We start from the raw sequence: 72,089 nt of genomic DNA on the forward strand, positions 1-72,089 counted from the left end.
AATTAATTAAATCCAATTAATTAAATTAAATTGCAATCCAATTGTAATTATTCCTTCTTCAACTCACTAACTCTTAGCGGGTTAACCAATTATCAATCAAATTGATTATTTGTGATTCCTAATCACAATTCAACCATCGGATCGGTCAATACCTCTAATGTGTGTGACCCCATAGGTTCTATTCTGTCTGGTAGTGAGATATATTGCGATCTCTATCACAATATCATTGAAAACTCCTTTCAATGGGTTGGAACAATTCCAACTCAACTCACCAGGGACCATCGATCATCAAGATAGTCCCTGTGAGTCTCACCATCCACCAGTGACACTTAGCAGCATGTAGTGGCAACCCAGCAGAATGGAATGATGAACCTCTAGGTGTAGTTAGTGTATGATACAATCCCTCTATCGTAGATCCCGACAACTACAAGACGGAGGTCATGGATAACTCGTCAAACCCCTATCGTCTGTCATATGTCAAGATTTATTCGACTTAAGTTCGAGAGTGGAAAACTCCTTTTTCACTATACATACTACCCCGGCCGAGGATTTACGAACTCAGTCTCATAAATCACATAGGATCTCTCTTAACCTATCAAGATCGATAGATTCCATCTAGATGCACCCCTACTCCTACAATGAACCTACTGCAGCCAATCTGCACCACAAGAACCCAATTGGCTAGGGCTCATGTTTATGTGCTCGTCAAACTACAGCAACCTCACTGTGAATAGCCGAGGCATCGCAGGTCAAAGGACCAGTCATACAACTGCAGCATCAAGTAAGTCACTGACGAGTGGATAGACATCCAAGTGACTACTTGCTATGGTCACGCTCAGTACCCTTGTTCTCTAACAAGCACTTGCACAATTGCTCCAGTGTCGCCACACTGTGGACTCAAGACTCGTCCATCAAAGAAAGCGATCTGTGCACTAATCTCAGCGGATCGATCACCGTCCTCGTGATGATCCATCGATCAGGAGCAATTCAGAAGATTAATCACCAATGACCATGCCTCAAATTCTCAACTCTTGAGAATATGCGTCATCATCTTATTAATTTCTTGGACGATTCATGGACACATAAGAACATGATGAAAAGAATGCCCATTCTAATAAATTTATTATTAGGTCAAGTACAAATTTATGTCCCAGAATAAAATAATGCGTCAGCCAAATTGGCTTCTAGGGCATACTTGCTAACAATCTCCCACTTGCACTAAAGCCAATCAGCTATAAACCTAAGCCCCATCTTCTCAAGATGCGCTTCAGTTTTCTGCTGACTTACTGCTTAGTGAATGGGTCCACCACATTTCCTGTGGAGTCTACTCTCTGATCCTTTACTTATTTCTTTTCAAGGTAGTCGCTTATTAGAGTTAAACCACCGCTCTATGTGCTTCTTTTTCTGGTGAGACCTTGGCTCTTTAGCTAGTGCTATGGTGCCCTTTGTTATCGTAGTAGAGTGTTATGGCATCTGATGACATACACCTTAACTCAGCAATGAACTTATTAAACCAGAAGTTTCCACTGCACCTTAGATACGGCTAACATTCAGCTTCTAAGGTAGAATATACAATGATCGGTTGTTTGGAACTCTTCCATTAACTAAACCACTATTGCACATATTCTGATGTAGGATTTCTATTCATCAATATGTGTGCATCTTTCTACCTTCAACTCTGGATCTTCTCTAAAGGACCAAGGACACATGTCCTGTAGTTGCTTCTCAAGTACCTTAAGACTGGCTCTTTCACAGCTATCTAGCAACTTCTGCCGGATTTGACCGATATTGCTCGTGTTACACTCACAGCATGTACTATATCAAGTCACGTACATAGCATGGTATACATGAGGCTCCCTATAGCCGAAGCATAAGGGATTCTTGCGTCATCCGCTGAATCTCTTCAGATATGTTGGGGCACATCTTTTTGGAGAGATTTGTATCCCATGGCCTAAGGGGTAATAATTCCCTTTTAGAGATTTTTCATGCCGAACCTCTTCAGCACTCCCTCTATGTATATATTCTGTAATAGGACAAGCATCCTCTTAGATCTATCTCTATAGACCTTAATTCTCAAAATATAGATGCTTTCCCAAGGTCTATCATGGAGAATTCCTTACACAACCAAACCTTGACCTAAGTTAGTATGGGAATATCATTCCCAATTTGAAGGATATCATCCACGTACAATATGAAGAATGCAATGGCCCTCCCACTAACTTTCTTATAAACACACATGGTTCCTCCTCGTTCTTGATGAAATCAAACGATTTGATTACATAGTTGAAACGAGTGTTCCAACTCCGAGATACTTACTTTTATCCATAGATGGACCTTTGCAGTTTGCAAACCTTGTGATCACCATCACAGTATCTCATAATCATATTATGCTGCAATAACAAGCAATATTCGAATGGACTTCAGCATGGCTACAGGTGAAAAAGTATCCTGATAATCAGTGCCCTCGTACTGACTATAACCTTTCGCCACTAGCCTTGCCTTATAGGTCTCTACCTAGCCATCCAAACTTAATTTTCTCTATAGATCCATTTACATCCAATAGGTACTATACCTTCTGGTGGATCTACTAAGGTTCAGACTTGGTTGGAATGCATGGAGTCCATCTCTGACTTCATTGCTTCCAGCCATTGCTCGGAATCGATGTCTAACATCGCCTCTTGTAGGTATTGGGATCCTTACCTTGATCCCTATCTTCCATGAGGAACACTTCCTCTACATCCTCTGTAAGTATACCTAAGTACCTTTCAGGAGGATGGAAGATCCTACTAAATCTACGAGGTGGAGGAGGTACAATATGTACTGGCTCAATATGAATAGGTTCTATAGGCACAATGGCTCATTGCTCTTCAGAGACTTTCTCTTAGAGCTCATTTTTTCTCCCACTGCCTCTATCAAGGATAAACTATTTTCCCATGAAGATAGCATGTCGGCTTACAAACACTTTGTGATTCTTTTGGGACGTAAAATTGTATCCTAATGACTCTTTAGGATATCCTATAAAACGAGCATTAATTGTCCTATCCTCTAACTTGTCCACCTGTTGTCACTTGAGTTGAGCTGGACATCCCCAAATCTTGAGATAACCAAGACTCGGCTTCTTACCATGTCATATCTCATATGGTGTGGTAGGAACGGACTTTAGCGGGAACTCTATTCAATAAGTAAATTGCTGAAAGTAGGGCATCTCTCTAAAGAAACCAGGATAAATCAGTGAAGCTCATCATGGACCTAACCATATCCAATAGGGTTGATTCGTCCTCTCTGACACCCCGTTGAGCTGAGGTGTACCAGGAGGGGTCCATTATAAAACTATACCATTCTCTTTGAGATAATCACGGAACTCTATATTAAGGTGTTCACCTTCTCGATCCGATCGAAGAACCTTAATGAGTTTTTCTGTTTGTTTTTCTACTTCATATCTAAACTTTTGAACCTTTCAAAAGATTTCAGATTTTTGTCTCATACACATATCCATACCAAAAGAAATCATCAGTAAATGAAGTAAAAATTACAACCCCTAGCCTGCACATCGAATGGGCCACACACATCTGTGTGTACTAGGGTAAGTATTTCAGTGCACCTCCCCCGTGTCCTACAAAGGATAATTTGGCCATCTTTCCTTGAAGGCAGGATTCACAAATCGATATGACTCGAAAGTCAATGAGCTCAAAAGCTCATGTTTCTCCAATTTGTTTATTCTGTCTTCACCTATATGGCCAAGCCTGGAGGTGCCACAAATACTTTAGATTTATCTCATCTCTGGATCTATTGGATCCTATGGTACTCACTGTTTGCTCAGATACATTCACAGATACATCTATATGTATGTGATAGAGACAGTCAATCATAAAACCACGTTGAACCAATTTATTTCTCAAATAAATGGAACAGTAGTCTTATAAAAATCTTTATGTGCTAAGCAAGATACAGAAATCAAATTTTTGCTAGCAACAGGTAACAGTCCCTAAGTATCCTGAGCATATCTGACATACCTTCTGGAGGTCTGTCACCCTTCATGTTCTTTATGCTTCCCATATATGTAGGACAGTTCCTCTTCCAATGGAAACACTTTTCTTGCAATTGGCCTTTTTCTTGGAACTTCCTTGCTTGGCGTTTTCTCGGTCTTTGCTTCTTCGCAGGCTTCTTCTTCTTCCAGGTAGACTCTCTATTGGAAGTAGAAACCAACTCGACAGCAAGAACGATGCCCCTTGAACTCTTCAAGATCCCTAAGGTAGTTACCAATTTATTTAACAATTCTATTTAGCGCATACAATCTTGTTCATATGGTAGTTTACTATAAAACTATTCATATGAAGCTGGAAGGGATTGCGGGATCAAATCCGTTTGCAATTCCTTTTGCATGGTCATGCCGAGCTTCTCAAGCTTCTCTAGTCCTTTATCATGGTCAAACCATGATCATGGATAGACTGCCCATCGCGCATTTTGGCTTTGAAGAGCCTCTTGGACACTTCAAACCGAGCTGCGTGACTCTGATCACCATACAACTCTTGCAGGTGATTTAATATGTACCTGGCAGTCTTCATGTTCTCATACTGGCATTGTAATGCATTGGACATGGATGCCATTGTGCAGCACCTAACTTTATTGTCATTTTTCGTCCACTTAACATGCGTCTTACGCTGATCAGTGATCGGACGGATTGGTAACACGGAGATTCCATGGTCTAGCACATACCCTAATTTCTCACAATTCAAAACTATTTTGAAATTTGCTGAGCCAGTCTTTATAATTGGGTTTGGTCAAACGGTTGTTCTATAGGATATGAGTTAAGAGTCTAGAAGCTGAATTTCTAATCCTTAGAGAGTAAAGATTCTAATTAGAATTTTGTACTTGATATCTATTTATTTTAGGGCCTTTTAAAACAAATATACCTCCCACTATTTTCTCGAATCTCTCACACTCCTCTAGTAGAGAAACGGAAATCTTGCGACTCTAGGTTTCAAGTGGGGTGCTACGGTCCCACCAATTTACATACTACCTCACCTAACAGTTATTGGTGACAAATAAACGATGAGTGTACAACTCTTATACAATGCTTCTCAAGCAAGTTGTAGCGCTATCCGGTCTCTAAGTAATGAAGACCTCACCTAACAGTTATTGGCCCCATTCCTTAGTTAAGTCGGACCCACCGTATAACCGCAGAAGCAAAGCCGTCATTGGGTCCCTCACCTAACAGTTATTGGGCCCAACCCCATCTTTACCCCTACAACATCTCATGCCTAATAGAGAGGTCCAGTCCCCCGATGCAACTTGCCCACTGTATCCAGCCGAGACAAATCAACGCCGGAAAGACCTTAGCAGCTCTACTACGGTGGAAGACCGCTAGACTTAATATTTTCGAGGAGATTTAATTTAGGTCTCTTTCATTTAATTATCTACATCTCATGCAAATAATTATCTACCCGCTATGCATAAACATAAACATCCAGGCATAATAACAAAAATTAAACTGGTGATGATCATGGATCCAGGATGGGGTCATAGTACAAGCACATGCACGTCAATTGGTTAGATCGTCTTCAACTCTTGACTCGATCTTGAGCACCCTTGGTCCAATTACGATCAACTCCTTGATCCATCTCCAATCAACCCTTGATCTCGATCCGCGCAAATCGTGCTTGTAGAGGCATGCACCGATCAACCATTGACATGCAAACACATCACAGATTACATCCCAGATAACTTTAAAAATAAATAAAATTAAATAATAGTTACAACCTTTTTCATGAGACACGCAGGTCTCTAATACATCAATATAAGATGCACGCAGGCATCTGAAAATCTGATTTACATGCCATCACATAACATCACAGAACATCTCAGACATTGCAGAACATTTCAGCACAATTAAAGGGTCCATCCATGATCATCACCATACGCATCTCATGCATTAAATAAAATTTACAGATCTGAATATTTAACAGATTATGTCATCTTATGAGTTGCTGATCATGCAAGATATGATTCTAAATATTTTTAATCTCATTAACAAATCAATAGAATCATTAATCTAATCGCATAGAAAATCAGCATGTAGAAAAATCAGCAAGCTGAAAATTCTGCATGCAGAAAAATTCAGCAAGCATAATCTTTAAATTTTCAGATCTATTATGCCTTAATCATTTAATCCTAATCTTAATCTACGCAACCTGGCTCTGATACCACTGTTGGAATCCCTCGCACGCCGCAGAAAATTCCAGAAAAATTCTGCGCGCAGCGGAAGACATGCGCGAGATTCAGTTCATCGCATGAACTTATTTTAAAATCATCGTTCGTAGATAGATTAGGATTAAATATTTTACATAATATTAGGAAGATCAGATCTTCACCTTGTGCGGGTAGATATTCACCGCAATCTGATGATCGTGGTATTTGTTGGAAGGTTCACTTGAAGCCGCACATGCGTCCGGCCTCTACGGGTATCCACACGAGGCAGAGGACCAATCCAAACACCTGAATCTCCCCGGGGTGCTAGCTCCCTTGCAGAGATTTGTTTTGATAGATGATATCCTCTCTTGATCTATCAACTCTTTGATTGATCTTAAGAGGAAGAAGAAGGATGAATCAAAAGAAAAATAAAAAGCCCTTGCAGCCTTTTCTTTTTCTTTTTCTTGGAACCAAAGAAAATGGATGAAAGAAGGGATGCACGCCTCCCTAGTTTTTCCTTGTCTTTCACGGCTGAAACCAAGAGGAATAGGATGCTGTTCACGGCTCCTTAGGAAGGGAAAAATCACATTTCACGGCTGCCCCTTTATCCTCCTTTTTAAAGGCATATGGAGCTCCTACCTTTTAGGAGCTCCATCATTATCCTTTTTGCTTTTCCTTGTGGCTGAAACCAAGAAGGGAGAAAGGGGTTTTTGCTGCCGTATTCCCTTGTTGCTTGCGGCTCAAAAACCCAAGGGAAGAGGTGGTTCTTCACGGCTGAAAAAGAGGGAGAGAAAAAAAAAAAAACTAGGGTGCTGCCTCCTTTCTCTCTCTTATATATGGCATGTGGAGCTCCTAAAATTTAGGAGCTCCCATCCTTATCTCTAAGAAAAGAGGAGGGACATACGCCCCTCTTCTTTTCTTCACGTATTCAGCCAAAAGGAGGGGCGTAGCCCCTCCCTCTTCTCCCTATTTCACGCACGCCCGCTTAATCCAATTAAGTGGGGTGTGTGGGCCATGTACAAGGTGGGTCTAATCCTCTTCCAAAGAGGATTGAGTGTACCCAATTCCTTTTTCCTTTAAATCCTAATCTAATTAGGATTCAATTGAACCATGACTCAATTGAACTCTTCAATCTTAATCCAATTAGGAGTCTTTTAATTAATTAGATTAAAATTAATTAGGAATTAAGAACTCCTAATCCAATTAGGACTTATTCAATTTCAGCCATAATCTAATTAGGACTTTAGAAATCCTACTCTAAGTAGGACTTTAATTTAATTTGAAATCCTAATCCAATTAGGACTCTAAGAATCCTACTCCAAGTAGAACTCGTAATTAAGTCCAATTAATTAAATCCAATTAATTAAATTAAATTGCAATCCAATTGCAATTATTCCTTCTTCAACTCACTAACTCTTAGCGGGTTAACCAATTATCAATCAAATTGATTATTTGTGATTCCTAATCACAATTCAACCATCGGATCGGTCAATACCTCTAATGTGTGTGACCCCATAGGTTTTATTCTGTCTGGTAGTGAGATATATTGCGATCTCTATCACAATATCATTGAAAACTCCTTTCAATGGGTTGGAACAATTCCAACTCAACTCACCAGGGACCATCGATCATCAAGATAGTCCCTGTGAGTCTCACCATCCACCAGTGACACTTAGCAGCATGTAGTGGCAACCCAGCAGAATGGAATGATGAACCTCTAGGTGTAGTTAGTGTATGATACAATCCCTCTATCGTAGATCCCGACAACTACAAGACGGAGGTCATGGATAACTCGTCAAACCCCTATCGTCTGTCATATGTCAAGATTTATTCGACTTAAGTTCGAGAGTGGAAAACTCCTTTTTCACTATACATACTACCCCGGCCGAGGATTTACGAACTCAGTCTCATAAATCACATAGGATCTCTCTTAACCTATCAAGATCGATAGATTCCATCTAGATGCACCCCTACTCCTATAATGAACCTACTGCAGCCAATCTGCACCACAAGAACCCAATTGGCTAGGGCTCATGTTTATGTGCTCGTCAAACTACAGCAACCTCACTGTGAATAGCCGAGGCATCGCAGGTCAAAGGACCAGTCATACAACTGCAGCATCAAGTAAGTCACTGACGAGTGGATAGACATCCAAGTGACTACTTGCTATGGTCACGCTCAGTACCCTTGTTCTCTAACAAGCACTTGCACAATTGCTCCAGTGTCGCCACACTGTGGACTCAAGACTCGTCCATCAAAGAAAGCGATCTGTGCACTAATCTCAGCAGATCGATCACCATCCTCGTGATGATCCATCGATCAGGAGCAATTCAGAAATTAATCACCAATGACACATGCCTCAAATTCTCAACTCTTGAGAATATGCGTCATCATCTTATTAATTTCTTGGACGATTCATGGACACATAAGAACATGAATGAAAAGAATGCCTATTCTAATAAATTTATTATTAGGTCAAGTACAAATTTATGTCCCAGAATAAAATAATGCGTCAGCCAAATTGGCTTCTAGGGCATACTTCTAACAATCAGTGCTCAACATACCGCCTACTGGTGTCTCCACATAGAACTTAGTGGTCATAGATTCACATAATATGTCATGTACTTTGACAAAGTTTGAGGATATGAATGAATGTGTGGCACCAGGATCAAATAAGACATAAGCATAAATATTGGATACAGGAATAGTACCTGTCACCACTGCATTAGAAGCTTGTGCATCCTGCTGTGTAAGTGCAAATACCCTTCCTTGAGTCTTTGGCCTCTGACTTCCTTCCATCGCCTGCGTAGATTTATTCTCGTTTCTTTGTGGGCAGTCTGCAATTTTATGACCTTTCTGTCCGCAATGAAAACAAGAACCTGTAACCCAAGGACAATTTGCAAATTCATGATTACCGCCACATCTTGAACACTTCCCATTCTCATTTTTGAGATTTCTATCTTTATTTGGCTTCTGAGCTGGATTCTTGAAATTCTTGTTTCCCCCTTTAAATTCAGCAGGTCTGTTTCTTTTCTTTTGGTTTCTTTCCCTTTCAGCAAAAGCTTCATTGACTTTCCTTTCAATGATTAAAGCTTTATTCACCACAGCTGCGTAGGTAGTCAACTCATAGGGTACCACTTGCTTCCTAATTTCAGTCTTCAATCCCATCTCAAACTTGTGCACTCGGTCTTGTTCATCCTCTACCAATTTCGGAACAAATTTGGCTAGTTCTGTGAATTTGGCTTCATATTCGGCCACTGTCATGCCCCTTTGCTTCAAATGGATAAATTCTTGTTCCTTCTGTGTCCTTACACTCCGAGGAAAATATTTATCATAGAATGCTTTTCGAAATTTATCCCAAGTGAGAGGTTCCCCATCATGCTCAAATTTATGCTCCAACATCTGCCACCAATTAAATGCTTCTCCCTGCAACATGTATGATGCAAACAAAAGTTTTTCATCGTCCCGGCATCTTAAGACAGCAAATGCTTTTTCCATCTCCGTAAGCCAATTGTCTGCTTCCAAAGGTTCTGTAGTCCCCTGAAAAGCTGGAGGAGCCAGCCTCTTAAATTCAGCTATACTGCTACGATTTTCACACTGTTCCCCTCGTCCTTGTTGAGGCTGTGTCTGGAGCAACTGTGCTTGTTGTTGGAGCAACTGCTGTTGCACCTGCTGTTGCATTTGCATGAGGCCCACCATGGTCTGCATAACCTGGCTTAAGCCCGGTTCCTGTCCCGTTTGAGGGCTCATGACTCCCTCCTGCTGAGGGATACTCGTAGCCCGTTGGGGTGTGCTGTCAGCATGCCGGTTCGGTGTCTCATTCGTAGCACCAATAGTAGTCTTTTTCGCCCGACGTTGAGGCATTCTGACCTATATGCATCAAATCACAGCAAATTCATAAAAAGAAAGCTCACCGAATTAAAATATTTTTTTTTTATAAGAATAATCATCACATTCTTTACGTCTAACGTCCCAATGTCCCTAGTGTCTACCCACCTATACTCATATCGGGTATGATTCTTTGTCTTCAATTCTATTCAAGTCCGCTCTGGTACCACTTAAGTTGTCACGCCCCCGTCCCGAGATCGCGGGCCGGGGGTCGCGCCAACCGCCGCACACCCGTAGGAAACTCTCCCCACGAGCATGCAAGGCATCTAAATCAAACACCTCAATTATGAAATTCCAAAATAATTTAACAGAATAAATTGAAATCTTATTCCATTGACTAACTCAAGTCATAATGTCTCACAAGTCTAAATATGCAGCGGAATAATCATTTACCAACATGCAGAAACCTAGTTCTTCAAATAATAAAAGTTCACCAATCATAATAACTGTCCATAATAACAAATCAACTTAAATAACCCTAATCTAAGATAACTTGTGCCACAATCTTTCTAGTCGCTCTCTCAATTTGAATCCCCAATAGACTAGTTCTCGAAATCTGTAAAACAACAAGAGATGGTATAATGAGCTAGACAGCCCAGTAAGTAATGAACACTCTAGCTAGATAAATCAAGCAATAATATATGGAAAATAAATAAATATGCAGTTTCAAAGTATAAGTCAAATATTTCTTGAATTCATAAGATTCTTTTCGCGGTTTCAAGATTCTTTCACATATTCAATTTATCATGTCGATCCTGGACTATGACCACATGTTCCCTGTGGCAGGATCATCAACACCGACTAATCTTCTTGCGGTGAGTCCTTCAGGACAGTCAATTGCCAACGTATCTGCCCCCATTGGCGGGGTCCTCAACATAGCCAGGTCGATAGTTCAGTTTGTTCTCTATTTCATATTTTAGTTATATATAAGAAAAATCATACAATATCAAAACCAAATGTCGTTCATATCTTAATTTCTTTCAATTTATCAGATTCAACTCAACAGCCAGGAACTATGACCACATGTTCCCTGTGGTAGGGTCATATCACCGACTATTCATCTTGCGGTACCAATATATTAGCCCCCATTGGCAGGGTCCTCAACATAGCCCGACTGCAAGTCTGAATCTATTTCAAGTCATAATTTTTTCTTACATTATGTTTAGTGTTCCAAACCAAAAGGTACAATGTCAGAGCAATTAAACACAATTCAAATCAGAAGCAAATATGTTCAATCATAATCATATAATATTCTAAAAATACACATATAATCCATGCATCAAATTCGAAATCTCGAATAATTCGATTCGTAAAATAGATATTTACTTTGCCGATAAATCTAGTAAAGAGGTTACATCACTTACCTTGCGAACGCGATCCACAGCAAATCCAATTAATTCTGCAAATCCCTCGCAGCACCTAATATTCAAAACCATATTTTCTTTTAAAATTCATCACAATATATATATAAAAACCTAAATTTTAACATTCTCCCAGGGCCGACCCTGCCGAAGTGTCTAGCACCCCGGGTTCGGGTTCGGATCCGGGTTCATACCCGTAAACCACCCTCCTTTTAGTTATTTATTTCTTTTTTTTTTCTTTTTCCTTTTCTTTTTTTTTCCTTCTTCTTTCCTTTTTCTTTTCCCCTCTTCTCCCGAATCCCCTCTTCTTCTTCGGCGAGACAGGGGACCCGTGAGCCCCCGCCCCCCCTTCTTCTTCCCTCTCGGTCGGGCCCAAGGGCGGCCGTGGTGGCCGGCCTTGGCAGCGGCAGGAGGTGGCGGAGCAAGCCCGGCCACCCCCGGCGACTGGCGGCGGCGAACACGCCGACGGCTAGGGCAGCCGTTTTGGAGCCAAATCCGGCGATCGGCCGACCCCAACCCACCACACATCGTGGCCAAGCTTCAGAAGAAAAGGAGAAGAAGGTGAGAGATTCTTACCTCAGCCCCGACGAAGACCGGCGCCTCCCCCTCTCCGACGAAAAAGAAGAAGGAGACCACCCGCCACCCGGTGCCGTGGCTCCTCTCTCTCTCCCTCTCCCTCTCTCTCTCTCTCTCTCCCTCTCTCTCGGTGGCCACACGAAGAAGACCCTCCCCCCCCTTTGCGTGCGGCGGCTCTCCTTCTGTGGGCTCAAAGGAGGAGAGGAAGGAGAAGGAAGCCCTAAAACAGGGCTCCTCCTTCTTCTTCGGGATGGAGGTTCCATCCCGCTGCCTCACGTGCGTTGCACGTGAGGCCAAGATTTGGGACTGGGCCGGTCGAGTGGACCGGGCCCAGTTCCGGGTTCTTACACTACATAGAGAAAAACCCTTTAGAATAGTATTGCAAACAAATCAATATCATCTCATCTTGGCTTGAGAATAAAAGAACAAAAAAACTCTTTTTTACTTCATGTTTAAGTTCAAGCTAAGTATTGACCTTTTAGCTACTTGCATGGGTTTGCCCGAGGTTTAACTTTTTTTTTGGATTTTTTGCATGAATACCCTTCTAAATATCGAACTTTGCGTGAATACACTTCCATGTATACTCCCGTAAAACTCTGTTATTATACAAATACCCTTAATATAACGATTGTTCTGTTAAAAAAATATATTTATATTAATTAAAAATAAAATAAAAATTTGAAATGACATTATTGCCCTTACTCCTTTCCTCCGGCGCCCGGCTTCAGCACCCCCCGCACACACACCCCCCCTAGGGGCCCCACCCACCCCCGCGTATCGGGATCCCGATCGCGGGAGTTCCGCATAGCTGTTCTTGTGCCAGAAGAAGAAGAAAGGAGCTCCACACAGCTGTGCTCTGCTTCAGAATCTCTTGGTCAGGAGGACTGCTGGTTTGAGGCGAAAAGAAGGTGGCTTGTGGCTTGTCTAAGGACCAGAAATGATGCTAAGTAGGTGGCTTTAACAGCACTGAGTTGGTGGTAATGGAAACAGAAAAAGAGAAACAAAATCAGGATAAAGGCTGCACAAAGCCACCTAAAATCCAGCCAAAGCTCAGAGAAATGAGTTTGCTTTGTGAAAACAAGCAAGAGAGTCTCTTCTTTTCTTGGTGTGTGGGTGGTGGTACTATTGGTCGCTTTTAAGTGAATTTATGGCGGGTTTTCAAGGCAGACAGGAAGGAGATATGGGTTTCTTTGGAGCTTGTTAGCTTGCGCCCATGGCCTTCTTATTCTCTCCAGGCTCATTTGGTTTGCGGGAGCATTTTTCCTTATAGAAATATGATTTCTGGGAAAACAAATTCCTAGAAAGAGAATGCCTAGAAAAATATTTTTGGCATGTTTGGTTGACCATGAGAAAGTGACAAATTTCCAAAGTGCTTATTTTTGGTTGGCCATCCACTTTTCTGAAAAATTTATGTATAATTTCTATTATGCCCTTAATAAAAATTAGGTCTTTAATGCCTCTTTAATGCTTGTTTAATGCTGAAGGGCCTTTTTGAAAAAAAAATAAAAATAAAGTAATTTCCGCCTCATGGAAAAATAACTTTCCCATATTTCTCATGGGAAAGACTTTTCCATGAAATATGGGAATCATATTTCCATGAAAATATAACTTTCCTATCTCTCTCCTTTGAAAACTCCAACCAAACAAGAGGCATCTCATTATTTTTTCGTTGACCACACTTTCCTCCCTATGTTTCCTGTGAACCAAACGAACCCTAAAGAGATGGGAAATGCCAGCCAATGAGGAGGAAAAGCCCTAAGTGGAGTAGGGTTCAAGTGTGGAAGGATAGCAACAGGCATAGGTTCACAGAATCCAAAGGAACCTCGACCCATCAGAATTCTCTCTCGATCTATATTACGCTGTCGATGCCTCTGGTGTCTCGGTAGCTGGCTCTCTTTTTTTTTTTCCTTCTGTTTTTTGATTTTTGTTTCTTTTAACTTTTGAAGGGAGAAAGTGAGGGAACACTGAACTAAATATGGGTCGTGCCAGTTTTCTGCAATGGAATTGGATTTTGGAAGAAGGTCTAGGATTTTTTTTGTCCTCCTCATAGGGGAGCAGGGAGACACCAAGTTCCGTCCAATCAGTCATTTCGATAAAAAATAGTGTGATATGAAATTTGGCTTGTAGACTGGACGTGCTTAGTCGGTTATGGGTCATCTATTCTGAGTGGAGGTCAATTGCAAGTCTTTCAAGTCATGGGTCGCCCAGCACCTCATAATTATGGTATGACCAAATTAGATTTGTCCAAATTGTCATCCAAAATCGTGGTAAAGTTCCCATTTACTTCTATACCCTTATAAAAATTTGTATTTACACACTTACCTATTAAAAATATTTTAGTAATTTTAATTTAAAATCATTAATTTTTTAACGGCGTTAGATGGTATGAGTACATATGTAAAAATAAGAATAAAAAAAAGACAGAATAGCAAAACAAATATTTTACGAGGGTATACATGTAAATATCAATTTTGAAAAAAATATTCATGCAAAATTCGATATTTAAAAAGGTATTCATAAAAAAAATTTTTTTTTTTTTCTATAGAAGGATATTTTTAGCTCCACGTGTTGATATAGAAAACTTTAACATGAAGCCTGAGCTCACTCTTTTCTAGGTGAATGAGCATGAGCGGACCTAAAAGCTGAGCCCAAGTTGCTGAACAGCCTATTAGTCCAGGTTAAACCATACAACCTTAAATAATGATAAGATCTTCAAAATGTTTATTCTATCAAAACAAATTCACTGATCAATTTCTGCAGTTCTCTTCCAAATTATCTCTCCAGCAGTTGTCTGAGTCTTATTTAACCACAATTATCAATATGACGCAACTCTGTTCATTTTTACATTTGAGCACTTTCTAAAAAAAAAAAAAAATTGCATTTGCGCGAATGAATCTTTTCCCTCTGTCGTTACAGCTCTTGGCCATGGCCTGAGCAGAAGCAAGTGCAAGCATTACCATACTTTTGTGCGCTCACAACCACAAATCGGAATGGACACGTGTCACCATCACCACCAATACTTCAGTTTACCCTTTGGATCAAGCCAGGCCACATGATTTCTGCTACACATGTCACCACCTCATTGGAGGCTATGGATTTCGTTGGATGACAGACCCGATCGCTAAAAACATCCCCTTCCAACATAACGGCATATGAACCTCAGCCCACAGCCGAAAGAACTCCGCTGAGGACCAAACCATCTCCCCACTATCTCCACCCCCCTTTCTTTCCTTCTTCCCTTATCTTCCCCAAACCCTTACTAAATATCCTTCACAAGACTCAGAGAATCTTAACAGAGGGAGCAAAATGGCTGCTGCTGAGCTCTCCATCATAAAACCCATCAATCCTACCACCAAATTCGGCAGACCCACCTCCAAATTTAACACCTTGAGGCCGCACTCTCCCTCCCACTTCAGAGTCTTTGCCACCTCTCAGCCCACCACCACCACCACCTCCTCCAGTGCTACAAAGCCAAGGCCAAAGAAATCTGTGAAGACTGCAATTAAGGAGACACTCCTCACCCCGAGATTTTACACCACAGACTTTGATGAGATGGAGAGGTTGTTCAACACTGAGATCAACAAGAACCTGAACCAGTCGGAGTTCGAGGCGCTGCTGAATGAGTTCAAGACTGACTACAATCAGACACATTTTGTCCGAAACCCTGAGTTTAAAGAGGCTGCTGATAAGATTGAAGGGCCTCTCAGGCAGATCTTTGTGGAGTTCTTGGAGCGCTCCTGCACTGCTGAGTTCTCTGGGTTTCTACTTTACAAGGAGCTCGGGCGAAGGCTTAAGGTTGGATTCCTCCCTCCAAAATTCTGCTATAAAGCAATTAATTGGCTTTCTTAACTGGCTTTTCTAATTTAATTCTTTCAATTTTATCTAAGATTTAGTGATCCATATCATTGTTATGGCTATTATATATATCTTGATTTTGTTTGAAGATTGGCTTCCCGGTTTTGATTATTATGATGACAATATCCAAAGCATGGACTTAACTATCTAATTAATAGACTTTCGTTTTGGCTGAGTTTTTTGTTTCCACTAAATCTTCCCAGGGCATTAATTAGTTAGTAACTTTTTCTAAATTTTTTAAAAAAGTAACCATCTTTTCCATTAAATTTGCCTTCAAATTTTACTAAAGCCAATATTATCCATGCAGTTAATTTTTATCCTTGCTTTACAAATTTATCAGTGTATACCTATTAATGGGAGTAATTTAATATTATCCAAATACTGAATGGGTGCAATTCTCTAATTTTATACAAATTATGCAACAGAAAACCAATCCTGTGGTGGCTGAAATCTTTTCCCTCATGTCTAGGGATGAAGCCAGGCACGCCGGGTATGTATCATAAACTTCCACTGTATTTCAAGTTATTTACTTTTGATATTGATCATTCCAAAATTTATGCTTTGGAGATGTATATATTGGAGGATCATTTACTCAGCAATTAAAAACTGTCAACCCCAATGTTCAAATTTTTTGCAGGTTTCTGAACAAGGGCCTGTCTGACTTCAACCTGGCACTGGACTTGGGTTTCCTGACAAAGGCTAGGAAGTACACATTCTTCAAGCCAAAGTTTATCTTCTATGCTACATATTTATCAGAAAAGATTGGATACTGGAGGTATATCACCATATACAGGCATCTGAAGGCGAATCCTCAGTTCCAAGTATATCCAATCTTCAAGTACTTTGAGAATTGGTGTCAGGATGAGAATAGGCATGGAGATTTCTTCTCTGCCTTAATGAAAGCCCAACCACAGTTCCTCAATGACTGGAAGGCCAAGCTGTGGGCTCGGTTCTTCTGCCTCTCGGTAATTTCTGGTTATTCATTCAATATTTTGCAACACATATACTTCTTAAAGTTTCATTCTTTTTCTTGAATGTCAGATATTTTTTAAATCTATGATGTATTTCGGTGTCATTATATCAAGTAATACATTGATCTTCGTTGTAAGTCATGAAAAAATATGCTTCAAATAATGGCAGGTCTATGTGACAATGTACTTAAATGACTGCCAGCGTACTGCCTTTTATGAAGGCATTGGTCTCAGCACCAAAGAATTTGACATGCATGTGATCATTGAGGTGAGCATTCATTAACTAATTGCTTCTTCAGCATAATTAGACTGTAGTCCTATTAATAATGAATCACATTTTCTAGACTGAAGAATCTAATGGTCTGCTTCTTTTATAAACTGATTTATTAATCTCAGATAAGTTAAATATCTTAGTAAATTTCACTTCTAATGTAGTCTGTAGTTGTAATGGCTGCAAAGCCTCCTCTTCATATTTTTTTGTTCTAGAATTAGTCCTCTGAAAAATCCCAATGATCTTAAAAGTGTCACCAGCTTTTTATTGCCAAAAATCTTGATAACCAGTCTCCAGTGACTCAAAGAAAATTCCTATATGTCAATAATAAGAGTTATATGTTTAGTTTAACTTGAAAATTTGATCTACCAAAGGTGAGTAGCTTTGCTTTTTTCTGTATTTGACATCAAATGATTAATTTTCTCTGTGTGTGTTTCGATAAACCCAAATTCTATAAAACTATTTGTTTCACCTCTACTTGCTGAAGATACTACATGTATTCTTCCCTGTCTAATGAGTCACTTGTGTCCACTTTAAAAATTACTTGTCTTATTGTTGCCCAGAGATGGTCACCCAAGAGGGGGGTGAATTGGGTGTTTTAAAACTTTTTGGCTAACTTAAAATAAAACACACAAATATATGAACTAAAGCAAAGATAAAGCGATAAGAAGAGACAACCACAAACACACGGTTTTATAATGGTTCGGAGCCTTCACCGCTCCTACATCCACTCCCCAAAGCGCCTTGGGAATTTCCACTATAATCCAAGATTACAGTACGGTAGTTTTGCGAGTTCACTACCCCAACTCGTTGTTTTACACCGGGCTCACAACAAACCCAAAACCCCCAATTTCTCTTAGGCTTGGGACGCCCTTTCCCTTGTTCGAAGTCCCTTGACTGGAACAAGCACCACAATAAAAGAGTGTACAAAAGGATATAAAAGCTCTAGAAAGCAAATATAGCACTTATGAACAATGAAACCCGGAAGAATCTTTTTTGCCGTTGGAAGCGTGGGAGTTGTTGATTCTTCCGATGTGGGACGCGTAGGGTTGGGTGTGAGCTTTGAATCCCGAGCACACGAGAGTGGTTGAGCTTGAAATCGCTTGGGAGACTTGAAAGCACTTGATTTCCTTTCTTGAATGCACTCACTCCCTTGAGCTTTTCTTTCTAACTTCTCTCTTGAATGATTTTGCTTTTGGTTGGTAAAGAGTTGTTGAGAAGCACTTAAGAGCTCCCTTTTATAGCCCAAAAAGCAAATATAGCCGTTAGAGATAAAGTAGAGAAGATTTGAAATTCAAATCAAACCTGAAAAGCTGTCAGTCGCGTCCCAGGCGCTCCGGGGACGTCTCCGCTACAACGAGAGACGTCTCGCCTATAGGATTTTACTTTTACTTTATCTGGGGTCGACTCGGCACTTTACGGGGACGTCTCGGCGTGTTAGCGCTTTTTGAGTGGGGACGACTCCGCTGCTTTGGGGACGACTCCGCTTCTTTATCTCCGAAAATCATGTCCTCTGGAATTCCCTGAGAGAGTCGACTCCGCTCTTTCAGGGGACGTCTCCGCTTGTCTGCACTTTATGCGTGGGGACGACTCCGCTTTCTCAGGGTCGACTCCGCTTCCTTATCACCGAAAAAACCATTCTCTGGAAAACCCTGAGAGAGCCGTCTCCGCCATCTTGGGGACGACTCGGGAAGTCTCCCTTTTTGCTTGCGGGGACGACTCCGCGTACAGCGGGGACGTCTCGCGCATATCCCTTGAAAAGCGTCTTTCTGCCGCCACTGAGAGAGTCGACTCCGCTACTGAGAGAGTCGACTCCGCTAACGCGGGGACGACTCGACAGGAGCCGGGGACGTCTCCAAGTGTGCCAGTTCTTCCTGTTTGTGCCAGAGACGTCTCTGAAACTATCAGGAGACGTCTCGGCTGTCCCTGAACTTTTTCTTTAGCTCAAAATATTCTTCAATAAATTCATAAAAATTATGGGAACTTGCCTAGACATTTCTTAACAATATTCTAAATAAAACACATGAATTTCTCAATTGAATTGTTAAGATATAATGGAATTTTACTCTAGTGTTTTGTATTCATCAAAATCCATTAGGGGGTTAACAATCTCCCCCTTTTTGATGATGACAAAACACTGAGTATATGCAAAATTTGAAATTTAAACATATACACAGCATTGATCAGATATACAAGTATAATGTTTTGATTTGAACTAGATACAATGTGCATCACTCAAAATATTCAATTTTTCAGTTCTTTCCTTGTGCATAAGATTGATCCTTATAGTTCTTAAATGATTTTATCATATGAACTGAATTTGAATCAAGTTAGAATGAAATATTGATGCTGAAGATAATTGAAAGCTAGATTCTTTTTGACTCCCCCTTTCTTTTCCAGAAGGGCAATTATCTTAAAATCAATATTCTTCAATTTTATCTTTTCTAAATCAACTTTGGAGTATGATTAAAAAATTTGCATTCCATATTGAATATCCATGTCTACTCCCCTTTCAATATACAATATCTAATTTCTACTCCCCCTTTCAATATACAAATATCTACTGTTTAAAAAATTTGCATTCCATATTCAATATCCATGTCTACTCCCCCTTTCAATATACAAATATCTACTCCCCCTTTTTGTCATCAACATGAAGGAGACAAATTATCCTTTTTAGTAAAATTCAGCATATTCAAGGTGTGCTCCCCCTGTTTTATGTGCATTGTTTCTTTGTATCAAATTTGAATACTCAAGGTATGTGGTAGGATTTTTATGGCATATCACACAATCACATGCACAATCACAGAAACACATACACAGAATTGGCAATGTACACAAGGTTTTCAAAAGAAATTGTATTCATTCATATGTCATTGTAGATCTTTGAAGTCAGTACATAGTCAAAGAAGAAATCATTACAAGTATTGATTTCTAATACAAAAGTGTTTCAAAATGGCCTAGGATTTACAAAAAGAAGAGCCTACAGGATATCCATCATCGGCGTCGTTGCTCATGGGGCCTACCAGTTGTACTTTGTGCATAAGCCTTACAGGCTGCATCTATGAAACCATTGATAGAATCCATGAGGGTCTTAAAGTGATCTCCCTGTGACTTGTGGAAACCTGCCACAAGTGCTTCAAACTCAGGTTGCCATCTCAATTCTGCCTCTAAGTTGGGCAACTAAGGTGCCCACATTGCCATCTGGCTTTGTCAACTCTTTGAGGCTCTTGGAAATGGCCTTCAAGCTGTCCTTGAGCTCTAATGATCTGCAGGTTTGGGTGGCACCCACCTCAACTATTTGTTGCTCTTGGGCTTCAATTGAGCCTTAATTTCCTGCAGCTCTTGTCTGATGGGGGCCAGCTCTGCAGACATCATGGATCTCATCTCCTCCCTCATCTGCTGACAAATAACAGATGCTAAGGTGTGCATCTGCTCCTCTGATAGGAAGGAGGGCCCACTGACTGGAGGAGGTGGTGGCATGGATGTGGAAGGTCCAGCTGAGCTGGAGGGAATATCAGGGATGTCCATGTTGCTAGGTGGAGGAGAGTGATGGTCAGACTCATGATGTGGGATCTCAGCCTCTATGGTTTGTGCTTTTCTTTTTTGGAACCTTGACCCAAGACCCATCTATCTTGTGAAATTCCATTCTTCTCATTGAGCCCTCATTGTAATAGTCGGTGTTTCTTAAGGGCTTTGCAGGTTCATTTGATGGAATGGAAACCTTGAAGTGTTTGAAGATTAAGGTAAAGATCATGCCATAGGGTATACTAAATCTAGAATACCTATGACATAGGGCAATGTAATTTAGCATGAGTCTAGGAAGGTTTTAGAGGGATCCCTAGTAGGATGTGATGCATTATAACTAAGTCTCGCTCCGAAACAAAATCGAAGCGACCGGTTTTAGGAAATAGGACCCGGTTGACAATGCTTAAAAGGAGTCTCATCTCTGCATTTAGGTCCTGGGAGTTGACAACATCAAGAGGGCCGCAGTCCTCTCTTCCTAAAATTAAGTTTAGAGCTACTTCCCTTTGGGGATGTGAGGTTGGAGCCTCGCCGTCCCTAGGGATTTGCAAAACAGTGGATAAGATGTCCTCATTAATTTCTACTAATGTCCCTCGGACATGTGCGGTGAACGCTAAGTCCCCTAAAGCCATATCACTAAACATTTCTCTAACAAGGCCGGGGTAGGTCGAGGTATTGAGGGTGCAAAGATGCTCCCACCCTTGGGCTCGGAGTCTCTCTCCAATAGAGAACCCCTCATGATCTAAAAATGCAAAATCTATGTACCTACCGGTTGTGACTGTGCGATTTGCACAGGAAATCGTTGTGGTTGGCGGAGCAACCGGAGGAGAAGGTGCGGAGGGTTCTTCCCGCCGTTCCTCACCGTCGCCCGCTACTCTAGGTCGCTTCCACGGGTCGTCCTAGCTTTCTTTGGTGCCATGGATGCTAGGGTTTGTGATTTAGGGCAAATGGAGGCTAGGGTTTGTGATTTAAGGCAAATGGAGGCTAGGGCTTTCCGTTTTGGTCGGGAATGAGGGAGAAAGCTCGAGTCGGCTCGAGCGATTTCGACCTATTTAAAAAGGCCTCATTTGGTCCCCGAGACGTCTCCGCGACTAAGGTGAGACGTCTCCGCTTGGGGGGACGTCTCTGCGATTTGCCAGAGACGTCTCCGGCACTGAAAAATTTCAGACTGTATTCTATCTTCTCCCCTTTTTTTTTGTTTAATCACCCCAATCAATATGATCTCTTTTGATAAGCTTAGAGTGAATTTGTTTGTGATCCTCCCCCTCAATGATACATCCTATAAAAATTTGATAATGATTTTTGAATTAATAATATTGAAATGAGGAACGTTTGACCAAATTTCGAATACCTATGAAATAGGCTCTGAAAATATCTCCATGAAGAGTCCAAGGGAGGGTAACCATCCTCCGGAAAGTCAACCAGTTCGTCATTTAGTTTAGATGAATTCATGCTTTCACTTATGTTTGCCTTGAGGTGGATTACTAGTTCGAGTAGCAAAGCAATGCAATACAAGTTCAATTCATTTGCTAGGATCATACAAGCTCAAAGCATTCCTTAAGAAATTGAATCTGTCTTTATAAAGGGGCTTTGTAAAGATATCAGCTAATTGATTTTCAGTACATACATATTCAATCATCACATCATTTTTCAGCACATGATCCCTAATAAAATGATGCCTAATCTCTATATGCTTTGACTTAGAGTGTTGGACAGGATTTTTTGTTAAGTTGATTGCACTTGTATTATCACACTTAATTGGTATATTGTCCATTTTAATACCGAAGTCTTCAAGTTGTTTGCTTGATCCAGAGAACTTGGGCACAACAGCTTCCAGCTGCAATGTACTCAGCCTCAGCTGTGGACAAGGCAACTGAATTTTGTTTCTTGCTAAACCAAGAAACCAAATTGGCACCCAAGAATGACAAGTGCTACTTGTGCTTTTTCTGTCGAGTTTGCACCCAGCAAAATCAGCATCAGAATAAGCAGTTAAATTTATATCAGATTGTTTAGAATACCATAAGCCTATATTAGATGTCCCTACTAGATATCTAAAAATTCTTTTAACAGCTTGCAAGTGTGATTCCTTAGGACATGCTTGGTATCTAGCACACACACAAACACTGAATAATATATCTGGTCTACTAGCAGTAAGGTAAAGTAGAGAGCCTATCATACCTCTGTACAATTTGCAGTCTATACTTTTTACCTTTTTCATCTTTGTCAAGCTTGCAACTTGAGCCCATGGGTGTGCTGATTTCCTTTGCATCCTTCATCTTGAATTTTTCCAGCATTTCCTTGATGTATTTGGACTGACTGATGAAGATGCCTTCCTCTGATTGTTTTATTTGTAGCCCAAGGAAGAAGTTGAGCTCACCCATCATGCTCATTTCAAATTCTCCCTGCATAAACTTGGCAAACTCTTGACAGAGACTATCATTAGTAGCACCAAAAATTATATCATCCACATAAATTTGTACAAGCAATAAGTCATTTCCTTTTCTTTTAATAAAGAGGATTTTGTCTACATTTCCTCTCTTAAATTTGTTCTCAATTAGGAAATTACTTAATCTTTCATACCATGCCCTAGGAGCTTGCTTAAGTCCATACAATGCTTATGCAATTTATACACATAATCTGGATGTAAGTGATTTTCGAAACCTGGAGGTTGTCCTACATAAACTTCCTCCATTAATAGCCATTTAAGAATGCACTTTTTACATCCATTTGATAGAGTTTAAAATCCATGAAGCATGCATATGCTAAAAGCAGTCTAATAGCCTCTAACCTAGCAACAGGAGTAAAAGTTTCATCAAAATCTATTCCTTCCTCCTGATTATATCCTTTGGCCACTAGCCTAGCTTTGTTTCTTATACTATCCCATCCTATCTAGTTTATTTCTATATACCCATTGGTGCCTATAATTGAAACATTAGTGGGGTCTTTTCATTAGAGTCCAAACTTCATTTCTTTCGAATTGTTTAATTCCTCTTGCATAGCATTCATCCAATTATCATCTTTTCAGCTTCTTCTAGTGATTTAGGCTCTATTTGTGAAACGAAAGCAAGATAATTACTAGTGTTTCTTAAAGGATCTAGTTCTTATACCTTTGAAGGATCACCAAGGATTAGATCCTTTGGATGACCATGTGCATACCTCCATTTCTTAGGAAGATCTTGATTTCTTGATGGAGGTTGATCTTCTTCATCTTGCTGATTTGTATCCTCTTTGATTCTCATCCTCATGTTGTTTGTTCTTGTATGGAGAATTCCTTGATCCCGTCTTCAAGTATACCTGCATCACCATCTTCTTCTTTTCTAGAAGAATCTCCATTAGTTTCATCAAAAACAACATGAATGGATTCCTTCAACAACGAGAGTTCTCTTGTTGAAGACCCTGTATGCTCTACTAGATAAGGAATAACCTAAGAAGATCCCCTCATCTGATTTAGCACTAAATGTTACTGAGATTGTCCTTTCCATTGTTCAAAATAAAGGCATCGACAACCGAAAACATGAAAATAACTTATATTTGGGTTCTTACCTTTCATCAATTCATACGGTTGTTTTCTTTAAGATGGATCTAACTAAAGCACGATTTTAAAATATAACATGAGGTATTTATTGCTTCAGCCCAAAAATACTTTGGTAGATCCGATTCGCACAAACATGGTACGAGCCATATCTGCTAGTGTGCGATTCTTCCTTTCTACCACCCCATTTTGTTGGGGTGTCCTAGGTGCCGAGAAGTTTGTGATTGATACCATTTTCGTCACAAAACTTTTCAAAGTGTTGATTTTTCAAACTCCGGTACCATGATCACTCCTTAATTGCTTTTAGTTTAAGATTAAGTTCATTTGAAACCTTATTATGAAACTTGATAAAAGCGGGAAAGGACTCATACTTTGTGTGCAAGAAATGAAACCCATGTAAAACGTGAAAAATCATCAACAATGACAAGACCAAATTTTTTATCCCCTAGACTAGCAGTTCTTAGTGGGTCCAAACAAATCCATGTGAATTAGTTCTAAGGGTTTTGATGTTGAGACTATGTTCTTAGACTTAAAAGAATTCTTGTTTGTTTCCCTAATTGACATGCCGCACAAATTTTATTCTTTTCAAAGTCTATTTTCGGTAGTCCTTTGACTAGATCCTTTGTACTCAATTTAGAAATTAAATCCATGCTAGCATGCCCTAACCTACGATGCCATAACCAACTAGTCTCATTGGCTTTTGGGATTCATAGCTAACAAGACATTGGCCATCCTTCATGGTGAGATCATCAAGATCTACCATGTAAACATTTCCATGCCTATGTTCCTGTGAGTATGACCTCATTGTCAAATGGACTACTAATTATGCATAGTGATGATTCAAATGATACTTTAAAATTCCTTGTCACAAAATTGACTTATACTTAACAAATTATGTTTTAGTCCATTAACCAACAATACATTATCAATAAATGAGGAGGGTGATATGAGATTTTACCAACACATAATTCGGCCTTTAGCATTGTCTCCAAATGTGACTAACCCTCCTTCTTTCGATTCCAAGGTGACGAAGAGACTCTTGTCACCGGTCATATGCCTTGAGCAGCCACTATCAAGATACCACATTCTCCTTTTATTGCCGGCTGCAAGGCATACCTGCAAAATGATCATGTGAAGCTCTTAGGTACCCCAAGTTTTCTTGGGTCCTTCGTGGTTAGTGTAGTTGGTTCCCTTAGGCACCCATATTTAGTTATGTTTTTAGCTTTTACAAATGTACTCTTGTTAGTTTGGATTTTTCTTTGAATACAAGAGTAGGCTTATGTCCAATCTTTCCACAAAGAAAGCATGTTGGTTTTTCAGTTTTTTACATCTTTTGCTTTTACAAAGAAATTCTTTAGATACTTTTGTTGCTTATTAGTTTTATATCCTAATCCGGCTTTATTGAAAACAGCTCTTTGATTTGAAAGAATAAGATTTAATTTTTCAGAGCTGTTGTGTGAATTTTCAACAATTGGCTTGTACTTATGTATCTCATTCTTAAGATTCACATTTTCTTTAACTAGTTCTTCCATATCCTTTTTAAGAGATTCAACAGTTTGCGCAAGTGAGGGTATTATTATTGAGTAGGAATTTATTTTTAGATTTAATTCCTTGATTAGTGTTTTTGCCTTTACATTTTCAGTGCTAAGCCTTGAATTTTCAATTTCTAGGTTAGTAGTGTTCATATTTTTGACGCTCTCCCTTCTCAATTAATAGGTTTTCCAATGTTTTCCTTTAGTTTTTGATTGGAGGCTTTTTAATTCTTTATTCTTTGCTCCCAACATACTACAATCACCCATAAGTTCTTGAAAGGCATCATATAATTCTTCTAAAGTAAAATTTATAGTTGGGTTTTGACATACCTCGTCATCTTCGAACGCCATGAAGCATAGATTGGCGGTCTCTTCCTTCTCTTCTTCGGAGGATGATGTGTCACTATCATCCCATGTTGCCTTCAATGCCTTCTTCTCTTCTTTCCAAAGTGCTTCTTTGTTGAGGGCATTCGGAACGAATATGTCCCGGTCTCTTGCAGTCATAGCATACGATTGGTCTCTTTCTTTTTCCTTTTCTTTCTCCCAATCATTTCCTCCCTCCAAATTTCTTTCTTGGGAATGGTTTCTTTCTCTCATGAATTTTTTAAATTTCCTTACTATCAAACCCAAGTCCTCATCTTGACTTTCTTCTTCACTCTCACTGCTCTCTTCTTCACATACACTTTGAGGTGGCCTTGAGTGCGATTGGTCCTTTTCTTTGGCAGCTCTTCTTCATGCTGCTTCATCATGAGCTCATGCGTCATCAATTGAGCCCAAGAGTTGTTCTAGCCCCAAGGGTGTTGAGGTCTTTGGCTTCTACAATCGCCGTGACCTTTGCTTCCCATGCTTTTGGCAGTGACCTGAGAATTTTACTCACAAGTTCGGGGTTAGTGTAAGATTTGCCCAAGCTTTTTAGGCCATTAATAATTTCGGTAAAACGTGTAAACATGCATGTGATGGTTTCACTAGGTTCCATCTTAAACAATTCATACTTGTGAACTAGAATGTTCACTTTGGACTCTTTGACTTGATTTGTACCCTCATGGGTAACTTCAAGCCCTATCCCATATTTCCTTAGCGGAAGTACATGTGGAGACTCCTATTAAACTCATTTACATCTAAGGAACAAAATAATGAGTTCATGGCTCTAGAATTGAGTTGAGCCCATCCTATCATCATTCTCATCCCAATCCTCCTCAGGTTTGGGAACTCGAAATGCCATTGACCACATGTGATGGTTCTTGTGGTCCCTTGAACTATAACCCTCCCACAAGGCATAGTCTTGTGCTTGAATGAAGATTCTCATTCTAGTCTTCCAATAGGTATAATTTGTCCCATTGAAGAGTGGAGGTCTATTGGTTGCTTGCCCCCGGCTGGAAATTGTTAAAGGGTGTTGCCATCTAGATCTTGGCTAAGACGGTTTAGGTCTTTTCAAGGAATATAAGAGCACCCGCTCTGATACCACTTGTTGCCCAGAGATGGTCACCCAAGAGGGGGGTGAATTGGGTGTTTTAAAAACTTTTTGGCTAACTTAAAATAAAACACACAAATATATGAATAAAGCAAAGATAAAGCGATAAGAAGAGACAACCACAACACACGTTTATAGTGGTTCGGAGCCTTCACTGCTCCTACATCCACTCCCCCAAAGCGCCCTTGGAATTCCACTATAATCCCAAGATTACAGTACGGTAGTTTTGCGAGTTCACTACCCAACTCGTTGTTTTTACACCGGGCTCACAACAACCCCAAAACCCCCAATTTCTCTTAGGCTTGGGACGCCCTTTCCCTTGTTCCAATCCCTTGACTGGAACAAGCACCACAATAAAAGAGTGTACAAAAGGATATAAAAGCTCTAGAAAGCAAATATAGCACTATGAACAATGAAACCCGGAAGAATCTTTTTGCCGTTTGGACAGCGTGGGAGTTGTTGATTCTTCCGATGTGGGACGCGTAGGGTTGGGTGTGAGCTTTGAATCCCGAGCACACGAGAGTGGTTGAGCTTGAAATCGCTTGGGGAGACTTGAAAAGCAACTTGATTTCCTTTCTTGAATGCACTCACTCCCTTGAGCTTTTTCTTTCTAACTTCTCTCTTGAATGATTTTGCTTTTGGTTGGTAAAGAGTTGTTGAGAAGCACTTAAGAGATCCCTTTTATAGCCCCAAAAAGCAAATATAGCCCGTTAGAGATAAAAGTATGAGAAGATTTGAAATTCAAATCAAACCTGAAAAGCTGTCAGTCGCGTCCAGGCGCTCCGGGGACGTCTCCGCTACACGAGAGACGTCTCGCCTATAGGATTTTACTTTTTACTTTATCTGGGTCGACTCGGCACTTTACGGGGACGTCTCGCGTGTTAGCGCTTTTTGAGTGGGGACGACTCCCGCTGCTTTGGGGGACGACTCCGCTCTTTATTGCTCCGAAATCATGTCCTCTGGAATCCCTGAGAGAGTCGACTCCGCTCTTTCAGGGGGAGTCTCCGCTTGTCTGCACTTTATGCGTGGGACGACTCGCTTTCTCAGGGTCGACTCCGCTTCCTTATCACCGAAAAAACCATTCTCTGGAAAACCCCTGAGAGAGCCCGTCTCCGCCATCTTGGGGACGACTCGGGAATCTCCTTTTTGCTTGCGGGGACGACTCCGCGTACAGCGGGGACGTCTCGCGCATGATCCTTGAAAAGCGTCTTTCTGCCGCCACTGAGAGAGTCGACTCCGCTACTGAGAGAGTCGACTCCGCTAATGCGGGGACGACTCGACAGGAGCCGGGGGAACGTCTCCAAGTGTGCCAGTTCTTCTGTTTGTGCCAGAGACGTCTCTGAAACTATCAGGAGACGTCTCGGTGTCCCTGAACTTTTTCTTTAGCTCAAAATATTCTTCAATAAATTCATAAAAATTATGGGAACTTGCCTAGACATTTCTTAACAATATTCTAAATAAAACACATGAATTTCTCAATTGAATTGTTAAGATATAATGGAATTTTACTCTAGTGTTTTGTATTCATCAAAATCCATTAGGGGGTTAACACTTATGTATCTTACATCACTAGAACATGCTTAAAAGGATAAACCAAAAAATAAGATCATATGAATTTCAATCAGTGAATGAACTCCTCAAAAACAAAGTGCCTTTTCTTTATAAGCTTCTCTCATACAGAGCTCTTAGGAGAAGATCATAACATTCTGCCATATGGAGGACATTAGTTTTATGATGTTTTATTGATAATACCATGTCTAATTTTTTTCCAGACCAACCGAACAACAGCAAGGATATTCCCGGCTGTTTTGGATGTGAGACCTGAATTTAAAAGGAAGTTGGATAGAATGGTTGAGATCAACAGAAGCTGATTTGCCACTGGGGAAAGCCAGGACATGCCTCTTGTGAAGAACTTGAAGAGGATTCTCTCGTTGCAGCGTTAGTGTCTGAGATACTGGCTGCCTATCTCATGCCTCCTATTGAGTCTGGATCCGTTGATTTTGCTGATTTCGAGCCACAGCTTGTCTACTGATTTTATAGAAGACTTATCTATTCCTCGATACTTTGATGAAGTGTTCTCCCAAAGTATCCATGTATGAAACTGAGGCAGCGATTAACATGATGAGTTTGCTTTGCTACTTAATGTAAAATATCCAATTGATTTTATTTTATACTGCCAATATAAATCCCATCTACTACATAGGCATACTCTCTCTCTCTCTCTCCTCTTCTCTCTCTCTCTATCTATCTTGCATTGTTGCATGCCTAAAACACCTCCCTCGTCATGAATTTGTTTGTTACAGAAGCCCCAAGCTAAATCGTTTTCATGGCTGGCTGATAGTTTTTAGCTGTGCTTTTCTAGGACATTAATTGCATCTTCTCCTGTTCTGGTTTTTATTGCATCCTTTGGGGCTTGATCCCCCAACTTACCAAGAAAAGAAAAATATGCTGAACAATTAGCCACCTAAGAGGAAACTACAAGAGTTACAAGCTGCGTGTTCATCTTTGGCAATAATTATAGTTAGTAGACTTGTGCATCGATCATGTACCCCAAAAAGAGAGGACTTGTGTATCAGTCAGGCCAGAGAACCAAAACTTTGTGTCAAGGGGCATGATGCTGGTCCAACCACAACCTGGCCAACGCCACGCGTTCAATCTTTTCGACGGTTGAAAACAACACAAACTATGAGCGCATTTTTCTTCCAGCAAGAAAAGGAATTATTAGTTCTAGGGAAAAAAAAGGAAGAAACCAAATGGTAACATATGCTATCAGTAATTTAATGTCATAGTAGCATCCGCTTGTTTCACCCATTCTATAGTGAGAAAACCCTCACACTCATTCCCTTCTTGATATTGCAAGAGGTCTAACCATAAATTTCAAGATTCCTTAATTTCCAGAAACCAAGTATGTCTCTTGTCCTCATGACTCCAATAAATTGCTTCAACTAGAATAAACCATAGTAAAATGCATCTTTGATCCATATGGAAATATATATATTATATATATATATATATATATATATATATATATATTATATATATATAATAATATAGTATATATATATATATACTCTGACTATGATGTCTCCCTTCTTATTCCCTCCTATGAAACAAGTAGTTCAGCCATTGGGACTAAGATAAATGGCAATAGCCAATCCTTAGAAGTTTACCAATCCAATCTCGTAGAATGAATTCACATCCTGCATCATTGGTAAAGGCCTAAACATTTTTGTCATATAAATGTACAGCGAAGAGACCAAAAGACTAAGTAGGATTTGAAGGATTCTAGCATCCAATCCTATCTCACCACAACTGGAAAGATGATAAGTTCCTCTCTCGAGATGATAGCTTCAAGATATCATCATTTTGCAAATGGGCTACTGGTGCATGAAACCCTATCTTATTAAAGTTTGTCACATATTTAAAACCCCAAAGCATCTAATTCTAACTAAACACGAAACTCCAAAAGCTTAAGCAGTTAGAATAGAGGTTAACAATATATATAAGTGTCAGGTTACCCCGCATGCGTTGCGACGGTCGCAGCGGAAATACACGTGCATGGTCGTTCATCGTATGACCGTCCTAGAAAACGTAAATTTCAAAAAAATTCTGAGTTCTCTAACTCAGAAAATTATGAAACTATAGGATAGATTAAAAATCAATTACTTGATTATTTCAGATCTACAATTAAAAATTGTAAACATCCAATCTTTACCTGTGAGCGGATAGATCTTCACCACTATCTGATGATCGTGAAAATCAGGTTTGCTTGAAGCCGCACAAGTATCCGACCTCTACGGATATGCACACGAAGATCTGGATTGATCGAGGTAGCGATCTCACCGGGGTGCTAGTGAAAGGAACCCTTGTAGGGTAGCATGCATGATTTTTTAAATTTTCAGCGAAAGCAACTAAAAATTAAACTCTTTAATTTTCATGCATGCATGAGATTTAATCTCTACCATAAAAAATATAACAGAATTTAAACATTTATAAGAAACATGCAACTGTGATTGTATGTCCAACATACAATCCTGAAATTTCAGCAACCCTGAAATTTCATCAATCATGTTATGATCTAATATTAACATCTAATGAGATCAAATCTCATACCTGATTTGCTGGAAGCCTTTGATAATTTCTTGATCATGCTCTATAGCCGCACATACATCCGGCCTCTATGGATTGTTCACGCGAAGCTCCAGGAAGATTGATGTCCGCGGGAGTGCTAGCTCGCAAGGAGGTGCTGCAATGGCTGAACTTTTCTTTCTCGTGGCAATCAACTCTTGATTGCTTGCTGAAAAGAAGAAGATGATGGAGGAGGAAAGAAGGAGAAAAGATGGCGGCCATCTTCTGAATTTTTCAGAACCTTGAACTCTCTAAAGAATTAGCATAAAACCCTAGGTATCTTTTAAAGCCCAAGGCCCCCACGCCTCAAGAGAAGAAAAAGCCATCTTTTGGCGTTTGGAAATCCCTAAAAAATAGAGATTTCCACGGCTGAATAGAGGGAGTCCAACTCCCTTTTTCTTCTCTTTTATTCGGTGCATTGACTTCGTAGAAAATAGGGAGTCATGCACCCAAAGAAGGAGTGCTGCATTCCCTTATTAGACGCCAACCATTGGCTCTTAGAAATAGGGATTCAATGCTATTTCTTTAGAAGTTTTGTGTGCCACCTCTTTGGAATAATTCTCCCACGCCTCTCTGATTTCTCAAACCAACAATTGGCCCAAAAATGAAGAGAGGCGTCATGAGTCTGGGAGATATGATGAGGTGTCAATCTTCTCCAAGAAGGAAAGCTAGATTCCTAATTTTTAGAGATTCTTCTTCTTTTCAAATTCTGAATTTTTTAACTTAGATTCCTTATCAAATAAGGACTTCTAATTGACTCGGGTCAAGTCCAATCCAATTTGGTCAAGTCCATCAATTTGGTCAAGCCAAATCTACTTGGGTCGAACCCAATCCAATTAGGTCAAACCCTGATGTAGCCCAAATTGAATCTTATTCAATTTGGCTCAACCTAAGCCCAATCATTCAATCAAATTTAGTTCATTAGCATTCTAATTGCCAATTAATTCTCCAATAATTCAATAATTATTTTACTGCAACTTTGCTTAAGGTAATTTGTCAATCGAATTGACCAATGTACCTCTAGACGATTCTTAATCATCTGTCAGCCATTTGATCAATCCAAAAACTTCTATGCATGTGATCCCATAGGTTCGAACCTAAGCCGGTAGCACAAGAACAATTTTTTGTACTAATCAAAATTGTTGCCCAGATAGACAACCCAAGAGGGGGGGTGAATTGGGTTTTAAAATAATTTTAACTATTAAAGCGTTTGTGGGTGACTAATTAATGCTTTTTACAAGATGATTAATTAGTTGCTGTGATGTGTATGAAATGAGGGTAATGGTAAGAGACAAGCAATCACAAACACAAAGCTTTTATAGTGGTTCGGAGCTAACCCTTGCTCCTACGTCCACTCCCCAAGTCTCTCTTGGGAATTCACTATAACCCCTTGGATTACAGCCGGTTGTTTTCCAAGCTCACAACCAAACCTGTTGTTTTACGAGCTCACAACGAACTCGGTCGGTTTTCCCAGGCTCACCGACTAGAACCAACCCCGATTGTTTTTCCCGGGATCACAATCGAACCCTTACAACGTTGGTTTTACACTCGGCTCACCAACCAACCTCAATACTCTTGATTCAATGCCCCGATTGAACAAGCAAGACAAAGGTGTAGATAAAAGAGACAAACAGAAAAATACAGCTTCTCAAAGCAGATAAATGGCAATATGAACAATAACGAAGTTAAGAGCCCTCAAACGCTTTTAAGTTGGAGAAGAGGAAGGGCTTCTTGAACTTCGGGTCTCCTCTTGAATGTGTAGTCGACTTGAATGCAGGAGAAGGTCTTTCAATGTTGGGAAGAAGTAGGTGGATGCAGTTAATGCTGCTCTTCCCTCTTTTTCGTTGAAGAACAAGTTGCAGAGATTGAAAGCTTGATTACTTGGAGTGGAATGGTTGTTCTATCTCTTGCTACAGTCCTCTGTGGCTATTTAAACCAACCCCCACGGAAACTAGCCATTAGAGAGCTTTTTCTGCCCGTTCTGCACACTCTGTACAGTCTGACAATGTGTCCGTTGGTGGGTTGGAGTCGACTCGTGCGATCAAGAGTCGACTCGTCTGTAGCGGGAGTCGACTCATACTTTCCGGAGTCGACTCTGCAACTGTTCCAGATTTGAATTAAAGTTGCTTCACGACTGGGAGTCGACTCGTCTTGACCCAGAGTCGACTCGCCAACTTCTGGAGCTGACTTGGCTTTCTCGGAGTCGGCTCATCCATGAAGTCCGTGGACGTATTTTTGAATTTGGTCCACTCGAGTCGACTCGACTGTCCTGGGAGTCGACTCGGCTCTCAGTTTCCGAAACTTGGTCTTCTGCCCTTTTGATGTGAAGCTGCCTTGGAGTCGACTCTAGCTGTCTGGGAGTCGACTCGAATCTCAGAGGCAGTAACTTGGTCTTCTGTCTTCTTTGTGGTCGCGGAGTCTCGGAGTCGACTCGCGTAATGCGGGAGTCGACTCGAATCTCAGAGTCCAGAATCTGCCCTCTGACTTTTTCTTTATGTACTGCTGAGAGTCGACTCTTGCTGTCTTTGGAGTCGACCTGCCAACCATCGGAGTCGACTCGCGTTCCACTGGAGTCGACTCGAATCTCAGACCCGAAAACTGCTCTCTGACTTTTTCTTTGTATTCCTCTTGGAGTCGACGCTTACTACCCTGGAGTCGACTCGTGAACTGGAGTCGACTCGCACACTTCGGGAGTCGACTCGTTGACAGGTTCTGAGTTGAAGCTTTCAGTTCTTCTGTCTGTTCTCAGTCGGAGTCGACTCGTACTGATCGGAGTCGACTCGAGCTCGTGCCAGTGAACTTGATACGCTTGGAGTCGGACTCGTGATACTCGGGAGTCGACTCGAGTCTCAGACTTTGGTTCAGCTGACTTCTTAACTTATCCAAAATATATGAACCAAGTCTGAGACACTTGGACAGGATTTTCACTGAAACACTCAATTGAATTCATTAGTAACAAGAAATATACTCAAATGCTTTGAGCTCATCAAAATCAAATGGGTTTTAATCAATCACTCCACAATCTCCCCCTTTTTGATGATGACAAAACATTGAGTATATGTAAAGTGAATTGCTCAATAAATAATGAAATAAAATCCATAAATGAATTCAAATGTCTGTAATTTAATTTATCCAAGTTTGAAAGGAGTGAAACAATAAATTTCGGAGTTAAAGCTCCCCCTTTCATTTGGAATTATATAAGCCTTCATATTATGCAATCAATTGTTTGGCTTATATATATTAATGATTTAGCTTGATTAAAATTCAGATTCTCCCCCTCAACATATGCATTCTACTTTGTTTTGATTCTCTGAATTTTCCTTTTAATGCTTTGAAGTTTTTGAACTGAAATTTTTGTTTTTAGAGGAAAAATCTGTCAATTTGTTCTTGAGTAGGATTCAGCTAATCTCCGAATATCCCTTGAATAGATTCTGGAGATTACTCCATTAGGAGCCCCAAAAGAGAGATAATGAGCCTCGAGGTACCGAATCCACTTAGAACAAATTTGTATGTTTTAAGAGTTTATCTTTTTATTGATTTCCATTGATTCTTTTACATATTTTATACATATTTTTCTTCCTTTTACATATTTCTCCCCCTTTTTGTCATCATATCAAAAAGGAGGTAACAGAACACACAATCAACCATAATCAAAATGGCACATATTGAAGAAAAATGCTACTCATTGTATTAATTGTATGTGTAGTACATTTGAATACAATAAGTAACGTAAAGCAATACATCAAACAAATACAAAAACATCTACGGTCTCCTCGAGGATGATCCCCTCTCGAGGATGTATCTCCCCTCTCGAGGATGTGCTCCTCCTCTCGAGGATGTATCCTCTCGAGCCATGGCTCCACGAGATGGACGCATTGTCACGTTCTCTAGCTGGCGAATGATGGACTGGTGGCTCTGCTGTGTGTCGTATCCAGCTCGAGTCACGACTTCTGAAGTGCGTCCAGCTTGTCGATGAGCACATTCGACAAGCGCTCGGCCCCTCGGTGGTGGTGGCATGTCACGCCGATGTCATCCCGCATCTGTCGAGTGGTGCTCGTGACCTCACTCATGCTGTGGAACTGGGCCTGACCAAGGTCCTCATTGTAGATCTCTTCCCCTCAGCCGTCATGTCTGTCACGGCTGTCAAGGAAGGGACCAACGGAAGATGTGGGCGCAGGAGAGGGAGCAGGCACCGAACCTCGGAGCTCCCGGAGCAGATCTCGGACTATCTCCTGCCGCAGCTCCCGGAGCTGCTCAGACAATCCGGACCTCCATAGGCTGAGTGGGTGGAGCTGAGGAGGAGGTCCGGCGGAGGTGGTAGGAGCAGGAAGTGGATGGAAGGTCTGGACGTCGGGAAGTCAGAATCGGGCTCAGGACTGGGGAAGGTCTGGTGGTCTGTGGTGAGGGAGACTTCCTAACCCAGATCCCCTCTCTCTTCCGAAACCCCATCCTGTGTAGGGTCCCCGTCGCATGCGATCTGTCCATCGCAATGCGCGAAGGGTTCCCCTCAGGAATGGAATCTCGTACTCCCTAAACAGAAGGGTGAATATCATGCCGTATGGGAGGGTGAGCCTAGGTCTATCTAGGGGCTCACACATATACCTATAGATGAGTTTGGGAAGTTGATTGGGGTGTCCTGAAGAATATAAACATAAGAGCTAGGTCTCTCTCATTTACAAAATCAAATCTTCCTGTCTTAGGGAAGATGGACCTAGACAGATACTCAAAAGGATTCTCACTCAAGGAAGTGAGCTAGCAGATACCTCGTCTAGGGTGACTGGGTGGATGCCCTAGAACGGCCGTAAGGGCCTCAACCCTGTCCTCAGGGTGTGTGGGAGCCACCCCTACTAATGGAAGGTGGAGGATGTGGCAATAAGATCCTCCGTAACAAACAGAGGGACACCGGCTACTGTGCCCTCGATACCCCATCTCCCGATGGACGGTACCATAGAACTCTCTAACAAGGCCAGGGTAAGTGGGGAGTCTAAAGTGAGGAAGTACTCTAATCCCTGGGCCTAAGCCTATCACCTATGGTGAACCCTTCCCGGGAGAGATAGTCGAAGTCGACATATCTCCCGGTGGTGACGGCCTTCCTGGCCAATGGCCTCTGGGGAACCGCCCTAGGCGAGAACGAGCCGGAGGTGGTTGCCTCGCGGGATGTGCCGCGCCTTGGAGCGCCGCTCGGGACCGGCCTCGGGTCGGGACCTCTTCCGGACAACGGTCTTACGCGGCATTATGACCTAGACGGAATGAAAACCGAAGGACGGAGAAAGGTCGACGGAGGAGGCTTGGGACCGACGGGGGCGACCTAGGAAGGGATGAAAAAACGAAGAACCGGTGAAGATCGACGGAAAAGGGGTTGGAGACGATCGGGGACGACCTAGGAGTCGGCTCTAGGGCTTTTGAACAGTGGCGGCTTGAGAGAAATGTGTTTTCGAAACGACAAATCTAGGGTTAAAAAGTCGGATCCCGACTGCGAGTCGACTCCACTGAGTCGCGAGTCGACTCGACCTCGAGTCGACTCCAGAATATGCGCGAGTCGACTCTCCTTATGCGCCTGTAGACTTCGAGTCGACTTCCGACTATATGCGAGTCGTCTCTCCCTCTGCTGCCATCTTGCGAGTCGACTCCCGCAAATGCGCGAGTCGACTTCCCCCTAGGAGCCGACTCTGAAACTTACTCGAGTCGTCTCTAACTTTGGCACGCACCTAAAAATCATGCTTCGTTTGTGCCAAACGAGGAAAAATCACTAAATTAGGATCTGATTTGATGATCATTGAAGAGAAACTCTATTTAACCACAAACTAATCATCAAAATCAATGAATCTAGTGGAAACTACCACTAGGATGGATCAATCACTCCTAATCCCCTCCTAAGCACACTAAACCTCTCTTCACTTAGGGGTTTGTAAAAATGTCTGCTAATTGATCATCAGTACAAAACAAATTGGAGTGTCACATCACCATTCAATACATGATCTCTTATGAAGTGATGTCTTATCTCAATATGTTTAGTTCTTGAATGCTGAATTGGATTTTTAGTTAGATTAATGGCACTTGTATTATCACAATTAATGGGAATTTTATCTTGTTTAATGCTATAATCTTCTAGTTGTTGTTTAATCCATAAGATTTGAGCACAACAACTCCGGCTGCAACATATTCAGCTTCAGCAGTAGATAATGCAACTGAGTTTTGTTTCTTGCTAAACCATGAGATAAGGTTTTCTCCTAGAAATTGACACGACCTACTGGTACTTTTCTATCAAGCTTACATCCAGCGAAGTCTGAATCTGTGTATCCTATTAAGTTTAGGCTAGATTCTTTAGAGTACCATAGCCCTATATCTTAGTTCCTATTAAATATTTAAAAATTCTCTTAACTGCAACTAGATGTGATTCTTTAGGATTAGCCTGATATCTAGCACACATGCAAACACTAAACATAATATCAGGTCTACTTGCAGTAAGATACAATAAGGATCCTATCATACCTCGATACAGTTTCTGATCTACAGATTTACCTGATTCATCTTGGTCTAATTTGCATGATGAACTCATGGGGGTGCTGATTGATTTGTTTCCCTCCATATCAAACTTCTTGAGCATCTCCTTGATATATTTGGCTTGATTGATGAAGATGCCTCCTTCAGATTGTTTGATTTGGAGTCCAAGGAAGTAAGTCAGCTCTCCCATCATGCTCATCTCAAATTCACTCTGCATCAAGTTAGCAAATTCTTCGCAGAGACGATTGTTAGTAGCACCGAAAATAATATCATCACATAAATCTGTACTAACAGCATATCTTGGTTTTTCTTTTTCAGAAAAAGAGTTGTATCTACATTACCCCTAGAGAACTCATGTTCTAATAGGAATTTGCTAAGTCTCTCATACCATGCTCTAGGTGCTTGTTTCAAACCATAAAGTGCTTTGTTCAATTTATAAACATGATTAGGATATTGATGATTTTCAAAACCAGGAGGTTGTTCTACATATACCTCCTCATTAATATACCCATTTAAAAATGCACTTTTTACATCCATTTGAAATAGTTTGAAGTTCTTAGAGCATGCATATGCTAATAATAATCTAATAGCCTCAAGTCTAGCTACAGGAGCAAAGGTTTCATCAAAATCTATACCTTCTTCTTGATTATACCCCTTTGCTACTAGTCTAGCCTTATTCCTTATTACGATTCCATTTTCATCTAGTTTATTTTTATAAATCCATTTGTACCTATAATTGGATATTCAGAAGGTCTCTCAACTAGATTCCACACTTTGTTCTAGTAAATTGGTTTAATTCTTCTTGCATTGCATTTATCCAATTTACATCATTTTCGGCTTCTTCTATATGTTTGGGCTCAAAGTGTGAGACAAACACTAGATGGTTATTTAAATTCCTAAAGGATGCTCTAGTCCTAACCGGTTGAGATGGGTCATCTAGAATTAGTTCCTTAGGATGCCCGTGAGCATACCTCCAAGCTTTAGTTAGCCCATGATCCACAATAGCCTCTTGGCTTGATGATGCTCCTTCAATCAATTTTTGATTATCATCTTGTAATATCATTCATCTATCTTTTCTTCAAGAATTTCAGCATCATCATCAAGGTTACTTTCTTACTAGAGGAGATGTCACTAGAATCATCAAATACAACATGTATAGATTCTTCTATAACTAGGGTCTTTTATTAAGACTCTATAGGCTTTACTAGTCCTAGAGTAACCTAAGAATATGCCCTCATCAGATTTAGAGTCAAATTTACCTAGATTATCTTTTCCATTATTATGAACAAAACACCTACATCCAAAAACATGAAAGTAGTTTACCTTTGGTTTTCTGTTTTTCCAAAGTTCATAAGGTGTTTTCTTTATAATGGGTCTTAATAAAACTCTATTTAATATATGACAAGAAGTATTAATGGCTTCTCCCCAAAAGTACTTAGGGAGGTTACTTTCACATAACATAGTTCTAGCCATTTCCTCTAGAGTTCTATTTTTCCTCTCCACAACTCCATTTTGTTGTGGTGTCCTAGGTGCAGAAAAATTATGAGTTATTTCCTTTTTACTACAAAACTCATTGAATAACTGATTTTCAAATTCGGTACCATGGTCACTTCTAATGGCTATTACTGAAGTATCTCTAGCATTGGTTACTTCCTTATGAAACTTTTTAAATACTGAAAAAGCTTGATCTTTATGTGCTAAGAACATAACCCAAGTGTACCTAGATAATCATCTACAATAACTAGACCATATTTATTCCACCTAGGCTTGTTGTTCTAGTTGGTCCGAATAGGTCCATGTGTAATAATTCTAGAGGTCTAGAGGTAGAGACACATTTTATGGATTTAAATGAATTCCTAGATTGTTTGCCAAATTGACATGCTTCACATATTTTGTTCTTTCAAATTTTAATTTTGGCAAACCTATCACGGAATCTCTTTTAACTAGTTTAGTTATTGTGTCCATGCTTGCATGACCTAACTTACGGTGCCATAACCAACTAGCATCATTATCTTTAGTTTCATTAACAACTAAACATTGGTTATATTTGCAAGATCTTCAAGGTCTACAACATACACATTTCCACGTCTAATTCCTTTAAAGACTAAACTATTGTCATTAGGGTTTGTTATAATGCATAGTGATGGTTTAAACATAACATCATACCCTTTATCACATAATTGACTAATGCTTAACAAGTTATGCTTTAGACCATCAACATATCTAACATTATCAATAAAAGTAGAAGGGGTGATTTGAACTTTACCAATACCAATGAGGTGACCTTGGTTGTTGTCTCCAAAAGTCACAGCACCTCCCTTCTTAGCTTCAAGGGTGAAAATTGATCCTTATCACCCGTCATGTGTCTTGAGCAGCCACTATCCAAATACCAGCAGTTTTTGTGACCTTGGCTGCAAGACACTCCTACACAAGCAAATCATGTCATCTTAGGTACCCAAGTTTTCTTGGGTCCTTCATGGTTAGTCAAGTTGGTTCCTTTTGGAACCCATACCCTTTTAATTTTCCTTTTTGTTTTACCTTCCTAAAATTACACACATTTGCTTTATGACCTATAGTTCCACAACAAAAGCAGGTTATTTTCTTAGTTTTACTTTTTCCAGCTTTAACAAAGAAGTTACTAAGAAGTTTTTGTTTATTTCTTGGTTGATATCCTAAACCCGCTTTATTAAATACTGCTCGTTGACTATTTAGTATCATATTCAATTTTTCTGAGCTATATGTAAATTTTTCAACTAAAGGTTTGTATTTGTTAAGTTCTTTGGTTAGTGTTTGATTTCTGCCTTTAGATCATTTAGTTCTTTTGTGAGATCCTTGTTTAAGATTTGTTTATGGTTTTAAGTTCTGAGAGTTCCTTAGTTAGTTTTCATTATCCTTAGTTAAGGTATTAGTCTTTTGAGTTAAAAGTTGGTTGCTTGTCTTAAGGTCTATATTTTCTTTGGTGATTAAATCCTTATCCTTAACTAATGAATCATACTTATGGATATAAGTTTGGTTAGTTACTTTTAATTCTCTGTTTTTAACTGTTGCCCAGATAGACAACCCAAGAGGGGGGGTGAATTGGGTTTTAAAATAATTTAGATAATTAAAACGATGTGGTTGATTAATTAAAAACTATTGCAAGTTATTTAATTAATGCTAAGTGCTGTGAGTGATGTGAGGGGAAGAAGAAGAGAGACAATCCAATGCAAACACAGAGTTTATAGTGGTTCGGAGCTACCCCTTGCTCCTACGTCCACTCCCCAAGTTTCTCTTGGGAATTCACTATAACCCCCTTGGATTACAGCCGGTTGTTTTGCAAGCTCACAACCAAACTTGTTGTTTTACGAGTTCACAACGAACTCGGTCGGTTTTCCCAGGCTCACCGACTAGAACCAACCCCGATTGTTTTCTCGGGCTCACAATCAAACCCTTACACACGTTGGTTTTTAACTTGGCTCACCAACCAACCTTAGTCCCCTTGATTCAATCCCCCGATTGAACCAAGTAAATACAAGTTATAGAAAGAAAGGAAAATAAGCTTCTCAAAAGCAGATGTAAAACAATATAATCAAAAGAGGAGTTTAGAAGCCCTCAAACGCTTTTAAGCTGAAGTAGAGGAATGGCTTCTTGAACTCCGGTCTCCTCTCGAATGTGTAGTCGACTTGAATGCTGGAGGAGAAGGCTTTAATTGCTGGAAAGATGTAGGTGAAGCTGTAAATGCAGATCTTCCCTTTTTCGTTGAAGAGCACGTTGCAGAGCTTGAATCCTTGATTAGTTGGAGTGGAATCACTGTTCTCTGCCTTGCTACAGTCTTCTGTGGCTATTTAAGCCAACCCCCACGGAAACTAGCCGTTACACTGCTTTTTCTGCCCGTTCTGCACACTCTGCGCAGCCTGACAATATGACCGTTGGTGGGTTGGAGTCGACTCGCGCGATCAGGAGTCGACTCGGCAACTGTTCCAAATTTGAATTAAAGTTGCCGTCACGACTGGGAGTCGACTCGTCTTGACCCTGAGTCGACTCGCCAACTTCTGGAGCTGACCTGGCAATTTTGGAGTCGGCTCATCCACTGAAGTCCGTGGATCCAATTTTGAATTTTGTCCACTCGAGTCGACTCGACTGTCCTTGGAGTCGACTCGAATCTCAGAGCCCGAACTCCCGATTCTCTGTCTTTTGGCTCATCCAGTATTGGAGTCGACTCGAACTTCCTTGGAGTCGACTCGGCTCTCAGTTTCCGAAAGTTGGTCTTCTGCCTTTTGACGTGAAGCTTGTCTTGGAGTCGACTCGAGCTGTCTGGGAGTCGACTCGAATCTCAGACTCGAAAACTGCTCTCTGACTTTTCTTTGTGTACCTCTTGGAGTCGACTCTTACTACCCTGGAGTCGACTCGTTGAACATTGGAGTCGACTCGCGCACTTCAGGAGTCGACTCGTTGACAGGTTCTGAGATGAGGCTTTCTGTTCTTCTTTCTGTTCTCAGTCGGAGTCGACTCGTACTAGTCTAGAGTCGACTCGAGCTCGTGCCAGTGAACTTGATACGCTTGGAGTCGACTCGTGATACTCGGGAGTCGACTCGAGTCTCAGACTTTGGTTCAGCAGACTTCTTAACTTATCCAAAATACTATGAACCAAATCTAGAGACACTTGGACAGGATTTTCACTGAAACACTCAATTGAATTCATTAGTAATCACAAGATATACTCAAATGCTTTGAGCTCATCAAAATCAAATGGGGTTTTAATCAATCACTCCACAATCTCCCCCTTTTTGATGATGACAAAACTTTGAGTATATGTAAAATGACTTGCTCAATAAATAATGAAATAAAATCCATAAATGAATTCAAATGTCTGATAATTTAATTTATCCAAGTTTGAAAGGAGTGAAACAGCAAATTTCGGAGTTAAAGCTCCCCCTTTCATTTGGAATTATATAAGCCTTCATATTATGCAATCAATTGTTTGGCTTATATGTCATTAATGATTTAGCTTGATTAAAATTCAGATTCTCCCCCTCAACATATGCATTCAACTATGTTTTGATTCTCTGAATTTCCTTTTAATGCTATGAAGTTTTTGAACTGAATTTTTTTGTTTTTAGAGGAAAAATCTGTCAATTTGTTCTTGAGTAGGATTCAGCTAATCTCCGAATATCCCTTGAATAGATTCTGGAGATTACTCCATTAGGAGCCCCAAAAGAGAGATAATAAGCCTCGAGGTACCGAATCCACTTAGAACAAATTTGTGTGTCTTTTTATTGATTTTCATTGATTTCTTTTACATATTTCATCCATATTTCTCCCCTTTTACATATTGTATACATATTTCTCCCCCTTTTTGTCATCATACGAAAAAGGAGGTAATCACACACAATCAATGGCACAACCAATCATCAAATGGCACAGAAATGAAGATAAGATGTCTACTCATTGTATTGATATGAATGTGAATACATTTGAGCATACAATACGTAAAGCAAAGCAATACAAAACAAAGCAAAAAGAACATCTATGGTCTCCTCGAGGATGAAGATCCCCCCTCGAGGATGTATCTCCCCCTCTCGATGATGCATCTCCTCCTCTGGAGGATGTGGCTCCTCCTCTCGAGGATGTGGCTCCTCCTCTCGAGGATGGTGCTCCTCCTCTCAATCGGCTCTGCTCTATGAGGAGGGTGACTGCATCTGTGACATGGCCAAGCTGTGTGATGATAGACGTGGTGGCTCTGCTATGTGTAGTGGAGAGCTCTGTCACCGACGCCTGAAGCCCAGTCACCGATGTCTGAAGTGCGTCCAGCTTGTCGATGAGTACATTCGCCAAGCGCTCGGCCCCCTCGGTGGTGGTGTGCATGTCACGACCTATCTCCTCTCGCATCTGTCGAGTGGAGCTCGTGACCTCACTCATGCTGTGGAACTGGGCCTGGACCAAACTCCGGACATTGTAGATCTCTTCCCGTACATGAGCCGTCATGTCAGTCACGGCTGTCAAGGAAGGGACCAACTGAGAAGAGACGGGTGCAGGAGTGGGAGCAGGCACCGCACCTCGGAGCTCCCGAAGCAGCTCATCCCTCACCTCTCTGACTATCTCCTGTCGCAGCTCCCGGAGCTGCTCAGGATCAATCCGGACCGCCATAGAGGGTGGTGCCGAGGAGAAGGTCCGGCGGAGGTGGTAGGAGCAGGAGGAGTGGATGGAAGGTCTGGATGGTCTGGAAGGTCTGGGTAGTCTGAATCGGGCTCAGGACTGGGTGAAGGTCTGGTGGTCTGAGCGGTGAGGGTAGACTTCCTAACCCATACCCCCTCTCTCTTCCGAAACCCCATCCTGTGCATGGTCCCCGTACACAAGCGATCTGTCCATCGCAATGCACGAGAGGGTTCCCTCTCAGGAATGGGAATCTCGTACTCCCTAAAGAGAAGAGTAAAAATCATGCCGTATGGGAGGGTGAGCCTAGGTCTATCTAGGGGCTCACACATATACCTATATATGAGTTTGGGGAAGTTGACCGGGGTGTCCTGAAGAATGTAAGACATAATAGCTAGGTCCCTCTCATTTACAAAATCAAATCTTCCTGTCTTAGGGAAGACAGACCTGGACAGAATACTCAAAAGGATTCTCACTTCAACAGGAAGTGAGCTAGCAGATACCTCGTCTAGGGGGACTGAGGTGGATGCCCTAAGACGACCGTAAGGGCCTCAACTCTATCCTCAGGATGTGCGGGAGCCACCCCTACTAGTGGAAGGTGGAGGATGTGGCCAATAAGATCCTCCGTGACAAACACGGGACACCGGCTACTGTGCCCTCGATACCCCCATCTCCCCGATGGACGGTACCGTAAAACTCTCTAACGAGCCCTGGATATGTGGGGAGGTCCAATGTAAGGAAGAACTCTAAGCCCTGGGCTCTAAGCCTATCACCTATGGTGAACCCTTCCCGGGAGAGGAAGTCGAAATCGACATACCTCCGGTGGAGACGACCATTCCCGGCCAATGGCCTCGCGGGAACCGCCCTGAGGCGGGGGAACGAAGCCGGAGGTGGTTGCCTCGCGGGATCGGTGCCGGCGCCTTGGAGCGCGCGGCTCGGGACCGGGCCTCGGGACGGGACCGGTCTTCCTAACCAGCGGTCTTACGAGGGACATCTTGGCACCTAAACGGGAAGAAACAACCTAAAGGACGGCAGAAAGGTCGACGGAGGGAGACTCGGGACGGACCCCGGAGACGACCTAGGAAGCGGACGGAAAACCCTAAGAACCGGTGAAAAATCGACCGAACAGCAGGTTGGACGACGATGCGGGGAAGACCTAGGAGTCGGCTCTAGGGCTTTTGAACAGTGGCCGGGCTTTGAAAGAGGAAGTGTTGGCGAAACGACAAACCTAGGGTTAAAAAGTCGGAGTCCGGCCCGACTGCGCAGTGCGACTCCCCTGAGTCGCGAGTCGACTCGACTCGAGGTCGCTCCAGAATATGCGCAGAGTCCGACTCTCCTTATGCGCCCGTAGACTTCGAGTCGACTCCCGACAATGTGCGAGTCGACTCCCCCTCAGCTGCCATCTTTGCGAGTCGACTCCGCAAATGCGCGAGTCGACTCCCCCTTAGGAGCCGGCTCTGAAACTTACTCGAGTCGTCTCTAACCTTGGCACGCACCTAAAAGTCATGCTATAACCGTGCCAAATGAGGGAAAATCACCTAATTGGGATATGATTTGATGATCATTGAATGTAAACTCTATTTTAACCGCATTCTAATCATCAAAATCAATTAATCTAGTGGAAACTCCCACTAGGATGGATCAATCACTCCTAATCCCCTCCTAAGCACGCTAAACCTCTCTTCACTTAGGGTTTTGTAAAAATATCTGCTAATTGATTATCAGTACAAACAAATTGGAGTGACACATCACCATTCAATACATGATCTCTTATGAAGTGATGTCTTATCTCAATGTGTTTAGTTCTTGAATGTTGAATTGGATTTTTAGTTAGATTTATGGCACTTGTATTATCACAATTAATGGGGATTTTATCTTGTTTAATGCCATAATCTTCTAATTGTTGTTTAATCCACAAGATTTGAGCACAACAACTCCCGGCTGCCACATATTCAGCTTCTGCAGTGGATAATGCAACCGAGTTTTGTTTCTTGCTAAACCATGAGATTAGGTTTTCTCCTAGAAACTGACACGACCCGCTGGTACTTTTTCTATCAAGCTTACATCCAGCGAAGTCTGAATCTGTGTACCCTATTAAGTTTAGGCTAGATTCTTTAGAGTACCATAGCCCTATGTTCTTAGTTCCTATTAAGTATTTAAAAATTCTCTTAACTGCAGCTAGGTGTGATTCTTTAGGATTAGCCTGATATCTAGCACACATGCAAACACTAAACATAATATCAGGTCTACTTGCAGTAAGATATAGTAAAGATCCTATCATACCTCTATAAAGTTTTTGATCTACAGATTTACCTGATTCATCTTGATCTAATTTGCATGATGAGCTCATGGGGGTGCTGATTGATTTGTTTCCTTCCATATCAAACTTCTTGAGCATCTCCTTGACATATTTTGCTTGATTAATGAAGATGCCTCCTTCAGATTGTTTGATTTGAAGCCCGAGGAAGTAGTTCAGCTCTCCCATCATGCTCATCTCAAACTCACTCTGCATCAAATCAGCAAACTCTTCGCAGAGGCGATTGTTAGTAGCACCGAAAATGATATCATCAACATAAATCTGTACTAATAGCATCTCCTTATTTTGCTTTTTCAGAAATAATGTTGTGTCTACATTTTCCCTAGAGAATTCATGTTCTAATAGGAATTTACTAAGTCTCTCATACCATGCTCTAGGTGCTTGTTTTAATCCATAAAGTGCTTTGTTCAGTTTATACACATGATTAGGGTATTGATGATTTTCAAAACCAGGAGGTTGTTCTACATACACTTCCTCATTAATATACCCATTTAAAAATGCACTTTTTACATCCATTTGAAATAGTTTGAAATCCTTAGAGCATGCATATGCTAATAATAATCTAATAGCCTCAAGTCTAGCTACGGAGCAAAGGTTTCATCAAAATCTATGCCTTCTTCTTGATTATAACCCTTTGCCACTAGTCTAGCCTTATTCCTTATAACAATTCCATTTTCATCTAGCTTATTTTTATATATCCATTTTGTACCTATAATTGGATATTTAGAAGGTCTCTCTACTAGATCCCACACTTTGTTTCTAGTAAATTGGTTTAGTTCTTCTTGCATTGCATTTATCCAATTTACATCATTTTCGGCTTCTTCTATATGTTTGGGCTCAAAGTGTGAAACAAAAGCTAGATGGTTATTTAGATTTCTAAGTGAAGCTCTAGTCCTAACCGGTTGAGATGGATCATCTAGAATGAGTTCCTTAGGATGCCCGTGAGCATACCTCCAAGCTTTTGTTAGCCCATGATCCACAATAGCCTCTTGGCTTGATGATTCTCCTTCAATCAACTTTTGATTATCATCTTGTAATCCCACCTCATCTATCTTTTCCTCAAGTATTTCAACATCATCATCAAAATTAACTTTCTTACTAGAGGAGATGTCACTAGAGTCATCAAATACTACATGTATAGATTCTTCTATGACTAAGGTTCTTTTATTAAATACTCTATAGGCTTTACTAGTTGTAGAATAACCTAAGAATATTCCTTCATCAGATTTAGGGTCAAATTTCCCTAGATTATCTTTCCCATTATTATGCACAAAACACCTACATCCAAAAACATGAAAATAATTAACCTTTGGTTTTCTGTTTTTCCACAGTTCATAAGGTGTTTTCTTTATAATGGGTCTCAATAGAACTTTATTTAATATGTGACAAGAGGTATTAATGGCTTCTCCCCAAAAGTACTTAGGGAGGTTACTTTCACATAACATAGTTCTAGCCATTTCCTCTAGTGTTCTATTCTTCCTTTCCACAACTCCATTTTGTTGTGGTGTCCTAGGTGCTGAGAAATTATGGGTTATCCCCTTTTTACTACAAAATTCATCAAATGATTGATTTTCGAATTCGGTACCATGGTCACTTCTAATGGCTATGACTGAAGACTCTCTAGCATTTGTTACTTCCTTATGGAACTTCTTAAAAACAGAAAATGCTTGATCCTTATGTGCTAGAAACATGACCCATGTGTACCTAGAATAATCATCTACTATAACTAGACCATATTTATTTCCACCTAGGCTTGTTGTTCTAGTTGGACCAAATAGGTCCATGTGTAGTAATTCTAGAGGCCTAGAAGTAGAGACACATTTTATGGATTTAAAAGAGTTCCTAGATTGTTTGCCAAATTGACATGCTTCACATATTTTGTTCTTTTCAAATTTTAATTTTGGCAAACCTATCACGGAGTCTCTTTTAACTAGTTTAGTTATTGTGTCCATGCTTGCATGACCTAACTTACGGTGCCATAACCAACTAGCATCATTATCTTTAGTTTCATTTACAACTAGACATTGGTTATGTTTTGCAAGATCTTCTAGGTCTACAACATATACATTTCTACGTCTAATTCCTTTAAAAACTAAACTATTATCATTAGGATTTGTTATAATGCATAGTGATGGTTATAACATCATATCCTATATCACATAATTGACTAATGCTTAACAAGTTATGCTTAAGACCATCAACATATCTAACATTATCTATAAAAGTAGAAGGGGTGATTTGAACTTTACCAATACCAATGATATGACCTTGGTTGTTGTCTCCAAAAGTCACAGCACCTCCCTTCTTAGCTTCAAGGGTGAAAAATTGATCTTTATCACCCGTCATGTGCCTTGAGCAGCCACTATCCAAATACCAGCGGTTTTTGTTGACCTTGGCTGCAAGACACTCCTACACAAGCAAATCATGTCATCTTAGGTACCCAAGTTTTCTTGGATCCTTCATGGTTAGTCAAGTTGGTTCCTTTTGGAACCCATACCCTTTTAATTTTTCTTTTTGTTTTACTTTTCCTATAGTCACATGCATTTGCCTTATGTCCTATAGTTCCACAACAAAAGCAGGTTATTTTCTTAGTTTTAGTTTCTCCAGCTTTAACAAAGAAGTTACTAAGAAGTTTTTGTTTATTTCTTGGTTTATACCCTAAACCCGCTTTATTAAATACTGCTCGTTGACTATTAGTATCATGTTTAATTTTTCAGAACTATATGTAAATTTTTCAACTAAGGGTTTGTATTTGTTAAGTTCTTTAGTTAGTGTTTGATTTTCTGCTTTTTGATCATTAAGTTCTTTTGTAAGATCCTTATCTAAGGTTTGTTTATATTTTTTAAGTTCTGAAAATTCCTTAGTTAGTTTTTCATTATCTTTAGTTAAGGTGTTAGTCTTTGAGTTAAAAGTTGGTTGTTTGTTTTAAGTTCAATATTTTCTTTGGCGATTAAGTCCTTATCCTTAACTAATTTATCGTATTTATGTAGGTATGATTGATTAGCTATTTTCAGTTCTTTATTCTTAAGATTTATAGCCTTATATTCTACCATTAACTCATTAAATGCATCATAAAGTTCATCAAAAGAAAAATCAAGATGCGTATCGGAAGTTACCTCGTTTTCGTTGGCCATGAAGCAGAAATTGGCCTTCTCTTCTTGTTCATCATCTGATGAGGAGGATGATGAGTCGGAGTTGGATAGTGTAGTGACAAGAGCCTTCTTCTTCTTGTACTTACTCCCCTTCTTCAGTAAGGGGCACTCTGCTCTTATGTGACCCGGCTTCTTGCACTCGTAACACCCAATCCCCTCGTTTTTCCTTTCCTTACCTTTGTCCTTGCGGTAGAAATTTGAGGGGCCTCTCCTTTGATGATAGGACTTCTTGTGGTTGATGAATCTCTTGAACTTGCGCACAAGAAGAGCCTCACCATCATCTTCCTCATGTTCTTCTTCTTCACTGCTGCTACTGCAGGACAAGTCCTTGTTAGATGAAGTAGATTTAAGTGCTATTACCTTTTTCTTATGGGAGGACTCTTCTTCGCTGTGTTGCTTCATGGTTAGCTCGTGAGTCATTAGGGATCCAAGGAGCTCTTCGAGTGGAAGCTTGTTCAAGTCTTTAGCTTCTTGGATTGCCGTCACCTTGGCTTCCCATGACCTTGGTAGACAGCGAAGTATTTTCCTGACAAGATCACTGTTAGTATAGCTCTTGCCAAGGCTTTTTAGGCCATTGACAATGTCAGTAAACCTAGTGAACATGCTCGTGATTGTCTCATTAGAATCCATTTTAAATAGTTCATACTTATGAACCAATATATTAATTTTGGATTCTTTAACTTGATTCGTGCCCTCATGGGTCACTTCAAGTCTATCCCAGATCTCTTTTGCAGAGTTGCAAGTAGAGACCCTATTGAATTCATTTCTATCTAAGGCACAATAAAACACATTCATAGCTTTAGAGTTTAATTGTGCCTTCCTCATTCATGTTCATCCCAATCCTTTTCTATTTGGGTACCTTAACACCCTCTACATATGTGGATGGGATGTATGGGCCATTCACTACAATGGTCCACATCTCATAGTCTTGGGCTTGGACGAATATTCTCATCCTAGCCTTCCAGTATGAGTAGTCGGATCCATTGAAGAAAGGGGGTCTTTGGGTGGACTGACCCTCAATGTGAGAAGATCCAAATGGGGTTGTCATTTTGATCTTTTAACTCTTGAGTGGAGAGTTTTTGGCTCTGATACCACTTGTTGCCCAGATAGACAACCCAAGAGGGGGGGTGAATTGGGTTTTAAAATAATTTAGATAATTAAAACGATGTGGTTGATTAATTAAAAACTATTGCAAGTTATTTAATTAATGCTAAGTGCTGTGAGTGATGTGAGGGGAAGAAGAAGAGAGACAATCCAATGCAAACACAGAGTTTATAGTGGTTCGGAGCTACCCCTTGCTCCTACGTCCACTCCCCAAGTCTCTCTTGGGAATTCACTATAACCCCTTGGATTACAGCCGGTTGTTTTGCAAGCTCACAACCAAACTTGTTGTTTTACGAGCTCACAACGAACTCGGTCGGTTTTCCCAGGCTCACCGACTAGAACCACCCCGATTGTTTTTCCCGGGCTCACAATCAAACCCTTACACACGTTGGTTTTTAACTTGGCTCACCAACCAACCTTAGTCCCCTTGATTCAATCCCCCGATTGAACCAAGTAAATACAAGTTATAGAAAGAAAGGAAAATAAGCTTCTCAAAAGCAGATGTAAAACAATATAATCAAAAGAGGAGTTTAGAAGCCCTCAAACGCTTTTAAGCTAATGTAGAGGAATGGCTTCTTGAACTCCGGTCTCCTCTCGAATGTGTAGTCGACTTGAATGCGGAGGAGAGGCTTTAATTGCTGGGAAGATGTAGGTGGAGCTGTAAATGCAGATCTTCCCTTTTTCGTTGAAGAGCACGTTGCAGAGCTTGAATCCTTGATTAGTTGGAGTGGAATCATGTTCTCTGCCTTGCTACAGTCTTCTGTGGCTATTTAAGCCACCCCCATGGAAACTAGCCGTTACACTGCTTTTTCTGCCCGTTCTGCACACTCTGCGCAGCCTGACAATATGACCGTTGGTGGGTTGGAGTCGACTCGCGCGCGATCAGGAGTCGACTCGGCAACCTATTCCAAATTTGAATTAAAGTTGCCGTCACGACTGGGAGTCGACTCGTCTTGACCCTGAGTCGACTCGCCAACTTCTGGAGCTGACCTGGCAATTTTGGAGTCGGCTCATCTACTGAAGTCCGTGGATCCAATTTTGAATTTTGTCCACTCGAGTCGACTCGACTGTCCTTGGAGTCGACTCGAATCTCAGAGCCCGAACTCCCGATTCTCTGTCTTTTGGCTCATCTAGTCTTGGAGTCGACTCGAACTTCCTTGGAGTCGACTCGGCTCTCAGTTTCCGAAAGTTGGTCTTCTGCCTTTTGACGTGAAGCTTGTCTTGGAGTCGACTCGAGCTGTCTGGGAGTCGACTCGAATCTCAGACTCGAAAACTGCTCTCTGACTTTTCTTTGTGTACCTCTTGGAGTCGACTCTTACTACCCTGGAGTCGACTCGTTGAACATTGGAGTCGACTCGCGCACTTCAGGAGTCGACTCGTTGACAGGTTCTGAGATGAGGCTTTCTGTTCTTCTTTCTGTTCTCAGTCGGAGTCGACTCGTACTAGTCTGGAGTCGACTCGAGCTCGTGCCAGTGAACTTGATACGCTTGGAGTCGACTCGTGATACTCGGGAGTCGACTCGAGTCTCAGACTTTGGTTCAGCAGACTTCTTAACTTATCCAAAATACTATGAACCAAATCTAGAGACACTTGGACAGGATTTTTACTGAAACACTCAATTGAATTCATTAGTAATCACAAGATATACTCAAATGCTTTGAGCTCATCAAAATCAAATGGGGTTTTAATCAATCACTCCACATTAACATTTATAGCCTTATATTCAATCATTAGTTCATTAAAGGCATCATAAAGCTCATCAAAAGTAAAATCTAAAGGCGATTCCGAGCGTTACCTCATTTCCATTGGCCATGAAGCAGAAATTGGCCTTTTCCTCTTGTTCCTCATCCGATGAAGAGGATGATGAGTCTGAGTCGGATAGTGTCGTGACAAGAGCCTTCTTCTTCTTGTACTTGCTCCCCTTCTTCAGTAAAGGGCACTCAGCTCTTATGTGACCCGGCTTCTTGCACTCGTAACAGCCAATCCCCTCATTTTCCCTTTCCTTACCTTTGTCCTTGCGGTAGGAATTTGAGGGGCCTCTCCTTTGATGATAGGACTTCTTGTGGTTGATGAATTTTCTGAATTTGCGCACAAGAAGTGCCTCACCATCATCATCCTCATGTTCTTCTTCTTCACTGCTGCTACTGCAAGATAAGTCCTTGTTAGATGAAGTAGATTTTAGAGCTATTACCTTTTTCTTATGGGAGGACTCTTCCTCGTTGTGTTGTTTCATGGTTAGCTCGTGCGTCATTAGGGATCCAAGAAGCTCCTCAAGTGGTAATTTGTTCAGGTCCTTGGCTTCTTGGATTGCGATCACTTTAGCTTCCCATGACCTTGGTAGACACCGAAGGATTTTCCTGACAAGCTCACTGTTAGTATAGTTCTTGCCAAGGCTTTTTAGGCCATTGACAATGTCAGTAAACCTAGTAAACATGCATGTAATTGTTTCATTAGAATCCATTTTAAATAGTTCATATTTATGAACCAAAATATTTATTTTGGATTCTTTGACTTGATTCGTGCCCTCATGGGTCACTTCAAGTCTGTCCCAAATCTCTTTTGCAGAATTGCAAGTAGAGACCCTATTAAATTCATTTCTATCTAAGGCACAATAAAGCACATTCATAGCTTTAGAGTTTAGTTGTGCCTTCCTCATGTCATGTTCATCCCAATCCTTTTCTAGTTTGGGTACCGTGACACCCTCTACATATATGGATGGGATGTATGGGCCATTTACTACAATGGTCCACATCTCATAGTCTTGGGCTTGGATGAATATTCTCATCCTAGCCTTCCAATATGAGTAGTCGGATCCATTAAAGAATGGGGGTCTTGGGTGGACTGACCCTCAATGTGGGAAGATCCAAATGGGGTTGTCATTTGATCTTTTACTCTTGGGTGGAAGAGTTTAGGCTCTGATACCACTTGTTGCCCAGATAGACAACCCAAGAGGGGGGGTGAATTGGGTTTTAAAATAATTTTAACTATTAAAGCGTTTGTGGGTGACTAATTAATGCTTTTTACAAGATGATTAATTAGTTGCTGTGATGTGTATGAAATGAGGGTAATGGTAAGAGACAAGCAATCACAAACACAAAGCTTTTATAGTGGTTCGGAGCTAACCCTTGCTCCTACGTCCACTCCCCAAGTCTCTCTTGGGAATTCACTATAACCCCTTGGATTACAGCCGGTTGTTTTCCAAGCTCACAACCAAACTTGTTGTTTTACGAGCTCACAACGAACTCGGTCGGTTTTCCCAGGCTCACCGACTAGAACCAACCCCGATTGTTTTCCCGGGATCACAATCGAACCCTTACACGTTGGTTTTACACTCGGCTCACCAACCAACCTCAATACTCTTGATTCAATGCCCCGATTGAACCAAGCAAAGATAAAGGTGTAGATAAAAGAGACAAACAGAAAAATACAGCTTCTCAAAAAGCAGATAAATGGCAATATGAACAATAACGAAGTTAAGAGCCCTCAAACGCTTTTAAGTTGGAGAAGAGGAAGGGCTTCTTGAACTTCGGGTCTCCTCTTGAATGTGTAGTCGACTTGAATGCAGGAGAAGGCTCTTTCAATGTTGGGAAGAAGTAGGTGGATGCAGTTAATGCTGCTCTTCCCTCTTTTTCGTTGAAGAACAAGTTGCAGAGATTGAAATCTTGATTACTTGGAGTGGAATGGTTGTTCTATCTCTTGCTACAGTCCTCTGTGGCTATTTAAACCAACCCCCACGGAAACTAGCCGTTAGAGAGCTTTTTCTGCCCGTTCTGCACACTCTGTACAGTCTGACAATGTGTCCGTTGGTGGGTTGGAGTCGACTCGTGCGATCAGGAGTCGACTCGTCTGTAGCGGGAGTCGACTCATACTTTTCCGGAGTCGACTCTGCAACTGTTCCAGATTTGAATTAAAGTTGCCTTCACAACTGGGAGTCGACTCATCTTGACCCAGAGTCGACTCGCCAACTTCTGGAGCTGACTTGGCTTTCTCGGAGTCGGCTCATCCCATGAAGTCCGTGGACGTATTTTTGAATTTGGTCCACTCGAGTCGACTCGACTGTCCTGGGAGTCGACTCGGCTCTCAGTTTCCGAAACTTGGTCTTCTGCCCTTTTGATGTGAAGCTGCCTTAGAGTCGACTCTAGCTGTCTGGGAGTCGACTCGAATCTCAGAGGCAGTAACTTGGTCTTCTGTCTTCTTTGTGGTCGCGGAGTCTCGGAGTCGACTCGCGTAATGCGGGAGTCGACTCGAATCTCAGAGTCCAAAATCTGCCCTCTGACTTTTTCTTTGTGTACTGCTGAGAGTCGACTCTTGCTGTCTTTGGAGTCGACCTGCCAACCATCGGAGTCGACTCGCGTTCCACTGGAGTCGACTCGAATCTCAGACCCGAAAACTGCTCTCTGACTTTTTCTTTGTATTCCTCTTGGAGTCGACGCTTACTACCCTGGAGTCGACTCGGTGAACCTCGGAGTCGACTCGCACACTTTGGGAGTCGACTCGTTGACAGGTTCTGAGTTGAAGCTTTCAGTTCGTCTGTCTGTTCTCAGTCGGAGTCGACTCGTACTGATCCGGAGTCGACTCGAGCTCGTGCCAGTGAACTTGATACGCTTGGAGTCGACTCGTGATACTCTGGAGTCGACTCGAGTCTCAGACTTTGGTTCAAGCTGACTTCTTAACTTATCCAAAAATTATGAACCAAGTCTTGAGACACTTAGACAAGATTTTCACTGAAACACTTAATTGAATTCATTAGTAAATAAGAAATATACTCAAATGCTTTGAGCTCATCAAAATCAAATAGGGTTTTAATCAATCACTCCACAAAAATGATCATCTAGCAATGGTACCCGACGTTCGGATAGGCCGAATGATTGCAAAGCAACATTCAAGAATCCTTGGACTATGGTTATCGTATCATTCATCCCTATGACTCTAAATGCATAGAATGACTTCAATGTTCACTGTCAACTCTTTAATTAGTTCATCCAAAATGTGTTTCAACTTTATAAATCCTGTGACTCCTCACTAGGATATGGCCAAGGTTTTGCTAAATTAAACATAAGAGCATTATCTCCTATCACCAGGAGGGGTCAATCCCTTCTTGACTCACACACCGATTTCGCAAGTACTTGACTGTACCCAGAACACTTTCATCACTGAATTAGAAATTCAGATAGTCTAGTACCAAAGTATAGTAAGTTACTTGCTAGTCACCGTGGTGATCTCAGGTCGGAGGGATACTTATATCCATATCCACTCGGAACATCTCTTGACAGCAGAGCGCTCCGGAACAAGTCACATTCAGTAAAATGGCATACTAGTGTCTCTACACTCCTTGGTTAAGAGGACAACCAACAAATATGACACACAACGACCTATACTTGATAATGTCATTATTCTAGTAATAGCATATCGTTCGATTGTGAACAGATTTAAGGACTTGTAGATAAATCCTCCTTTATCATTTATAAGAGTCCTAAGGACTTCATCAAATTACATGAGTCCATAAAGATGTACAAAATATGCGATGAAAAATACCAAATAACTTTTATTATTTATTAATTCATATACATCTCAATCATCAACAGGTTGACGATTGACTTTTAGGATACATTTTCCAATAACTCCCACTTGGACTAAAGCCAATCGGTACAGTATCGTATACCCATCTTCGACTTATGATTATTGAACTCCTTCATGCCGAGGACTTTAGTAAATAGGTTCGCCAGATTTTTCTTTCTTTCGATCTTCTGGAGATCTATGTCAGCTTGTTCTATTATCTCACGAACTAGGTGATATCGACGCAGATTGTGCTTGGTCCACTGATGTGCCTTTGGTTCCTTTGCTTGAGCAATGACTCTAGTACTATCACAGAAAAGTGGAATTGGACCATCAATGGAGGGTGCCACTCCAAGCTCGGTGATGAACTTTCGCAACCATACAGCTTCCTTGGCAGCATCAGATGCTGCAATGTACTCAGCCTCGCACACTAAATCAGCCACAGTATGCTACTTGAAATTTTTCCAGTAGACAGCACCACCTTTCAGGGTAAAAATATAATCCGACACACTTTTACTATCATCTTGATCTGACTGAAAACTGGAATCAGTATATCCAACTAGTTTAGATCAGTATCTTCATAGACTAGCCACTGGTCCTTAGTATTTCTTAAATACTTAAGAATGGTTTTTACAACCTTCTAGTGGTTACTACTTGGATCATGCTGTATCTACTCACTACCCCTAGTGAGTATGCCATGTCTGGTCTGATACATGTCATGGCGTACATAATAGATCCTAATGCAAAAGCATATCGAATCCTATTCATACACTCTCTCTCTTGAGGAGTTGTCGGACAATCCTTTTTAGAGAGATAAATTCCATGGCCTATCGAAAACTAGCTGTTGGCTATCTTTTTGTAGACCTGAGGATGACTTAAAAAGGGTGTCGTTGTCAAAATCTTAACCAACAAACAAATATTTTTATATTACTCTTACCATCCTCTATTCGATGAATAGTGGTTGTAGGAGGTCGATCTATCGGGAAGCGATTGAAGCACACAAATAAAGAATAGAAACTCCATTAAGATTCATGGCAATAATTTTTTTTCTTCTCTTTTTTTTAAAAAAAAGATTTCTTGAGGATATTCGATTAATCTCTACCAACCAGAGTTAGTTTTCTATTAAAAAATAAACAAAGGAAAGAAAGAAAGCTTTTGCAATTAAAATAAGTGTTGCCCAAGGTGACAAGCCAAGAGGGGGGGTGAATTGGTTTCTCTTAATTTTAACTATCTTACTTATGTTAATTGATGAGTTAGTGGAATTAAAACAAATCACAATACAAACAACAAGAAGTATAGTGGTTCGGTGCTCTCCTAAGCACCTACGTCCACTCCCCAAACGACCCCTTGGGAATTCACTATAATCCCGCGGATTACAGTTGGATTGTTTTCCGGGCTCACAATCCAAAAATCTTTACACTTTGGTTTTCCGGGTTCACCAAAAACCTATGTTGGTTTTACGGGCTCACCAACGAACCTATGTTGGTTTTCCGGGCTCACCAACAAACCTTTACAATTGATTTTACGGATTCACCAATCAACCTATACCATTGGTTTTGCGGGCTAACCAACTAACCTTTACAAGTAGTTTAATAAACAAAGTAAGAAGATTTAAGCTCCTAGATGAGCAAATATAACAATATAATCTACAAAGAAGAGTTTAGATAATAGTTATCACTTGATGTGACTTGTCTCTTCTTTGTCAAGGATGCTTCACTCTTTAAGGGTGGATGGAGCTCTTAATGACTCTTGGAATCTGCTCAACCACTTTCTTTTGACTCTTGAATGAAGCACTTGGATGAAGAAGATTAGGGCACTTTGTCTTTCTTGTGTACTCTTTGATATTTTGCAAAAGAATGATCTCTCTGATGAATAGTGCCACTTTAAATAGTTTCCTTCATCCATTGGACAAGACCCAATGGTTAGAATTCAAAAACTAGCCGTTACTCACTGTTGGAAGGACAAAAAGTACTTCTGCAGAACTAGCCGTTATGCTTCTGCCCGTGCTTGGGTCGACTCAACCTTTCCTTGGGTCGACCCAACTTTCACTTGGGTCGACTCAACCTTTCCTTGGGTCGACCCTCTCAGAACCACAGAAACTTGCAATTCAGCCTTCCTTCACTTGGGTCGACTCAACATTTCTTTGGGTCGACTCAAGGTTCAGTTGGGTCGACTCAACTTCCACTTGGGTCGACCCTCTCAAGGTTTCCAGAGAACCTATTCTGTCAATGTATTTTGTCACTGCCTTTGGGTCGACCCTCTCAGTGTTTGGGTCGACTCAAGCTTGGGTCAACTCAACTTCCTCTTGGGTCGACCCTCTCAGTGTTTCCAGAGAACTGTTTTTTTGAGGCTTGAGAGGCTTGAGGTTTGGGTCGACTCATGCTTTCCTTGGGTCGACCCAACTACTGTTCATCCGTGCCATTTTTTTGCAGAAGTGTGCCAGATGCTTTCTTGATGTGCCGGGGTCGACCCAATCAACCTTGGGGTCGACTCAAACCACACTTTGCTGCAACTCAAGGTTAGATTCATCCATGTAAACAATGAAATGCATCTTTATATAATTATACGAATATACTGAGAGTAACAGACTTATAAATGAAGTATCGAATTAACTTGTAACATACTCTTGATTATTGCTTGTTAATCATCAAAATACCACTATCATCCTCAATCTCTCCCTTTTTTATGATTACAAAATATAGAGCATGAGCCTATTGATACTTATCTTAAAATCAGTTTTAAAAGGGCTCAATTTGCTGAATTTCAGCTTTTCAAATATGAGAGTGAAGTCTCCCCCTATTTCATCCAAATGTTTCTGTTACGGGGGAACTTAGCCACCATGCCCCACGTGACCGGCACGCGCGCCCAGGAAGACTACGGCTGCCCCTTGATCCAGCAATCCGACCTCGGGTCGGATATCTTCGGTTCCGCAGCCCGACCCCGAGTCGGCTGCCCCTTGATCCAGCAGTCCGACCTCGGGTCGGATATCTTCGGCTCCGCAGTCCGACACCGAGTCGGCTGCCCCTTGATCCAGCAATCCGACCTCGGGTCGGATATCTTCGGCTCCGCAGCCCGACCCCGAGTCGGCTGCCCCTTGATCCAGCAATCCGACCTCGGGTCGGATATCTTCGGCTCCGCAGCCCGACCCCGAGTCGGCTGCCCCTTGATCCAGCAGTCCGACCTCGGGTCGGATATCTTCGGCTCCGCAGTCCGACCCCGAGTCGGCTGCCCCTTGATCCAGCAATCCGACCTCGGGTCGGATATCTTCGGCTCCGCAGCCCGACCCCGAGTCGGCTGCCCCTTGATCCAGCAGTCCGACCCTGAGTCGGTTGCCCCTTGATCCAGCAATCCGACCTCGGGTCGGCAATCTCTTGACAACAACAGACTGTTCTCCTGAGGCACGCCGCGGCCCCCTGCTCCACTACTCCCTGCAACGGCCGAATCCGGCGCTGCCCCACGATCCCCTGTAACAACCGTACAAAGCGGAGCTCCACTACGCCCTGCCATGGCCGTACCCGGCGCTGCCCCACGACGCCCTGTAACGGCCACGTCAGTGGCAACCCCATCGTGCCACACGATGACCAATCCCCAGAAAAACCCCCCAGCCTGATATATATGGGGCTGGGGGGAAAGGGGGGGTAAGCAAGATTCTCCATAGCATCATCCTACCTGCTACCTCTCCTTCTCCTTCGATTCCCTCTAACTTGATCGTCGGAGGGCCCCCACTACCCCAGTGGTGGTGCGAGGCTTGCTTGCAGGTTTCCCGGCGGAAGGTGGAGCGCAACCAAAGCAACTCAAAGGGAACCCCGTTCACACCGCTGTGCCAATCGTTCTCGGTTTGGACCCCCAGCAACAGTTGGCGCTAGAGGAAGGGCCCGGATCTCAGAGCGATCGTAATGGCACGGCGAGGTGGTCGTGGAGCTTCCAATGCTTCCGGTCGCGGGGCCTCTCGCGCCACTGGCCGGGAGGCCGCTGCATCTCCAACACGCTCTCAGCAACACTCCACCGCCCCACCGCCCATTCAGATGGTCGAAGCCGCCCAGTTCGACCAGCTAACCCAGCAGGTTCGCACCCTCGCGGAGGCGGTGCAGAATCTGTAGGGTGCGATGTCCCGGGCGCCGCAGCAGGCTCAGGAGCCGCAGCAGGCTCAGGAGCCGCCGCTGCCTGAGCGTTCGCCTGTCCTCCTCAACCCGCGCTCCTTCCTCTCCTATGGGGAGGAGCGCCGGCGCGAGGAGGATTCTCGAGCACGCTCCATTCTGCCGGGACCTTCCCACCGGAGCTGCGCGGGGTACGAGAGGCGGGCCCGGGCGCGTTCCCAGACCCCCCAGTCCTCGAGGAACCCGCGCTCCAGTCGGTCCCCCTCTCGCCGCTCCTTGTCTCCCACCCACCGGTCGCGCTCCCTGGACCGGCGGGTGGACGATCTCCACCGACAACTCCAGATCCTGAAGGGCCATTCCAAAGATCCCTTCGCCGACTTAGAGATCTCCTCCCAGCCGGCGCTCGCCTCGAGGATCCTCCGGACCCCGAATCCGCCGGGGTTCAAAATGCCGGCGATCGAGCCCTATGACGGGGCGGCGGATCCGCGGGATCACGTCGAGAGTTTCAGGACCCTTATGCTCCTCCACGGAGCATTAGATCCCCTTCTCTGCAAGGCTTTCCCGGCAACCCTCCGTGGCCCGGCGAGGGCATGGTTCGCCGGGCTGGAGGCTGACTCAATCCGGTCCTTCGACCAGTTCACTCGCCTCTTCATCACTCATTTCGCCGTCAGTAGCCGGCGGTGACTGGTCTCCGACTCCCTCTTTGATGTCCGGCAAAACGAGGGAGAAAGCCTGCGGGATTATCTTACCCGCTTCAACACGGCTACGCTGGAGGTCCGGAACCTGAGTCAGGAGGTAGCTCTTTCAGCCTTGAAGCGTGGCTTCCGAAAGGGCAGACTCACCTTCTTCCTGGACAAACGCCTGCCGCAGAGCTTCCCAGAGCTGTTGTCCCGGGCGAACCAGTATGCGGACGCCGAGGAGGCGGCCGCCCACCGGAGCAAGGAGGCCGCCGAGATCCCACAAAAGCTTGGGAAGAAAAGGCGGAAAGAGGCACGCCAGAGGAGGAGCCCGACGCCTCAGCGTCGGCGCAGAAGCCCGTCGCCGGCGAAGAACCACGGCGCCCCACGCCCTCGTTCTCCGCCCCGACGTTTTCACCGGTACACCCCTCTCCTGACTCCCCGGGCCCAGATCCTTATGGAGATCAAGGGGCGGGAGGACCTCCCGGCCCCGAGACAGATGCGGAGGATCCCTGGGAAAGAGGCCCTCCCGGGCGTACTGTGAGTACCACCGAGACCACGGCCACGACACGGAGGACTGCTTCCAGCTTCGGGACGAGATCAAGGCTCTCATCCGCCGGGGGCGTCTCGGTCGATATGTGAGCGACCGACGTCCCCCCGCAGACCCGCGTCCGGCCGACCCGGCCCCTCCGGAGCCTCGGGAGCAGAATCGACCCGTTGCGGGCGTAATCCACACTATCACTGGGGGCTGCTCCCGGCCCGTGAGGAAAGCAAGGGGCTCGACGGAAGCGTTAGGGGCGGCCGTCGCAAAGAGGCAGAGGGTCGGCAATGTAATCACCTTTTGTGATGAGGATGTAAAGGGGGTTCAGACCCCCCACGATGACGCCATGGTGATCTCCCTTACTATGGCAAACTATGATGTAAGGCGTGTTCTTGTGGATAGTGGAAGCTCAGCTGATATCTTGTTTTACGAGGCCTTCCAAAAGATGGGCTTGTCCAGACAATTGTTGCACAAAATATCCACCCCCCTCATAGGATTCACCGGTGACGCTGTCCCGGCGGAAGGTGTCGTTGAGCTGCCTGTGACTGCGGGCGTCGCACCCGCAGAAGCCACGGTGCGACTCGGGTTCTTGGTCGTCCGTGTTCCCTCGGCCTACAACGCTATCCTCGGACGACCCGGACTGAACGCCCTTCGCGCGGTGGTCTCTACGTACCACTTGCTCATGCGGTTCCCCACGGCGGTCGGGATCGGGGTGGTCCGAGGCGACCCAACCGACCGCACGGCAATGTTTCCTAGCGACCCTCAAAGGGAAGAAGCCCGCAGAAGCCCTAAGCGTCGAGTCCCTTGATGCCAGAGACGAGGTGGCCTTGCGGCAGGGGGAGCTGGCGAGGGTGTGGTCGAAGTTCCCCTCGAGGGAAGGCCGCCGGGACCGGGTGGTCCGGGTCGGCGCCAATCTCGACCCGGGAGCTCGGGCCCGGTTGGTGGAATTCCTCCGAGCCAATGCCGATGTATTTGCCTGGTCGGCGGCCGATGTACCTGGGATCGACCCGGAGGTCATTTCTCACGCCCTCAACGTCGACCCGACCCACCGGCCAGTGAAGCAGAAGAAGAGACACTGTGCCCCGGATCGGATCCGGGTGGTCGACCAGGAGGTAGACAAACTCTTGGAGGCAGGATTCATAAGGGAGGTGAGTTACCCCGCGTGGCTGGCAAATGTTGTACTTGTCCGGAAGGCGAGCGGGAAGTGGAGGATGTGCGTCGACTATACCGACCTGAACAAGGCGTGCCCTAAGGATAGCTTCCCGCTTCCGCGGATAGACCAACTGGTCGACGTGACTTCCGGATATCAGCTGCTGTCTTTCATGGACGCCTTCTCCGGTTACAACCAGATAATGATGGCCCCACAGGACGAGGAGAAAACTGCCTTTACAACGGACCGGGGGCTGTATTGCTACAAGGTAATGCCCTTCGGTCTGAAGAACGCTGGCGCCACTTACCAGCGCCTCGTCAACAAAATCTTCAAAGAGCAAATCGGCCGGAACATGGAGGTGTACGTGGACGATATGCTGGTGAAGAGCCGCCAGGCAGACCAGCACATCGTGGATCTGGAGGAGACTTTCACCACCTTACGGAAGTTTCGCATGAAGCTGAACCCAGCGAAGTGCGCCTTTGGCGCTTCGGCCGGGAGGTTCCTTGGTTTCATTGTCAACCAGCGGGATATCGAAGCCAACCCGGACAAAATCAAGGCCATCCAAGGTATGTCCCCTCCGACCAAAGTAAAGGAAGTTCAGGAGCTCGCTGGAAGGGTCGCCGCGCTCGGACGATTTGTGGCAAAATCGGCCCGAACGCTGCCAACCATTCTTCAAGGTGTTAAAACGCCCAAAAGACTTTCTCTGGACTGCCGAATGTCAAGCAGCATTCGACCAGCTCAAGGAATACCTGGCGTCTCCTTCCCTACTGTCCAAGCCGCAAGAAGGGGAGATGCTCTACCTCTATCTGGCGGTCTCCCCAACCGCGGTCAGTGCGGTGCTGGTTCGGGAAGAGGCAAAGCTCCAGAAGCCTGTGTACTACATCAGCCGGGTCCTACGGGACGCCGAGACGTGGTATACGAGGGCTGAAAAGATCGCCTTCGCGCTGCTGACCGCGACCAGAAGGCTCCGCCCCTATTTCCAGGCCCATTCTGTCACCCTCTTAACTGATCAACCGTTACGACAGATCCTCGGCAACCCGAGAATGCGGGACGGCTGGTGAAGTGGGCAGTAGAACTCGGTGAGTTCGACATCCGCTACCAGCCTCGACCCGCCATCAAGGCCCAGGTGCTCGCGGACTTCCTCGCTGAGTGCACGGTGCAGGAGGCGGAACCTAGACCGCCGGAAACGCCCAGCCTCGACCTCCCGACCTGGACGCTTCACATCGATGGGTCGTCGAACCCCGAGGGTGGAGGGGCCGGGCTGGTCCTTACCAGTCCTGATGGAGTGATAGCCAAGTATGCCTTGAGGTTTGGATTTCCAGTTACCAACAACGAGGCGGAGTACGAGGCCCTAGTCGCAGGACTCAAACTCACCGGGGAGCTCGGCATCCGGCATTTGAAGGTCTTCACCGACTCCCAGCTGGTGGTCGGGCAGGTCCGTGGGGAGTTCGAGGCCCGGAGCCCGACCATGCAGAACTACGTCCGGAAGGTGCAAGCACTCATTCCCGACCTCGGCAGTGTCGACATCCAGCAGGTTCCCAGAAGCGAAAATGCCAGGGCCGACAGGTTGTCCCGCTTGGTGGGCGCAGAGGCGCACAACTTGTCGAGGGCAATCTACCTGGAGACCCTGGATGCCCCGAGCATCGGCGAGGCTGGAGCGGTGATGGCGATTGATCCGGAGCCGTCTTGGATGGACCCGCTCGTCGCCTACCTCGCCGAAGGGATCCTCCCTGAAGACGAAGATCAAGCTCGGCGACTTGTCAGAAGTCCTGCCCACTACGTACTCTATGAAGGAGGCTGTATCGGACCTCATTTACCGCCCCCCTCTTAAGGTGCCTCCGCCCCTCGGAGGCGGCCTACGTCCTCGGCGAAGTCCATGAGGGCGTCTGCGGATCGCACTCGGGGGCTAGGTCCTTGGCGCACAAGATCATGAGGCAAGGCTAATTATTGGCCTACCTTGTTGGAGGACTCAAAGGAGTCACGTACGGAAATGCGACGCCTGCCAGCGCCACGCAACGTCCAGAGAGTCCCTTCTGTTCCCCTTGGCACCAATCACCGCCCCCTGGCCCTTCGCACAGTGGGGAATGGATATCCTCGGACCATTCCCCGTCGCTTTCCGCCCAGCGAGGAAATTCTTGATTGTTGGCAATCGACTACTTCACCAAGTGGGTGGAGGCAGAGCCGCTGGCCACCATCCACGGAGGTGCAAGTCCGGAAGTTCGTGAAGAAAAACATCATTGTCCGATTTGGGGGTACCCCGGGTCCTCATCTCGGATAATGGTTCGAGCAGTTCGACAACAAGCATTTCTGTGGACTCTGCGAGGAATTCGGGATCGAGCATCGGTTTCACATCTGTGTCGCATCCCCAAACCAACGTGTGAGGCCGAGGTGACAAACCCGGACATATCCTCCATGGAATTAAGGTGCGCGAATCGGTCGGACGGGCAAGCTGGGTCGAAGAACTCGAGAACGTCCTTTGGGCGTATCGGACCACGCATCGGACCCCTACCGGGGGAGACGCCTTTCAGCCTAACCTATGGCACGGAATGCGGGTTGTCCCGCCGTGGAGTGCTCGGACTCCCCTCGCCCCGGGTTGGCTACGCACCGACCCGAGGCCAATTCGGGAGCAACTCCGAGGGAAAACTTGGACCTCTTGGGAAGAAGACGGAGGGAAATAGGCGGCAAGGTCTTCGGATGGCGATGTATCAGCGGCAGGGTGGCCCGATATTATAACTCCAAGGTCCGACCAAAACTTTTCAGGAATTCGGAGATCTGGTGTTAAGGCTGAGCACAAAGCATCTCAAACCCGCGGAAGGTTGGGAAGCGGGCGCCAATATTGGGAAGGCCGCGTATAGGGTTCGCTGGGTAAACCGACCTGGCTCCTACCAGTTGGAGGCCCCTAGATGGTCGAGAAATTCCAAGTGAGCTGGAATCCGCTAACCTACGGGTGTATTTACCAGTAGAAAGACAAAGCCAGAAAGACAGTTCAAAAAATGTATAGTCCTTTTCATTTCAATAATTCCTGGTCCACAATGGCGTAGTCGTTGTGATTACAAAAGAATTCCCAGAGGGGGATGGGGGAGTAAAGAAAGTAAGGAGGAGAGAGGTGGGGACTCCGTAGAGTTGAAGACCGGGATCCCGAAACCCTCCACCCGAAGCAGCTGCAAATCCCCACCGGGCGTGGGTGCTTCTCCCCGGAGGCGCCATCGACGCCTCATCGCAAAAGACGAAGAGCCGTGCGCGGACGAAGAAGAAGTGGACGAAGAAGGAGTTCACACTGCTCCAAGGAACGCCACCTCCAAAGGATTATTTCCGGCCCTCCCCAAGAGAAGGGGAGGGAAGGAATACAAGGAGAAGAGCGCGAGGAGGCGCGATCCCGGATGAAGCGTCTGGCGCAGAGCTCAATCGGGAGGTGGGACGGAAAAGAGGGGGGATGTGATCCCGGATGAAACGCCTAGAGCGGAGTTCCACCGGAGAAATCTCCCCGTTGATCCCAGATGAAACGGCTAGTTGGCGGAAGTCGCGAGGGGCGCACCTCCCGTTCTTCCGGCAGGGGCTTCCCAGCCACGCACCGGAGAGGAGGTCCACGATCCATGGCAACCTGAACAGCTCCGGCTTGGCAGGGCCTCCACCGCACCGCACTTATATTTATAGCCAAACTGTGGGCCCCCCGGTCGTTTCGATGCGGGTGGCTCCAATAAATGCGGGCGCATCGAATCCGGAGCCGTTCCGGCTCTCGAGGCGTATCCTCCCACGACCCTCCTAAGCGTCGTTCTCCTTAATTGCATTCTTCATGCAGGACACTCCGGGCGGCGTGTATCCCACGGCACACGTATCTCCGTACGCGCCCAGGCCGCATCCGCCTCGAGAAGAAGCGCGCTATCGCGGGGCCCGCTTAACTGGCACTCCTCGCAAGCAGCAACTGGCCGATTCCGATTTCCCAGGTAACGCCTCAATTAGCATTTAATAGCCTTCTGGTGTTCCCCAGGCGATCGCGTCGAGAGGAGGAGAAATACGATCGCAGCTGGCCACGGAGAAAACCCCGTCGAGCGGCAAGTGATAGGCGCGCGACCAACGAGCGGAATTCCCCGAGGCTCAGTCCTGCGGATGCCAGGCTAACCCGATGATCATCCCGGGAGCAGACTAGCCTGAAGCCCCGACCGGTCGCCTCGGCTTGCGCCAGCCTTGGCCCGACCACGAGCGGAATTCTCCGAGGCTCGGCCCTCGGATGCCCAGGCTAACCGATGATCATCCCGGGAGCAGACTAGCCTGAAGCCCTCCGGACCGGTCGCCTCGGCTTGCGCCAGCCTTGGCGCGACCAACGAGCCGGAATTCCCCACTGAGGCTCGGCCCTCGGATGCCAGGCTAACCCGATGATCATCCCGGGAGCAGACTAGCCTGAAGCCCCGACCGGTCCCTCGGCTTGCGCCAGCCTGGCCGACCAACGGCGGAATTCCCGAGGCTCCCTCGGATCCAGCAACCGATTCATCCGGGAGCAGACTACCTGAAGCCCGACCGGTCGCCTCGGCTTGCGCCAGCCTTGGCCGACCAACGAGCGGAATTCCCCGAGGCTCGGCCCTCGGATGCCAGGCTAACCCGATGATCATCCGGGAGCAGACTAGCCTGAAGCCCCGACCGGTCGCCTCGGCTTGCGCCAGCCTTGGCCGACCAACGAGCGGAATTCCCGAGGCTCGGCCCTCGGATGCCAGGCTAACCCGATGATCATCCCGGGAGCAGACTAGCCTGAAGCCCCGACGGTCACCTCGGCTTGCGCCAGCCTTGGCCGACCAACGAGCGGAATTCCCCGAGGCTCGGCCCTCGGATGCCAGGCTAACCCGATGATCATCCCGGGAGCAGACTAGCCTGAAGCCCCGACCGGTCACCTCGGCTTGCGCCAGCCTTGGCCGACCAACGAGCGGAATTCCCCGAGGCTCAGTCCTCGGATGCCAGGCTAACCCGATGATCATCCGGGAGCAGACTAGCCTGAAGCCCCGACCGGTCGCCTCGGCTTGCGCCAGCCTTGGCGACCAATGAGCGGAATTTCTGAGGCCTAACCCTCGGATGCCTGGCCTAGCGCCGAGAATTTTCTGAGCCTAACCCTCGGATGCCTGGCCTAGCGCGGAGAATTTCCTGAGGCCTAACCCTCGGATGCCTGGCCTAGCGCCGGAAGATTTTCTGAGGCCTAACCCTCGGGATGCCTGGGCCTAGCGCCGGGAAGAATTTCCTGAGGCCTAACCCTCGGATGCCTGGCCTAGCGCCGGAAGAATTTCCTGAGGCCTAACCCTCGGATGCCTGGCCTAGCGCCGGAAGAATTTCTGGGCCTAACCCTCGGATGCCTGGCCTAGCGCCGGAAGGATTTCCTGAGGCCTAACCCTCGGATGCCTGGCCTAGTGCCGGAGGAACTTCAAGAGTCAGAGTCGGCGAGACGCTACAAGAGTTAAAAAGAGGAAGGACGAAAGTGAAATGAGGAAACACTTTGTTGCATTAACTTTCGTGCATCAGGGCCGAGACCCATACAACATGGCAAAACGCCAACATACAAAGAAAAGAACAAAGAAAAAGTACAAGAGGGTCAGCTTGGAGGAACCCCTGGATCGGGAACGGCGAGCACGTCCGCGAAGGGTAGGGAGACGGTTGGAGAACCGGCAGGCAATGCATCGGAGGGGAGTCGAGGAGGGAGACCCCACTCAGGTCAATTCGGGGTATTTAGTGGACACCCTTGCCAGGCCTTCATCGAAGCCTAAGGCAAAGGAGTCGGACCCCGCATCCGACATGTCACGGATGAACTCGGCGGACTGACGATAGGCCTGTACCGCCTGACGCCCGATTTCTCGCTCTTCTCGGCCAGCGCCGCCTCCGCTCGCTCCGTAATCTGAGCTTTCGCTTCCATGACCTTCGCCACAATCCGCTCGTCCGCCTCGGAGGAGACCCTCAGCAGATCGGCCCGAGCCTCCATGTGCTTCGCCTCGGCAGCGATGCAAGCAGCCTCAGCCTCCTCCAGGCGCGAATGAAGCTCCTGGTTGCTCGCACGAGTCCCCTCCAAGGCCGACTCCAATTCGGCCATCTTGGCTTCAAGAGATCGGGTTCGGTTGCGGGCGTTGTCGGCCGACTGCTGGGCCTTCTCCCACCTCTCCCGGAAGTCGGCAGCCTTCCGGGACTGCTTTTCGGCTCGCTCCTCCGCCTTCCTGATCTCGCTTTCGAGACCCGAGGCAACCTTGAGTTGCTCCTGAGCCTCCAACAGTTGCCTCTCGAGGGCGGCGAAGCCGAGTGCCCGCTCTTCGGCCACCTGGAGCCTCGTCTCGAGGTCCCTGGTCGTTCTCCCCGCCGCAGCCTGGCCTCCCTCCTCTACAGCTTTCAGTCGGCTCTCGGCCTTCGCCAGGAGCCTCGCCTGTTCCTCGTGGCTCTCCTCCAGACGGATCATGTACTGGGCGAGCTAAGAGACAGGAAAAATGAGAGCGTCAGACGGGGATCAATAGAGCCTATAAATGACGAAAGCGACCAAAAGAACACTCACCGACATGAGGCAGACGCAGCTGGCAGCTCCGACTTCAGGGATCCTCATCTGCCGGACCTGCCTACGGTCACCCTCCAGCAGCACCGTCTCGATGAGGTTTCGGGCGCCGGCGAAAGTGAAGGCCGACCCCGACTTCGCCCCGGAGCCGGACGGTGGTTCTGCGGCCTTACCCTTACCATTGCTTGAGGGAGAGTCATGCCGACCGTGCTCGGGGCGGGGGCCGCGCCAGAAATCGACAGGGTCCCGCTCGGCGAGGCCTCGGCGCGCCCCTCCTCGTATCATCCGAGCCGACCGAGTCGAAGGCCGGGCTGGGGACCGACCGCGTCCGACCCGGCCGTCTCGGGCGCGCCCGGATGACACCTCCGGAAAAGCGGTAGTCTCATCACCGGAGGGCTGATACGGCGTCAACTGTCGGTCCGAGCCCGCGGCGTCCCCCTGATCGGTGGGCCGGACCCGTCTGTCGGCGTCGGAGTCGCCTGCTGGCGGGCTTCTTCGCCGGTGGGACCCCGCTCGGAGGAGTCCGTTTCTTCCTCCGGACCGCTTCCAGTAGGGACGCCCTACTAACAGCCATTGCCTGTCCGACTGCATGACGTCGTCGATTTCTGCAAAAAACGAGATGGTTAGAAACTGAGAAACTGATGGAAAGAAGAAACGAAAGAGGAGAAAAGAGCTAAAAAAGAAGAAGTGATGGCGGGCTCACGGTCGGCGGGGACCGAGCTCAGACCGACGTTCACCAAGGCATCCTCGGAAATAAGGCGAGCCACCGGGGGGAGCCGGCCCTCGGCAACCAACCCCCTCAAAATGGCGACGCCATCGGACTCCTCCCTTGACAACCTCGATAGGCCGATCGGGGACTTCATCGGCGTCTCCCAGGTTGTCCCGATTCCCCAAGAGGGATCTACGTCGATGAAAAAGAAACGCTCCTTCCAGCCATGAATGGAGGAAGGAGCCTCCTTGACGAGGCCGCACCCTCGCCGCGCCGCAAAGCACCACCACCCTCTGTCCCGGGGGTGGCCGTTCAGGCCGTAGCATTCCAAAAGACATTCAGGGTGGCGGGAACCTCGTGCATGCGGCAGAGAACCTGGAAGGCCGTCAGGGTACGCCATGAGTTCGGCACCAGTTGCGTCGGCGCCACTCTTAAACCTCGAAGCACCTGCACGACTAAGTCCGAGGGGGAAAGCGGAACCCAGCCCGAAGGATGTCCTCATTAATGGCGACCTTCCCTGGAGGAGGATGGGACATCCTCTCCTCAGGCCCCGGGAGCGTAACGTTGCAGGCTTCGGGAAGGTGGTACCGGGCCACGAACCTATCTAGGTCTTCGGGGACCAGCTCCGACTGAATGCGGTCCGCTCTTACTTCGTCCATCCCTAACGGCCAGAGAATCTACGGTCAGGACGGGGTCAAGAGGGGAGAAGGGACCGGAACGACTGGGGTACACTAATACGAAAGGAGAAAGTACGGAGAGCCCTAAATTGAAGAGTGGGGCAACTCACCGGAAGGGAAGGAAGAACGGCTCCGAGAGCGTCAAAGGAGGAGCGAACGAACAGTCCGACGGCAACGGCAACAGCACAAGGGAGAAACTCGAGGATGCCTGTGAAGAGAAAGGCGGACGGGGGAGGGCCCCCGGTTAAATAGGCAGAAAGGCGGGTGACGCCAGAGGACGCCTGGCTACGAAGGATCGTTCTTGTTGGGAACCCGCCATGCCGCTGATATTTCAAAACAAAAAATCAGATGGCAGCGGAATCGGCATGCACGGTCGACGTTCATCGCATGAACGTTGTTTCTAGACCTTTCGTAATTAGGAAAGATTAAAACTTTTAAAACTATTAGGAAGATCAATCTTCACCTTGCGCGGGTAGATGATCACCGCAAATTGAATTCGTGGTTTTGGAAGAGGGTTGCTTGAAGCCGTTCAAACGTCCGGCTCTACGGGTATCCACACGAAGCAGGATCCGATCCAAGCTCTCTATCTCACCGGGGTGTTAGCTCCCTTGCAGAGATAGCTTTTGATGGCTGATCTCTCTTTCAATCAACCCTTGATTGTGCTTGAGAGGAGGAAGAGAAGGATGAAGATGGGAAGAAGATCAAAAGCCCCTGCCAGCCTTCTTCTTTTTCCATGCGTTGGAGCCAGGAAGAAGACCAGAGGAGGGAGACCGCCTCCTCTTCTTTTCCTTTGCTGATGGGGCTGAACCAAGAGAGATGGAAGGGGGGTGGCCACGTGTGAAGAGGAGAAAGGTCCATCTAGGGCACGGCCTAGTCTCCTTTAATAAGGATGAAGGGCTCCTACAAGTTAGGAGCCCTTGACTACTTTCCAAGAGGGGGCCGGCCCCCTTTCTCTCTTCATGTCGCACCAAACTAAGTGAAGAGGGGCTGATGCCCCTCTTACTTGGGTTAACCCAATCCTCTTCCAAAAAGGATTAGGTGCCTCTCTCATGGTTTAATCCTAATCTAATTAGGATTAGCCAAATTTGGTTCAATCTACGCTAGTCCTAATCCAATTAGGACTTGAATGAATCATGACTTAATTGAACTCTTCAATCCTAATCCAATTAGGAGTCATGTTGATTCATTAGATTAATAATTAATTTAGACTTAAGGGAATCCTAATCCAATTAGGATTTGTTTAATTTAGTCCTAATCCAATTAGGACTTTATTTGAATTCGAAGTCCTAATCCAATTAGGATTTCTAGGAATCCTACTCCAGTAGGAATCCAATTTTAATCAAAGTTCCTAATCTCATTAGGATGTAGGAATCCTATTCCAAGTAGGAATCCCGTCTTACTCCAACTAGGATTCCCAGTCCTAACCAATTAAGGACTCTAGGAATCTACCCAAAGTAGGATTCTTGTGTTCAAGTCAATTAATTAATTCCCTTTCCTTCTTCAACTTCTTATCAATCAAATTGATTACTTGTGTTCCTAATCACGATTTCAACCATCGGATCGGTCAATACTTCTAGTGTGTGACCCCATAGGTTCTACTTTGACTGGTAGTGCCGAGATATATTATGATCTCTATCTCAATTCATTGAAAAACTCCTTTCAA

At 44.3% G+C, this 72,089-nt stretch overlaps 2 protein-coding genes across 2 annotated transcripts; one reads left to right on the forward strand and one right to left on the reverse strand.

The window, feature by feature from the left end:
* Positions 1 to 8,753: 8,753 nt before the first annotated feature.
* LOC103700431 lies at positions 8,754 to 9,888 on the reverse strand (the record flags this gene model as incomplete). Its single annotated transcript, XM_008782376.2, has 1 exon — positions 8,754 to 9,888. A coding segment is annotated over exon 1 (1,135 nt), but the record flags the coding sequence as incomplete, so codon positions are not given.
* A 5,280-nt stretch (positions 9,889 to 15,168) lies between these two features.
* Positions 15,169 to 29,377, forward strand: LOC103698135 (magnesium-protoporphyrin IX monomethyl ester [oxidative] cyclase, chloroplastic). The gene is made up of 5 exons (XM_008780124.4): positions 15,169 to 15,809; positions 16,295 to 16,359; positions 16,507 to 16,834; positions 17,010 to 17,108; positions 28,944 to 29,377. Exons 1-5 carry the CDS (start codon positions 15,321 to 15,323, stop codon positions 29,040 to 29,042), a joined length of 1,080 nt encoding a protein of 359 aa, XP_008778346.2. The 5' UTR covers positions 15,169 to 15,320; the 3' UTR covers positions 29,043 to 29,377.
* The last annotated feature ends 42,712 nt before the right edge of the window (positions 29,378 to 72,089 follow it).

The sequence above is a fragment of the Phoenix dactylifera genome, unplaced genomic scaffold (genome assembly GCF_009389715.1).
Source record: "Phoenix dactylifera cultivar Barhee BC4 unplaced genomic scaffold, palm_55x_up_171113_PBpolish2nd_filt_p 001692F, whole genome shotgun sequence".
Lineage (NCBI taxonomy): Eukaryota > Viridiplantae > Streptophyta > Magnoliopsida > Arecales > Arecaceae > Phoenix > Phoenix dactylifera.

Coding starts and splice junctions, on each gene's coding strand:
- LOC103698135 (XM_008780124.4), top strand. CDS start 15,321: ATGGCTGCTGCTGAGCTCTCCATCATAAAACCCATCAATCCTACCACC. Junction 16,360..16,506: donor GATGAAGCCAGGCACGCCGG/GTATGTATCATA, acceptor AATTTTTTGCAG/GTTTCTGAACAAGGGCCTGT. Junction 17,109..28,943: donor ACATGCATGTGATCATTGAG/GTGAGCATTCAT, acceptor ATTTTTTTCCAG/ACCAACCGAACAACAGCAAG.